The following is a 72,089-nucleotide window of genomic DNA, read 5'->3' on the forward strand; positions in this document are numbered from 1 at the left end:
CATCCTCAACTTGTGATACTCGCAAGTGCACGAGCCGTTCGGTAGTATAGCATATGTAAGTGCGAGGTCGATCCCACGAGGATTGGTGATTGAATGATCCAATTCATTTCCCTACACAAAACAGAAATGAAAAAGAAAGGAAATAAATAAAAACAAGGAAGAAAGAAATAACTAACTCAAGCAGATAAGTTCCCAAGTTCAATTAGATTAACGGATTGATTCTAGCTAATGTATGATTAAGCCATGGTGTTTGGTCATAACCTTGTGTTCCTAATTCCCTAATTTGATCATTTGTTGTCTAACCTAAAATTAAGCATTAGGAACCCATTAAGCATAGAAGAACAATTTAAACAACCAAGCATGTATCTAATCCCTGTTGTCGAATGTCCATACATACTCTTCCTATTCATAGTTCAATTCGAATTAAAGCATGGTGTCTACTCTTAATTCAAACCAAGATAGCTAACATGCAAGCCTAAATGGTGATCAATCATTCAAACTAGCATATTAACTTATAAGCATAATGAATAAGAACAAAAATCATAATTGAAACTTGGAAACTAATCAAACTTGAAACTAAAGAAAAGAATTTACATAACAATGAAAATTAAAGTAGAACTTGGAAAAACTTAAGGAGAATTTCAGCACAAAGATTTCATTATAACAATTGAAAACTAGAAAGAGAAACTAAGAGAATTTGAGGGAGAGAAGGGAAGGGAGCTCTAGAGAAGTGTTTGAGAGCTCCCCCCCTTGGGGTGTGTTTACAAGCTTAGAGAACTTCCCTATTTATAGGCATAAGGGAAGTGAAAATCTGAATTCAATATGGCTAATGCATACAACACTTGTTTTATAAAATCTGAAATGGTTGATGCACTTGTATTAGAAAATCTAAATTGGGTGATGCACTTGTATTAGAAAATCTTGAATTGGTTGATGCACTTCACCAATAGATCCCACCAGCAGCCCTAGCTCATCTTCATGTCACCATGACCAAGCTTCCAACCAGAAATGATAGCTCATACCTAGCTCACCATGACCAAGCATCCAACCAGCACATGCTGAGGTCAGCATGACCAGCAACTTCAAGGGCTTACAACTTGGGCTTCTCTTAATCAAATTAGGACTTTAAGCACTCAAAATTGAAGTTCAGAATGTCTTCTTTCCAGCCATATGTTATTTGGGCCAATCCAAGGTCGGAGGAAGAAGTTAAGGCCGAAACAAATTTCTAACTCATTTTCCGCGCTGACAAGATCCATCCTGAGCATGGTTCTGTGTTTGCTAGGTAACGGACTCCAGATTTATCCAATGGGGCTGAATTTTGGATATGTTATAGTACACACCAATTGGAACAACTTTCATGAAGAATATGGCCTCATTAGAGCTATGTAGGTTGTTGAAAAAAAGCTTGCAATATGACCTACGGAACTGGACTGGCAGGGGGCTGTAGCCAAAATGAGTTTGTCTTTAAGCTCTTCATCCATTCATCCAAATTAGGCCTAGACATGCTTGAATTGCATGAATTATGCTCTCTAAAGCCATCATTATTACCTAAAGCTCAATGAACTGAAAGATAAACACAAAAAGGATTAAAAGCACAAGTTTAACTCAAAAACATAACCAAATCATAAGCTAGAAGGGTACAAAATGATATACAATTATGAACCGATCAAATACCCCCAAACCTAGATTTTGCTAGTCCTCAAGCAAAACAAAAGGAAAACGAAGAAAAATAAAACAAAATAAGAAGTTAACTAGACCACTTTCGTAGGTAACTCGATTGCATTGAGCGTATGCAACAAGCCTTTAAACCTCTAGGCATCCCTAGTAGGAGGGGTTGTGTCTCCTGAGGGTTTAACAGATACGATACCCACAAACGTTTTACTGACTCTACAAAACAAAGTGGTTAGAAAACTTAATAGATTTGTTAGTCCTTAAGAAAAACAAAAAACAAAAACAAAACAAAAACAAAAACGTTAACCTTCCAACCGAACAGAAATTTTAAACTTCATAGACATGGCTCAACAAGGAACAAAACAAGCACTAAGGAAGTTCCAAACATTATTCAAGTGCTACCACAATCTCACAAAAATCATGCTCAAGGTGTGTGTGTGAAATAGCCATGAAGATACAACTCATGCTTCTCAAACAACGATATGAATTCCTGCAAGAATGAACACAAGTTTGCCAAGCTAAACCAAAATCAATAGGACTTTACTCATGGATGTAATGTAATGGTTAGAAAAGGAATGGATATTGGAACACAAAGTCTAAGGAACAAAGTAGAGCATATCATGTAAACAAGATCATTGACATTTGAAATGTAAGGCACATAAATTGAAAAGCTCACAATACCAGATTTTGCAATTGAATCACTTCACAATTTGATTTTGACATTTACACACTTTGTATACTATTTGGCCCAATTTTGCGGCTCTTTACCCTAGATCACCTTGATTTCTCCTTATATCACCCTAGGGTCGTGACTACATTGGCCACACTTCTTTTCTCTTTTTCTTCTGAATTTTTTTTTAATAGCTCATTTATTGCCTTGAATACATTACAATCTGAAATACAATCATACTCTACATGTCCCCTAGATGGTAGGATGTTTAATGGATGATAAGGTGATAGAAAGAAATTGCTAAGTGTTTGAGCACAAAGGGGTTTACAATGGAATATGTATTGTATAGGTTGATGGAGGAAAAAAAAAAAAAAAAGAGGCATAACAAAGATGGCCTAAATCATATCTTAGTTATAACTTAACATTCCAGTGAATCACACAAGCAAAAATGCATACAATTGGGTAAGACATGCAAGAGGTGTATAATCATGGCTAAAGTGCATAGAAAGCTCAAGAATAATTATGTGAGACTTAGCTAGCAAAAGAATAAGATTCAGACCTAACACAATGCTTATCAAATTCCTAAGAGCCATATTAGAAGTTAGACTCATGATTTATCATTGGTGTGGGAAGGAAAACTGAAAATGACTCAAAGAAAAGAAACAGAAAAGAAAAAACGAGAGGTTTCAAATTGCTGTTTTGCTCAATTTCAACATATAATCTGTTTTGACATGTAACTTTCAAACCACTTGGTCAAATTTAATGTTCTTTATGTCGTTGGATTCAGCATGAAAAAATGAAGAACACATCGCGGACCAATCTTTCAAAACAGTAGCAGAAAAAAAGAATTGTAGCAATGAAGAAGCCTACGTTTTCAGACACAAACACAAAAACTAAAAAAAACTTTCCAGCACCCCCAAACTTAAATGATGCATTGTCCTCAATGTTTGAATCCATGTAAAGCATACAATGCACATGAAATCCAGGGTAAAGGAATGAAATGAGAAAAAAAATAAAATAAAAGAAAGAGAGTTTAGAACTTCCCCTTGAAGCGATTAGGTCGAGTGTGATGCACTTGGAGGTCGCGACTTCTCCCATTGCTCCACACTTCCCATTCTTATGATTGAGGTTCCCATCTCTCTATATTTTTATTAAGCTATCATAAATTGCTCAAACAAACACACAAACTTGAAATGGAATTAAAAGGATTAGGAAATAAAAACTAAAATGAAAAGGAAAATTAACACACATCCAATTCCATGCTTCAAAGCAACAAGCACCAATGGGTTGTGTAAGCTGGGACTTAAACCCAGTTCTCTTGCTTGTTGGGCAATTGTCCTTTTCTGTTGGACTACAAACACAACTGGTCCATTAACGTCATTAACTTTAAAACAAGAAATTGTCTAGAAAAACATGAAAATGAAAAATAAAAATAAAACAAGTAGGGAAAAGAAATAGAACCAAACTATGTTGCCAATCCCCGGCAACGGCGCCAAAAACTTGTTGTGTAGATTTCAGCTGCACCAAAATGGATTAAGCTGCATCCTCAACTTGTGATACTCACAAGTGCACGAGCCGTTCGGTAGTATAGCATATGTAAGTGCGAGGTCGATCCCACGAGGATTGGTGATTGAATGATCCAATTCATTTCCCTACACAAAACAGAAATGAAAAAGAAAGGAAATAAATAAAAACAAGGAAGAAAGAAATAACTAACTCAAGCAGATAAGTTCCCAAGTTCAATTAGATTAACGGATTGATTCTAGCTAATGTATGATTAAGCCATGGTGTTTGGTCATAACCTTGTGTTCCTAATTCCCTAATTTGATCATTTGTTGTCTAACCTAAAATTAAGCATTAGGAACCCATTAAGCATAGAAGAACAATTTAAACAACCAAGCATGTATCTAATCCCTGTTGTCGAATGTCCATACATACTCTTCCTATTCATAGTTCAATTCGAATTAAAGCATGGTGTCTACTCTTAATTCAAACCAAGATAGCTAACATGCAAGCCTAAATGGTGATCAATCATTCAAACTAGCATATTAACTTATAAGCATAATGAATAAGAACAAAAATCATAATTGAAACTTGGAAACTAATCAAACTTGAAACTAAAGAAAAGAATTTACATAACAATGAAAATTAAAGTAGAACTTGGAAAAACTTAAGGAGAATTTCAGCACAAAGATTTCATTATAACAATTGAAAACTAGAAAGAGAAACTAAGAGAATTTGAGGGAGAGAAGGGAAGGGAGCTCTAGAGAAGTGTTTGAGAGCTCCCCCCCTTGGGGTGTGTTTACAAGCTTAGAGAACTTCCCTATTTATAGGCATAAGGGAAGTGAAAATCTGAATTCAATATGGCTAATGCATACAACACTTGTTTTATAAAATCTGAAATGGTTGATGCACTTGTATTAGAAAATCTAAATTGGGTGATGCACTTGTATTAGAAAATCTTGAATTGGTTGATGCACTTCACCAATAGATCCCACCAGCAGCCCTAGCTCATCGTCATGTCACCATGACCAAGCTTCCAACCAGAAATGATAGCTCATACCTAGCTCACCATGACCAAGCATCCAACCAGCACATGCTGAGGTCAGCATGACCAGCAACTTCAAGGGCTTACAACTTGGGCTTCTCTTAATCAAATTAGGACTTTAAGCACTCGAAATTGAAGTTCAGAATGTCTTCTTTCCAGCCATATGTTATTTGGGCCAATCCAAGGTCGGAGGAAGAAGTTAAGGCCGAAACAAATTGCTAACTCATTTTCCGCGCTGACAAGATCCATCCTGAGCATGGTTCTGTGTTTGCTAGGTAACGGACTCCAGATTTATCCAATGGGGCTGAAATTTGGATATGTTATAGTACACACCAATTGGAACAACTTTCATGAAGAATGTGGCCTCATTAGAGCTATGTAGGTTGTTGAAAAAAAGCTTGCAATATGACCTACGGAACTGGACTGGCAGGGGGCTGTAGCCAAAATGAGTTTGTCTTTAAGCTCTTCATCCATTCATCCAAATTATGCCTTAACATGCTTGAATTGCATGAATTATGCTCTCTAAAGCCATCATTATTACCTAAAGCTCAATGAACTGAAAGATAAACACAAAAAGGATTAAAAGCACAAGTTTAACTCAAAAACATAACCAAATCATAAGCTAGAAGGGTACAAAATGATATACAATTATGAACCGATCACCTACTGGTAATCTGGAAGGTGTTTGGGATGGGGAACCGAATGGGAATTCCCGAGGGAGACTCCCAGTCTCCCGACAGTATGACCCGCCGATTCCTCCAAGACTTTTGGGAGGTCGGCACGGCACTCACAAAATGCCCTCGCTCAGAGGCCCAAAGGCAGTTGGCCTGGACCCAGCCACCACGATCGGCGCTCTTGGACTTCGTGACGCTGTAGAGATACGAGAACTGCTCGTACGTGGGCTCCCCCTCTCCAGCCATACCGAAGGCAGTGACCACCCCCATCAGAGCCACCCAGAAGTTGGGATTGAACTGGCCTGGAGCATACCCAATCTGGCCCAAAATCTTCTGAACGGCAGGCTGCAACGGCAGCCTAACTCCTTGCAGAAGGACGTCGGTGAAGAAAGCGACTTCACCGTCCTTCGGGCTACTCAAGGACTCGGTGGGGCCTGGGATCCTCATCCCTACCGAATCAGGAATCCTATACTCCGCCCGGATCCTAGCCAACTCCCGATATGTCATCTTGTTGGGTTCCAGGTAGTCCACTGCAAATAGGACTTCCTTCGGTACCCCTATTGGAACCCTAGGGACCCCTCGGCTGACTATGGTGACCTTCGGCACTGGAGAGGTGCCGACAGTCGTCCGCTCACGGCCAGATGTAGAGGCCTCCGCTCGGTATCCTCCTTGCTGCTCTGGAGTCCGGAGGTCCTCTTCCAAGGGCCCGGTATGCGTGCCCAATCCGACGTGCCTACCGTCACTGTACACAACCGACAACGGCATCGGCTGACTGGTCATGAGTCCCTTGCCGATCCCATGGGTAGGCACCGACCTAACTCTCTAGCCAACGACCTCGACGTCGGAGCCACTGTCACTCTCGGTATCAAGAAACAACTCCTCACTGTCGGTATCCCCTCCTCTGTCTGGGGACTCCCCATCATAGGCGTTGGGCTCGCTCTCGAACCCAGACTCACTATCAGACATCTACAAAAGCAACGAAAGAAAGCTAAGGGAACCACCTATTCCTACCGATGCCTACGTCTCTACCTATGGCAACTAGACTACCGAACCACACCCCACTTGCATAAAGTTCTAGTCTAGTTCAAACCATGGAAGGACGTATGCACAATGAAAGAAGGAATAAAAATGGAAAAAGTCACCGAAGGGTACCTTGTGCGTATTGGAAGTGAAAGGGCTCAAATCGCTTCTTGTATCGTTTGCACTCATCGGAAATCGCCTGTGTTGCCGTTTGCTCTCGCCGGAAATCGCCTATGTTACCGTTCGCTCTCGTCAGAAATCGCCTGGACAGAGCTCCCGCCTCACTCACAAATGCAAAGTGAGTTTCGCCCTCAGAGACTCCCTCTATTTATAGGAGGAAGGTTGCAACGGTACGCCTCGAGAAACCAAACGGCGCATTAATGGCGCCGCTCCTCGTGATTAGACCCGCCACGTGTCGCGCGATGAGTGGAGCTTCTGACAGCACGCTGGGTGCAGAATACGAAGCGTCATTCTGTCCCATCATTACCTTTCATTGTACGTGAGTCGCATAAGAAAAGATCAAACTCGCCCAAGTTAACAAGACATCGGCAAGCATCTCTCGGAACCCCTTAACATACCAAATACTGCCGAACGGTAACCCTCGAAGTAGCGAATCTTGAGTTTCCAGGCAAGTTTCTGAAGTCAATCAGCACCAGGACGAGGCCCCAGCGCGCCTTCCTGACAGACTACCGAACGGCTACCGAAGAACATACAAGTTCCCGACCGAGAAATCTCGCTCGAGAACTTGGGGGACTCCTGTTTACACCCAAAATAAACAGCCAATGTGAGCAGGACACCTGGAGGAAATTGGGCTAGGTCAGAGGCGCCCTCGGCACTCTACCTACCGATCTCTCCCTTAGGGCAACACCCTCACCTGGGACACGTGGCACGCTCCCAAGCGACGCCCACAGTCCCACATCGAAATTATCAACAAAATGCACACCCCCCAAGGCCTATAAAAGGAGGCCAACTATCCCAAAATAGAGGTAATCAGAACTTACGGCATACAAGCCTATTGATCTGTCAGTTGAACTTTCTATTCCCGAACTTACTTAAGCATCGGAGAGCCTTCGGCCGGTACCACACCGGTGCCCTAGGTCTTACCGTGCGTTTGCTCGTATTGCAGATCGCGTAGACTACCGAGGCATCAAGGATACCGAAGGCATAAAATTACTAAGTTGACCCTCTAAGTCAAAGAACCACTTTTTAGCGTCAACAAGCTGGATTCTAGGTTTGCCTCCTCGGTGTAGACCAAACATACCCTACTCATAGAGGAAACAGTAAACATAAATTTATTCCCTTAAACAACAATTTGCTGGAGCAATCTAGAAATGACACTTGACTTTCATCTATAGCAGCAGTCATACCTTGCCCAAAAGTTGGAAAGCGCACTTGGCTTTCATTTGTAGCAGCAATCTTTGGCAGCTGTGGCAATGACCATTCCTCGGCTGGGTCTGGAAAGAAGTCGTCAATGGTCAGAGACTCGATTAAGTATCCTTCACCACTATCACCTAAGAATATCGGAGTGTCATCAGAATCAGAACAGTAATCAATGTTGTTTACCAATTGATCCTGACGTTCATCATAATTACTGTTGCCCATCTGATTATCATTCACGAAATTACTTGGCTCACAAACTTCCATTACTCCATTCATAGAGTCAGCACCGACCCAAGAAGTTGGCAAGGGCACTTGATTTTGATCAACAATCTGTGGCATCTCTGGCAGTGGCCATTCCATGTCACCGAAAATCATCGGTATCATCAATGCTATTAATATCACTGATTATCAGGATATTATCATAAGGGAAGTAATTAATGTTGTTTATCAATTGATCATCATGGTTATTAGAAGTCAACTGGTTATTACTTCTCTCATCATCATAGAACACAAGAGTACTATGAGAGTAATAACTTTGTGGTTCCTGTTTCATATTTTCTTGTGATCCCATTTGTTGCTCGTCTTTTTTCACCTTTTTACCTTTTGTTGTAGGATTGGGCTTAGGCTTGGTGTGGTGACCATCTTCTTCTTTGGATATTAATGTTATGATAATGATGAGAAACTTTTTCTCTTGTTTTCGGACAAGCTCTCATTCTTTCTCAGCCAGCAAATCACATAATCGAAGGCATAACCATCACTACAAAGACTATATTCCTCTAAAAACCACCACCGTGTTCCTCTGACCCTTCATTCTCGTACGGGAATTTTCGTTTATGTCCGATTTCATTCCTCTCTTCATCGCAAACACTATCACAGCGTTCTCCACTCCAAGTCCCTCATCCAAGCCCAACCTTTCTGTTGATTTTTCGGGAACCTGCTTTAGATAATAATGAGTTCACAGAAGAAATATAGTTCTTGAACCCGGGGATGGAGTTGCTCTCCTCCAAAGCCGTTTTGAATCTTGGATGGTTCGAATTCGGTGCCAAAGAGATTAAACATATAGATAATGGTGTCGTACGCTGTCTTTAGAGACTTCTTCTCTACAACCATCTTGTATGGAAAGAGATTGAGGATTTCTTGGTCTATGGGGTGGAACCGGAAGCCCACACGATCGTCAGAGTCAGCTATATCGTTAATTATAAACAGCAATAGAACCTTAGTTTCTGGAAGATGGATGAGAATACAGAGATAAGGAAAGCTAAGCTAAGCTAGGGTTTCTATTTGACCAGAAAGAAATCAGATTTTCAACTAAAAAGAGAGTGAAGTTGTTTCCTTATGAAATATGGAGAAACTAATAAGAGAGAGACCATATATTTATAGTGAGAGTGAGTCAATTGCTTTAATTACGGCCGTTGGATTCAGAGATTTCTCAATTACTTGGGCACAAATAAAGGAAAAGTAAAATTAGTCGCCGGAAGTATTTATGTTCACACACACACACATACACACACTCTCTCTCTCTCTCTCTCTCCAAATAAAGTAAAATTATAGTACTAATAAAATTAGCCCATTATAATTATAAATTGTAAAATTATCGTACTAATAAAATTAGCCCGTTATAATTATAAATTGTAACATTGCATGGCCAATATGATTTTTTATTAGATCCTCACCGCTAAATAAACCAAAGACTTTTTACTTAATATGGGTAGTTGGATGTGTAGTTAGGAACACATCTGGGCCATGCACTCTATCCAACCACACAAGCTACCATGGACCGCAACAACATCAGATCTAAATTCCTCGTTTTTGATAGGGGCCTTTGAATTCAAATTCAAATTCATCTTGGCTAGTGTCTGATTTGTGGCTAGAAGCTGATTCTTAGGACATAGCCGACTCATCGTCTGAGGTATTATTATTAGACTCAAACTGGATGACTTTAAGACCAGAAGTTTCTTCTTTTTCTTTTCCGGGCTTCTGTTTAACTGGGGTTAATTCACTGAGCATTTCTTCAATCTTCTTCATTGTTGGGTTTAATTTAAGCGTAGACTCTGGCTTTAATTCCTGGAAATGTACTAAAGGTTTTTCTTTCTTTAACTTATAATTAATTTCTTGGGGAATTAATTTATCGACTTTTGTTTCAATCTTGTCTAACTATTTTCCTATGACTAGTAGACTCTGGTTGGTGTAATTATTTTGTTCAATTAATTTCTTATCTTTATCATTTGCGTTGGGGACTTTGTAAGGATTGGCTATGACTTTGGTATTCTTGTGATTAATTGCTATTGTTTCTACTGGGGGTGACTAGAATTGACTTTGGAACCATCTTCTTTTTCCCATTTTTCTTGGGTTAAAGTTGTTAACTTTTGACTCATGTAATGGCTTTCTACGTAATCTAGGTAGAAAATTTCTGACTTAGTGGCTTTCAAGAAATCTTTCCATTCATTAAAAATTAACTTTCTTTGATTTTTATCTGGATAGGCTTTATGGTTACTATCTTTTCTTTCTGAATTTTTTGGGGGCATGAAGGTGACTTTCTAAATTTTTCCAATGAAAACGGTTTCGTTAAGATTCTTAATTGGTTATCTATTGAAAGGGCGGCATCGGCTTCAAAATCAGTTTGTGTTGGTGACTCAGGGGAATTAGGCTTTTCTTCTTAATGACTCTAACTTTAAATCAATTAGGGATTTTTCTAATTCTAATTCTCTTTCTAAAGTAGAGGATGACTCTGTGGAAGAATGTCTTGCTGGGATCTTAAAAGACTAACTTGGCGTAGGTAATTGTTCTAGTTGAACGGTGGACTTGATTGGTGGTTGATTACCAAAGTTAATCTTAACCGTACCATCTAAATATTGTTGGATGTAATCTAAATTGTTTAGACTACGTTGGATTGGGGTTGGCTGACACTCAATTGTTAAGGTCCATTCCTGGGGTAGCTTAACATCTGACCACTTAATTGTTTGAGGGACTCGAATATTGGCATCGGCTTTATTACTCTGGATTAGAAGTGTTTGTTCTTTAGGGCTTTTGGTAAGGGCTTGGAAATTCATGTTTGTTCTTGTAACTTTGTAATAAATTCTGTAAATTAGAGCTAATGGTTGACTGCCTGGTAAGACCTGATAACTGTGAGTTTTAATGTTCATGGTTAATGTTTTACGAATATGGGGATCACTTAGGCTTAGTGTGAAATCTGGAGTCAAAGTGAATAGGACCATTAAACAGACTTGTTTCTATGATTCCTAGCATACTATCACTAAAATTGGGAAATCTACCATCTCTGAGACAGAGACAAATAGAGGCATCAAGACCTAACTTGGTTAAAGCTTTAACTGCCACCTGAACTAACCCAATATGTAGGAAATTATTACGGTCTTTCCTATGCTTTTTAATTGACTCAAGATTTAATAACTGGCATGTTTCATGTTCTTGACTCAAGGCATAGACTTGTTCTACTATCTTGACATGAGTGGTTGACTTAAAGGATGTAAGGGACCATTGTTTCTTGTAAATTTCTTTACTATAGACTTTGGGTATGTTTCAATCTTTGAAACTTAATTCACTAGTTGACTCAAGTTCTACTTGTTCTTCATTTACTATGTCTGGAATTCTAGACATACTGGCTCTAGAACTGGAAGAATTAATTGAGTTGGTTCTTAGAAGGCGACTCATGCTTACAAGTTTTGACTTAAGACTTTAGAGGTAGAAGAACTACATAAACTCCTATGACCTCTGATACCTTCAATTTATTTCAAAACTCTTTTCTTCGTTGTCTCATTAGACTGTTTTATATTCAATTCTTCATTTGCAGAGAATACAACGCGAACTGATATATCTCAAGAGCAGGGTTGTCAAGTGCAATGAGAAAAAAGGCTGTCATTGGGATTAGTTCATAATTACGATGGATACATTTTAGAAAGTAAATTCTTACACAAGCAATTTTATACTATGGAATTCAAGATTCTTTTATCCCCAAAATGTTGGTAGATCCCTATTTTGTTGTTGTTGTATTTATGGGTTTAACCCGTATTATTTCTTATAAATAAAATCCATTTTTATTTTTGCCTAATGGGCTAATAGCTGAAAATCATTAGAATGGGAGGTATCGAAAAGGATTTAAATTCTCATTCCCCAATACCACTAGTATAAATAAAATAATTGAAGAAATAACTCTATCCTAATTAGCAAAAGTGGTATTTTAGCCCTAAACCCTAACATAACATGACTATCGCACGGCTATACTCTTTAAATATAGTGGAATATTTTAAAGGTATAGCCGGCCGGCTATAATCTTTAATATATTTGGAACGGTTCCAAGCTTCTCTATGGAAGCCATCAAATGTCATTCAGCTATTGAAATCTCCACTAAGATAACAACTCTGATGCTATAAAATTTTAAAATCCGTAGCTATGATAATCCTTTTCCATGTAAACAAACAAAAAAATTGCAAAATCAGAAATATACGTAAATTGGACGCCATGGTAGCCACGAATAGAGGACTCAAACTCGTCACTACGAACGTCTAGGGCACAGAGCAAGCCCGTTCCAGGTTTCGATCAGTGTTCGAAAAATCGGCCTAGGGACTAGGCGGGAAGACATCGACGCCAGGGAGTTAGGCGGCGCCGGCCTGGGTGGATCTAGGCGGTGCCTAGGCGGCTTGGGCGGGTCGTGTCCATAGTTATAATCAACTTAGGCATCCATAGTTTTCCAAAAATTTACAAGCAGCAAAACAGAGAAAAGAAGAGAATCATGGAGAGTTACCAATCCTTCGATTTGAACAACTCTGAGAGGGGAAGCAACCTCTTCTGTCGCTGCCACCTGAAGAAAGGATCTTGCCACCGCTGTACAATCAACAAAACAAAACCAAATTTTCACAAAGAAGAAAAACAAAAGCATTCAAATTTACAGATAAAAATACAGATAGAGAATTGCACGAATGGGTTGCCATGTTGTAATTTCACGGAGAGAGCAAAAGAAGAGAAGAGAGACAGAGTAATAGTTTAATATGGGAAGCTTTGCCTCTCTCGGGCGCGGAGGAACCTCTGTGTATAGTGAATGTGAAGATGATTGCTAAACCCTAGTTGTCGAGGATTGGAAAATTGGGCCTTGAATGCACGTAGGGCCTAAATGAAGGGCCACGCAAAGTCCAAACTGCTCCCCCTATTCTTGTGTTCAGTATACCTATGTGCCCTTTTGATGTATGATAGTGTCTCTTTATAGATCGAAGACGACTTGAGAGACTTCTCGGCGTGGAAGCGATGATGCCTTCACTACATGATCCTGAGCGTTTCTGCTTCTGGGTAACTTTATATTTCTCTTTATTAAAATTAAGTGTATCGTGGGCTGTGATTGCCGTTATTAATGTATGATTGGATGCAGCTTGCTTCTTTATCAAACCAGCATCCTCATGAAAGCTTGGATCTCCTACGCTTGCGAGATACAAGAGGGGTATTGCACTTTTCTCCCCTTTTAACATTGAGAATTTCAGGTGCACATTGGTATGGTATATGTAAGAATTAGATGCTACTTCTATCTAACACCTTGTTTGAAATCTCATTTAGAATAGTTCGTATATATATCAATACCATATGACCTCTGATACCTTCAATTGATTTCAAAACTCTTTTTTTCAATGTCTGGTTAGATTGTTTATATCCAGTATTTCATCTGCAGAGAATACAACGTGAAGTGATATATCTCATAGCAGAAGAGTAGGGTTGTCAAGTGCAATGAGAAAAAGGCTGTCATTGGGATTAGTTCATAATTACGATGGATACATTTTAGAAAGTAAATTCTTATACAAGCAATTTTATACTGTGAAATTCAAGATTCTTTTATCCCCAAAATGTTGGTGAATCCCTATTTTTTGTTGTTGTATTTATGGGTTTAACATGTATTGTCTATATATATAAAGCAAAAGGCAGAGAATGGTAAAACATTCAAAATACCAGAAAATGCCCTTAGTTAATTCAAACATTAAGAATTGAAATTATTAATTAAATGAGGATAATTTGGTAAATTCACATTTTTTATATTAAAAAAATAAAAAATAAAAACAAAATAAGATAATGTGTCCTATTTTTATGGAATACAACTACCCATTATCTTTTTTAATTCTAAAAAATAAATTTTTAATTTTTAATTTTTAAAAATAAAGCCCCAATAACACTGGTATAAATAAAACCTAAACCCTAAAATAACATGACTATTTGAATATTTTAAAGTTATAGCCGGGCGGCTATACTCTTTAATATATCCAGGGTTTAACTCTGATAATCCTTTTCCATGTAAACAAACAAAAAAATTGCAAAATCAGAAACATACGTAAATTGGACGCCATGGTAGCCACGGATAGAGGACTCGAACTCGTCACTACGAATGTCTAGGGCACAGAGCAAGCCCGTTCCAGGTTTCGAGCAGTGTTCCAAAAATCGGCCTAGGCACTAGGAGGGAGGACACCAACGCCAGGGAGTTAGGCGGCCTGGGAGGATCTAGGCGGCTCCTAGGCGGCCTGGAAGGATCTAGGCGGCGCCTAGGCAGCCTGGGAGGATCTAGGCGGCTCCTAGGCGGCCTGGAAGGATCTAGGCGGCGCCTAGGCGGCTTGGGCGGATCTAGGCGGCCTGGGCAGGTCGTGTCCATAGTTATAATCAACTTAGGCATCCATAGTTCTCCAAAAATTTACAAGCAGCAAAACAGAGAAAAGACGAGAATCATGGAGAGTTACCAATCCTTCGATCTGAACAACTCTGAGAGGGGAAGCAACCTCCTCTGTCGCTGCCACCTGAAGAAAGGATCTTGCCACCGCTGTACAATCAACAAAACAAAACCAAATTTTCACAAAGAAGAAAAACAAAAGCATTCAAATTTACAGATAAAAATACAGAAAGAGAATTGTACGAACGGGTTGCCATGTTGTAATTTCACGGAGAGAGCAATAGAAGAGAAGAGAGACAGAGCAATAGTATAAGATGGGAAGCTTTGTCTCTCTCGGGCGCGAAGGAACCTCCAGGTCATGGGGTGTAAACCTTCCTGGTCATTATTAAGGTAAGAGATATGTTAATTTTCCAATATCAATCACAGATATATTGCAATTGATGGTTTTGGTCACACATGACTATATAGAATAAAAAATGGAAAGAAAGAAATATGTTAATTTTCCAATATCAATCACAGATATATTGCAACTGTGAATCAGATTACATGCTTTTCTCTCTTTATAATCAACAGTTGCTCAGATTCTACAAGAAAGATTGGAGTACATGTCCATCATAATCCGCCCGCCTAACAATCAATAAACACAAATCATATTACTTTCTGAATATTTGCCTCAAATATTAATACTAGGAATCAGGTTGTTTGGGGTTTTGAATATTAGAAAATCTAATAAAGTCAATGGGTGAAGTCTTGCAGTCCTATATCTAATCAATAAAGCATTTTCCCTTTTATTTTTTCAATACTCTACACCTATCTTTTTTTTGCTGTTAAATTTCAGAATGCCTATCATTTACATTTTTCTAGATGCAAAGTTGCATATAGTTTTCAACTTCAATTGGCAATGATCCTCTTGTACTTAAATATGGTGGTGAAGACACAAGTTAAAAGCCTTTGGTTTTGATTACTGTCCTTAGTATTTGATTTATTAAGCCTGTACAAGATCTTACATGAGCATAGTTTTCTATAGATGTTTAATCCAGCTTACTATGGCTTGGACAATACTGAACCTGAGGTTCTCAGCTCTTATTTGTCTAGGTAATACCATGCTCAATTCTCATGTATATTTATTTGGCCTGAGGAAGGGTTGGATGTGAGTTAACCAGACCTTCAGAGACCCCTAAAGCATTAGAAATTATGACTTACTCATTAAAGTGTTGTTAGAAGGGCCACTTTGGAATTTAGCCATATATATTTTTGTCTGCAAGGACAATGTGCTGCTCTTGCCCTTAAATGGTACACTAATTGTTTCTGAAAAATGTGAATCTTTGATTTATCTAATTATTTATTTTTAACAATTACTCTTTGACTCGGATGATTTGTTCCTTAAGAAAGTAGAGTTTTCACCTCCTAGCCTCTTCTCATATCTTTCGGGTTCTTTTCAGGGTTTATGGTTTGATGGGGATTCTTCCTCATGGATATGATGCCATGCATGAATGTTGAACTTGCTGACTCGCTAAGCAAAAGAGGAATATTCAGCGTACAGCAACTATTGTATCTCCCCAAGGCAACTTTGCAGACCATGATTGGAAATTTTCCTGCTTCAAAATTGTATCAGGTACAGACTTCTAAGATGGTTGAGACATGGCCTGAGGAAGGGTTGGATGTGAGTTAACCAGACCTTCAGAGACCCCTAAAGCATGAGAAATTATGACTTACTCATTAAAGTGTTGTTAGAAGGGTCAAGATTTAACATGACTGGACAACTTTTTGACTGGGCTGGGTAGGTTATTGAAATACAAGTAAGTTATTTGCTTTCATGCATGTTAACTGATTTCAGTAGGCATTGCATCTAGAATATTTTGTTCTTCTAGGATCTGCAGCCTTTTCCACGTATCAAAGTGAAATTAAAACTTCAGCAAACGGACAGCGGAAAGTCTCGCTCTTTAGACATCACACTGGTGAACACCAATTTCAGGCGAAACAAATCAAGAGCGTTTACCCTGCATTTCTGATGGGGATCGGAGTCCGGACATAGGTCACCAACCACACACACGAGCACCGAAATCTAGGGCTAGTGCAAACTCACATATTACGTAGCAAATCCATGCCACAAATAAACTATTTCATTAATCATCAACATAAACTCCCCTACAACTATTACATTAGCCTTATTTATAGGCTTTACAAGACTTGGGCACCAAGGCTACTTGGTCCAAAAGTAAACTAATTAATTATAAAATCACACCTAAATAATAAAAGTTATCCTAAAACTACCTAAATAAGAAAATACCAATATATCATGAAATAACTAATTAAATGGTAAATATCTATCTTGATCCACCCATATGCTCCTGCATCAGACTTCCCTGGTTGGAAAGAATTCGTCCTCGAATTCAAGCCTTTGATTGAGGAAAATCCGAATAGAATCTTCAATTGCTTCATATTAATTCTGGATCTTTTAGCATCCAATTGAAACCTTCCTTTCCAAATAAAAAGATATTTGGAATATTTCGTTATTCTCAGCTTCTTCTTACTCCTTCTAGGAATGCAAATGTTTCTCTCTAGAATCTTCAATCGATTGACAAAATCAACCAAATTTTTGGCAACCTTCCAAGTGAAAATATTAATGCTCATAAAATCAATAATATCTTCAAGAGTTTTCTCAATTCTCATCTCTTCATTGTTCGGATCAATAAATTGCGTATCAAAATTGCTTTGAACGCCCAAACAATTTTCATTGCAAGTTCCACAGTTGCAAGGATCAAATATTGGAGGTAAATCCAAATTTAATAACTTTGATGAATAACAAGATGCACCAAAATTAACAAATCCATTTATACATTCAAAGACACAATGAGAATAATCGTGCCCCTCTTCACTTGACTCACACAGCGGAGCGCAACAATGAAAAGGGCTATCTCCCTCGTACTCCCCGTCGAGACTCCCACGGCTTAGAGTATCGATGCGAGCTACTCGGTTCAGATAAGGGTTCACGCATCCCTCCCCGTCAGAACTCTTACCTATTTGGGTTCGAGCTTCGATGCGAGCAATGCGTTCCGTAAGTTGCCGTAGCATCCTCCTAATTTCCTCCATGTCGTTGTAATTGTCAACACGACCCTCCATCCAAAAACCTCCCCGAGAAAGCAGATCTTGAACCTAGCTCTGATACCAATTGATGGGGATCGGAGTCCGGACATAGGTCACCAACCACACACACGAGCACCGAAATCTAGGGCTAGTGCAAACTCACATATTACGTAGCAAATCCATGCCACAAATAAACTATTTCATTAATCATCAACATAAACTCCCCTACAACTATTACATTAGCCTTATTTATAGGCTTTACAAGACTTGGGCACCAAGGCTACTTGGTCCAAAAGTAAACTAATTAATTATAAAATCACACCTAAATAATAAAAGTTATCCTAAAACTACCTAAATAAGAAAATACCAATATATCATGAAATAACTAATTAAATGGTAAATATCTATCTTGATCCACCCATATGCTCCTTGTTGCGTAGATACAGCTGCACCAAAATGGATTCAGTTGCATCCTCAACTTGTGATACTCGCAAGTGCACGAGCCGTTCGGTAGTATAGCATATGTAAGTGCGAGGTCGATCCCACGAGGATTGGTGATTGAATGATCCAATTTAGTTTCCCTACACAAAATAGAAACAAAAACAAATAACATAAAACAAGGAAGAAAGAAATAAGTAACTCAAGCAAATAAGTTCCCAAGTTCAATTTAGATTAATGGATTGATTCTAGCTAAAGTATGATTAAGCCATGGTGTGTGGTCATAACCTTGTGTTCCTAATTCCCTAATTTGATCATTTGTTGTCTAACCTAAAATTAAGCATTAGGAACCCATTAAGCATAGAAGAACAATTTAAACAACCAAGCATGTATCTAATCCCTGTTGTCGAATGTCCATACATACTCTTCCTATTCATAGTTCAATTCGAATTAAAGCATGGTGTATACTCTTAATTCAAACCAAGATAGCTAACATGCAAGCCTAAATGGTGATCAATCATTCAAACTAGCATATTAACTTATAAGCATAATGAATAAGAACAAAAACCATAATTGAAACTTGGAAACTAATTAAACTTGAATACTTAAGAAAGAATGTACATTACAAGAAAAATAAATTACAACTAAGAAAACATTAAAGAAAGCTAGAATTGAGAACTAGAAAGGAAAACTAAGAGAATTTGAGGGAGAGAAGGGAAGGGAGCTCTAGAGAAGTGTTTGAGAGCTCCCCCCCTTGGGGTGTGTTTACAAGCTTGGGAAACCTCACTATATATAGGCCTAAGGAAGCTGAAAATCTGAATTAAGTATGGCTAATGCATACAACACTTGTTTTATAAAATCTGAAATGGTTGATGCACTTCACTAATGCATACAACACTTCCATTATAAAATCTGAAATGGTTGATGCACTTCACTAATAAATCCCACCAGCAGCCCTAGCTCATCTTCATGTCACCATGACCAAGCTTCCAACCAGAAATAATAGCTCATCCTGAGGTCAGCATGACCAGCAACTTCAAGGGCTTACGAATTGGGCTTCCCTTAAGCAAATTAAGACTTTAAGCACTCAAACTTGAAGTTCAGAATGTCTTCTTTCCAGCCATATATCATTTGGGCCAATCCAAGGTCGGAGGAGGAAGTTAAGGCCAAAACAAATTGCTAACTCATTTTGCGCGCTGATAAAATCCATCCTGAGCATGGCTCTGTGTTTGCTAGGTAACAGACTCCATATTTATCCAATGGGGCTGAATTTTGGATATGTTATATTACACACCCATTGGAACAACTTTCATGAAGAATGTGGCCTCATCCGAGCTATGTAGGTTGCTGAAACAAAGCTTGCAATATGACCTACGAAACTGAGCTGGCAGGGGACTGTAGCCAAAATTGAGTTTGTCTTTAAGCTCTTCATCCATTCATCCAAATTAGGCCCTAACATGCATGGATTGCATCATTTACTATCCAAAGCCCTCATTATTACCTAAAGCTCAATGAACTGAAAGATAAACACAAAAAGGATTAAAAGCACAAGTTTAACTCAAAAACATAACCAAATCATAAGCTAGAAGGGTACAAAATGATATGTAAATATGCACCGATCACTCCTGCATCAATTTCCCTAAGGTAAAAACTTCTTCTTGTTCTAAACTAGTAATGAGAAACCAAAATGAGCTTCAGATTCTCTTTTACAGGTGAAAAACGAAGCATGGTGGTTGGTCCTTGGGAACACCTCAACGTGGGAATTATATGCTCTCATAAGAGTATCTTTCTCTGATCACTTGGTTACTCACATGGAGTTACCAGCAGTTCCTAAGACTCTCCAGGTACTACGTGGCTTTTTCATGCTTTGCTTGCTAACATTTGTTTTACCATGCTTTCCAGGGGATGAAATTGACTTTAATTTCAGATTGTTATCTAAGCAAATTATTGAACTGCAGTAACCAAAGCAAGATATATTATCAGTAGATACATTGGACCTTAAGGTGTATAGTTATAGATAGTTTTAAAAAAGTATCAACACATTGGACCTTAAGGTGTATATCAGTAAATATTCAAATATATTTACAAAGTATACAAAGTATAACAGCGCGGCTATACTATTTAAATATATATTTCCTTCTTTATGTATTTGAGTGAGATTGAGTAGTAGTTGTGAGTTGAGTCTCTTTCCCTCTCCCACATATATTTCTCATACTCTAACCCTAGAAGGAAGGGGTTAAAAAGAGTAAATACCATGAAGACTTTTTTTAGGACATGGAAATTTAGATTCAAAATGCATTCAAGCAATTTTATACTCTGAAATTCAACATTCTTTGATCCACAAAAAGTTGGTGGATCCCTTTTGTTATTGTATTTATGGGTTTAACCCCTATTATTTCTTATAAATAAAATCCATTTCTTATTCTTAAAAACAATAAATAATAAAAAGAGTATAGCCGGACGGCTAAACTCTTTAAAACAATAAATATATAAAAGGTATAGCCGAGCGGCTATACGCTTTAAAAATTAAAAAAAAATAGTCTAGCCGCTAGTGAATCGGACAATTCATAATGTAATACTAGAATAATTATAAGGATGTTGCTACTAGCTAGTGCCTGATTATTCATTGCAAATCAGATCCTTAATCTGCGTATCTTTCAAGGTCATATGACTCATCATACCCAATTCAATTACAATATACACAATTTAAGGTCTTGTTTATTAAGCATAAACTTGAGCAAACCTTATTATTTATTATCATAAATCTCTGCACTCAAAATATTATGCATAAATTGAGTCGATACTCTTTTTTCTTTTTCTTTTTTGCCAAGTTTTGAGTCGATACTTAATTTCTGGGTAACCAATGCCTCCCATTTATAGGCGCTGGAGGAGTAGCACAGAAAGGTCTTTGGCCTTTAATGCTGGCAGATAAGACGTTAGAGGTTGAGTGTTAAATATAGTTTTTAATGATGGATGGTGAGACAATAGAAGCTAGGTTTTAATGCTGGTGGAAGAGATGTGGGTAGCTCTGGCTTTGATGCTGGTGCTGGTGGTACCAGCCACACCTTTATATTCAAGTTTGGGGTACATTGTTTTGGTTACTTTTTCAGATAAGTGTATAATATATATTATTTTTATTCAATAATATGTGAAAATTATGTGTATAATACGCAAATTTTGTGTGTATTATTGAAATTTTTGTAAAAAAAAATACATGTATTAAACATGAAAAATACTTACATACTATTGTATGTTTTATTTATTTATAAAAATGTGTATTTTACCAAGTCTTCAAGATGTGTACGGAAATCGGAAGAATTATTGAAAAATACGTACATAAGTGTATAATATGAGTATTAAATGGGAAAATGCTAAATTCTTTATAGAGGTAATAACTCTGGAAAAGTAAAAAATCAAAAGAGGACAATAGAGACTCATGTAATGGCCTAATAGTAATGGATAATTCTCTAAACTACTCTTATCGATAAACAAAAATCAGGGAAAAAATATTGCCAAAAAAGAAAAAGAAAAAGGAAAAAGATGCTAGTATACCCGTGCGGCTATACCCTTTAAATATAATATGTTCGAAGAGTACAGCCGCGCGGCTATACTATCTAAATAAAATATTTAAATTGTATAGCCGTGCGGCTATACGTTTTTTTTTTTTTTTTTTTAAAGACCCAAAAATGGCTATACGAGCTTTACATTTCCCTCCCTGCCTGGCTCGCTTCACTGAATCACTTCCCATCAAAGTCTTCAAGTTCAAGGCGAAAAAAGAGGTGGGCAATTCCTCATTTGAGCCCTCGTGGAGCCTCCCAAGAAATCAAAGAAAAGCAAGAAAGATATGAAATTGAAGAAAAACTTAAGCTTGGTTTCAGTCGAGCCTAAAGCCGCAGACTCTAACTGGTGGGATAGTTTCTTCAACCCAAGGTTATTCTTTTCACTAAACTCAGTCTCCAATTACTCTGCTTCCTGCTTTTTAGTGGAATGCATTCAGATTACTTGTAGTTTTAACTAAATTATCTTTATATTTTGTTTATTTTGGAAAATCTATGATGCACAGACATCTAGAACAGGTGGTCGATTTTGTTCTGTAATGTTAAATTCGGTAATGATGTTCATAATTAGAGCTCAAAACCTATAAACCGTGCTTTTGTTCAGTTAGGCTGTTGGAAAAATCGGCCTAGGCGAGTCTAGGCGGGTCCTTTTTTTATTTTTTATTTTATTTTTATAATTTACTTTTTTTTTTCTGACTTTAGCTCAATTATGAAATCCCTTCAATTTCTGATGGCCGTTATACGAAAACTGACTTTTGATTACGTGTTTTGCATCCTGAAAAGAGAAAGATGTGGTCGAAAAGTTATTACTAGAGGGAGCAATAGAGATTTTAGCGTGTAAAAGTAGTATATAATTGTTAGGAATCTGGTTTGGCCTAAGTTGGATGAGTAGTTGGAAATCCTCATTGAATCAGACTTGGGGAATATACAGACACAGAAACACATAGTCGGGCTTTGCTGCTTGTTATATGGAAGCAAGTTTTTCTGTCTTCCTATTCCCCTTTTTGTATATTTTTTTTACTTTTTTTTCGAGTTGATTTCTGTTTTGAAGTTTCCATGATAACTTAACTTTATTCTGTTTTGGTGATGTAATTCATCTGTGCAGATTCTTCACTATCCAATGATGAGGAGAAAGGTTTTAAGTATTTCTTTAGGGTCTCAAAGAAGACTTTTGACTATATATTGTTCCATTGTAAGAGAAGACCTTGTGTTGAGGCCGCCGTCAGGTCTCATCAACATAGAAGGAAGGCTTCTTAGTGTTGAGAAACTGCTTGCAATCGCCCTGAGAAGGCTGGCATCCGGTGAGTCTCAAGTCTCAGTGGGAGCTGCCTTTGGGGTAGGCCAGTCCACAGTTTCTCATGTGACTTGGAGATTCAATGAAGAATTGGAAGAACGTGCCAAGCACCATCTCAAGTGGCCTGATTCCAACAGAATGGAAGAAATAAAATCCAAACTTGAAGAAGCCTTTGGATTTCCCAATTGTTGTGGAGCCATAGCTGGTACACACATCATTATGACCCTTCCTACCGTTCAAACATCAGACGATTGTTGTGACCTGGAGGACAACTACAGCATGCTCTTGCTGTAGGGAATTGTTGACCATGAGATGAGGTTTCTTGACATTGTAACTGGTTGGCCTGGGGGCATGATGGTGTCTAGACTTTTAAAGTGTTCAAGATTTTTCAAGCTCTGTTAAGGTGGACAGTGTTTGAATGAAAATGTTAGAACTTCCTTGGCTCATAACTCCTTATGAAAGCAATGGCCTCCCAGCTTCCATTTCCACTTTCAATGCCGCGCATGGGGCTGCAAGGTGTTGCATTCCTAAAAGGACACAAATTAATGTGCAAACAACCAATTAAAAATACCCGCAAGTGCACGAATCTATCGAAGTATAGATTATGTAAGTACGGGGTCGATCCCACGAAGAACTTGTCGGCTTCCTATAAGTTCTAATTTGAGTACGTAAAGAACACTTATTTAACACACCACAAATGCACAAATGCAAAATGGAAACTAGAAATGAGTAAAGAAATGTAAAAGAAATGAAACAACACAAGAAACCAAAGAAAAACAGAAACAGCACTTTCTATCACCCTTTTATCACCTATTTATCACCTGTGAACAGTGCCTTGAACAGTGAAAATGAACAGTGACGACCGTTCGTGAACAGTAACGACCGGTCGTACAGATTCGTTTCTCTGTTTTTTCAGTTTCGACCTCTGTCCAGTGTTTTGCCTATAACTTTCCAACCGTTTATCCAAATTTCAAGTTCTTTATACGGTTGGATTCAGCACAGAAAATGGAAAAACACATCGCAGACCAAAAGTCAAAAACAATTACGGAAACAAATAAAATTCAGTAAACAAGACACACAATGTATCAAACACACAACTCACACACACATTGGGGGGGGGGGGGGGGTTGGTTTTGGTTCAAGTGACCTAATTCTAATGCATGAAAGTAAATGGACTTTGAATTTAAATGAGAATGGCAGAGATGAATTATCAAAATGTGAAAGTACCAAGTAACAAACACTAGGGTTTCGGAATCCACCCTAAACAATTCTACCTATGTTCATGAATACTCAAGTGATGAACTCTAAACGTGTTGATGAAGATGTTCGCAATCAAGACCAGTACGAGTGGCTCAAGACGCATTGATTCTCTCTAATGTACGTAAAGTGCAGTACGAGTGCTACAATACTTGTGCCTTCCCTATAATCGAATCTAGGTGTGCTTAGTACTTTGATTCAATTACAAGAAAAACCCATTAAGTTCAAAGAGAATATGAACATCACAAGAACCCTAATAGCATGGTGTTTACATTAGGTATTCAAGAAACCAATTCACATGGATGATTCTTACTTCATCCATTTATTGCTTAGGATAACATGAAGATACACATAATCCCAACAATCTCAAGAAGCATGCTTTCAAAGGTGATCAATCAAAGAAGAACATACATCAAGGATAGATTAATTTGGTGAATTGGAATTCATCAACAATATCTAGAAATTCATACACTCAAGCATCAAAACAATAAGGTAATCATGTTTAGGGCTTCAACCTAAGCCCTAGCTATGGAGTTTAGTTCCTCATACTTATTTCAAATACAAACTCAAAACAAAACTAGAAAGAAGTTACAGATTTTGTGAACATGGGAACTCAAGGTCTTCAATGGTGGAAATCTCTTCCACTTCTTGCTTTGTTGCCCTTGTCTTCCTCCTTGAGCTCCCTAGCTCCAAGCTTCATCTCCAGCTCCAAAATCTCTGCAAATTGTGGAATGATTCTGATTGCAATGGCTGATGCTCTTTGCACTCCTCTCTCCTCCTTTCCAGCTTTTCCAAAATATCTTTTAATATAAAACAATTACTTTTGTTAAAGCCTTAAGCCTTGTCTCCTTACCATGATGGGCTCTTTTGTTATTGTCTTCACCAAGATGCTCTTTGTTTCAGATAATATCTCTCAACCAAAGTAATTTCTTGTTACCAAGTGTTATGGTAACAAGAAGAATCAAGATAACATTATGGAGGTAAAAAACTGGCCTACTTCGGATTTCCAGAGCTGCTGCAACATATAGGATCAGTTGGATAGGCTAAACTTGTCCAATGGAGCTCAAATTTGGATATGTTGTAGTTAACATCCATTGGAACAAGTTTCATGAAGATCTTCACCTCATCCGAGCATTGGAGCATGCTGATCCAAGGCCAAGAAGTTGACCTACGAAAATGAACAAAATCAGAATTTATAACCAATAATGCACTTTTAGCTCATTTTCATTCTAACCAAGGTAAAATCTAAGAAAACGCAAAAAGGAAGTAAAAAGCTATAAAATGTCAAGAACTAACTCAAAATAATAGGTGAATAACATGAAAAATCATGTGTAAAAATGAACCGAACACAATGTCACTTGCAGTAACGGCATTCTCGCAGTTAAAGGGCACTTGGAGAATCCTTAACAAGGTCATGTGGAGACCCAATAAGTGGAAACTTCCGAGCATCATCTTGATATGTTGTTTACTTCACAATAAAAAATTGACAGTGGAGATATATTACAACCAGATGTTGCTTTATCTGGTCATCATGACTCAGGATATGGCGAACAATGCTGTAGGCAAGTTGATCCGTTGGGAAGGACTATGAGGGATATCCTAGTGAAACACTTGCTGCACAGCAAGCAGACCGCTGCACCAAAGTGATTCTTGTTCTGCCAGTCTGGTTTAAGTGAGTTGGAAGTTTGGAACGGTTTCAATCAGTAAAATTATTTACTTCGGCAATTTCACCGGCACCATCCATACACAACATGAAATGCTGAATTTTCTTCTCTTATTCAACAGATGGTTTTCCATTAGCAAGCAATCCAGTTGGGAATATCTCAAGTGGCCAAGTACTTCAGTATGAGAGATCTGCTCACTTTGTTGAGAATGGGTGTAAGTATGAAGAATACCAAAGCTATATGAAAATAGATGGAGGTAAATCAGATAAAATCACAGGCAAAGATGAGCGCAAGGAATCAAATCGGTTTTCGCTTATTAGTACCCAGGGCTATGAGCTTTCTCGCTTAGGGAAGGCTGATGAAGTTTGCAGTAAGAGGAAGAATATATTAGATCACTCTTATGGAAGCTTTAAAGGACTTATATAGGATGGACGTGATTCTAATGAAAAAATTCAAGACAATGCCCTGAAATCCGGCTTATCTCAATTGGTACATTCTGTAAGTGTCAACGATAAAATTCTAAGTGCACAGAGTTTGGTTCCGCAGTCCCAGAGAAAGCCATCAGCCGTTTTCAGACTTTCTTTTAAAAGGAGATCCTGTGATGCAGAAGAAACCATTGAACAATGTAAGCATTCAAATAATTCAATTTTCTTTTAATAGAAAGAAAACTTAGAATATTGGGATTGATGTACATGTATATTACTGAACATTTCAATGGTATATCCACAGGTCAATCAAAAAGGTTTCTGTATTGGCCTAGACCAGGATTTATCATTCCATGTTGTAGAGTAGAGAAGCCGACTTCAGGATCTTGGTCTGAGATTCCACCCTCAACTTTTAAATTCCGTGGTGAGAACTATTTCAAGTATGACTTTGGTTTTTTCTTTGGTCAAAACCAAACTTAACTGAATTTAGACATTTGCAACTAATTGCTCTGTTCTGCCTTGCTAATGATAATATTATTTTCTGTTGGTCTACCATCCAGAGATAACGAGAGTCAACTGCTCCGAACTACAGTCCATATACTCCAATAGGTGTTGATGTGTTTGTATTCCCCAAAAAGATACAGCACATTGCCCAACATCTTGAGCTTCCCAAAGTGAAATTAAATGGGAAAGTGTTCATTGTAAACATATAGGTATTTTTTTCAGAATTGATTTATCTTGTTATGTTTTGTTTGTTATATTTTGGCAATATATAATGATATTGCACTGCGCCTCGTTGCAGTTGCCTACTTATCCTGCTGCAATGTTTCTTGGTGATAGTGATGGAGAGGGGATGAGTCTTGTAATGTATTTCAAAATTTCTGAGAATTTTGATAAAGACTTCTCTCCTCAATTCCAGGACAGCATCAAGGTAACTTCATTTTGTATGCAACTTAATCCATTTGGATAGGCATGTACTTTATTCTGATGTACTCTCCATGATGGAAATGTGATCTTATGTTCTATTGGAACACTCAAGTCTGTTGATATAATTGAATGATGCTTTTAGAACATGGTTGATGATGAGACGGGAAAATGTTATAGGCTTAAATGCTAAAATGATCCCTGTGTTTTACTCATTTGGCTAACTTAATCCCCGTGTTTTTAATTTGATCAATTTAATCCCTGTGTTCTATTCCGTTAGTCAATGTTGTCCATTCCGTCAAATTAACTTAAAACATTCATTAAAGCTTTAAAAATTAATAAAAAAAATTATTGAGTTCAGTTTACAAATAAATAAAAAATTATGAACACAAATAACAAAATTAAATATAATTACATAATAAAAATCACTGTAAAGATTAAATCTAAATCAAGTTAGTTGATTGCCTAATTGATTCATTATGGACTTATGAGATGTTTAACTCATCATATAGTTAATTTATTAAGTAATATAATTTATTGAGTTAATTAAAATAATTCATATTAATTATTCACTAAAAAAAAATTAAAACATAATTACTAATGAAAGTAATTAATTAAGGCTAAGATATTATTTAATTACAAAAAAGAAAATAAAAACTATTTATTGTCCTAAAGAAACTAGTTTTATATTTAAAAAAAAAAAGAAAATGATACACTTTTCTATACTCAATAAATATACGAATTTATTTAAATAGTATAGCCGCGCGGCTATACTCTGTAAACATTCAAATTTACTTAATGAGTATAGCCGGGCGGCTATACTGTTTGATTATTTTAATATGTGTAAAGAGTATATCCAAATGTTCGAATATATCTACAGAGCGGCTGCACTTTTTAAATATTTTAATATAGATCTTTGTTGTTAAAATATTTAAATAAATTTATAGGTATTGTTTGACATTCATATATCATCAAATTGAGACGTACTTTAACAAAAACAAAAAATATTATATATGATCCTTGAAATTAAAAATGAGTATACAAATACAAAGTGTAAATAACTAACACGAAAATAAGTAAATACAATTGTAAAGCTAATTATCACTTCTTACACTATCTTAAACTACACTCGTGTCATCCTTATTTTGTTCTGCAGCGTGATTGGTCTTCCTGATCAAAACTAGAAACCATGCGCGGGCTTCTAGCACAGCAGCAACACAACCCAAAACACCAATGGTGATAAGATATGAAATTTTCCACCATTTTCCTGGCTGAAGCATATCAAATCCTTTTAGGATGTTGACAATGCCGAGAATGATTGTTCCATAACCGACCAGGTAGTGAAACCAGTTCCAGAAAACTCTCTTCTTGTCTGTCTTGTTGGGCCTCAAACCCAAAGCAACTAACACCTGAAGTGTAGCAAGAGAAATAAGAGTGATGCCTATGCATCGGTGTCCTTTATATTCAACCCCTGAAGATTTATGGCCGAGCCAAAGCCCGGTTGCAAACCCAGCAACTCCACCAAAATATCCCAGCATCTGACACGCCCTATGAACATGAAACCATGCTGGATCAGCAGCCTTGAAATGCCTCGCCACAATAGCCCCAACGGGCATCAGAATGCCCCAACTGATGGTATTAATAATTCCATGAGAAATCTTCACTCTGAATACAGTACTCGTTCCCCTCCTGACTGTTTCCACTTTCCCGAAAAGAAAATCCAGAGTTCCAAAGGACTGAACGTTTGGTCCGGACACGGAGTGCATCTGCGGTGTGTTTCCAGACAAAGGTCCTTGCTGCCAAACATGGTTGACGACGCTGACGTTGTTGGGAAGGCTTACGGTGGCGAAGATTATGATCTGGTTGTTCTTGTACAAGGCGGAGACATCAAACAAAGGGAAGCTGAGATTTCCTTGCTCCAAACGAGTTCCATAGCTCTTGATCGGGGACGAGTAAACGGAGATAGCTCCGTCTGTTCTCTTGAAAGCCACGATGGCTTGGGAGCCCACCATGCCAGTGGAGGTAGGGTTTATGGCCCATGCAACCCATCGGGAGTCGCTCACCACGGCTTGTGCGAACGCCACGTCGACGGTGCCTTTGGAGGGGTAATAATTCCAGTGTATCGTGGAGTTCAAAATCGGTAGATTATGGCATGCAGCAAAGGTCTTTTGGTTGAAGGCTTGGGGTGTGCAAGCTTGCTGTGACATGTTGACGAAAACTGAGCTAAATATGAGAGACACGAAAAAAAGACATTTGTAAAAAGCCATGGGATCGGAAGAACTTGGTTTTGAAAAGATGGGTTTCTGTTCATTGTGTTTTTGTATTTGATTTGATGTATCTATATATAGTGACTTTTGTATCCTTTCCTAATTAGGAAAGGAAACAAAAATTTAGGCTGACCGGCCAGTACAATATTACGATCTCCATTCTAATCACAATTACTATTCCGGTTCCTATTTTGATAACTATTAGGGTATAGTTATTTGATATTTAAATATATTAGTTATAAATTTAAAATAGCAGGGGCGCTCTTTTAATAATTAGTTAAAGAACCATGTATGCTGTGGCATAATACATTTTGGGGTTTGTAAGAACTACCTTCAAATTGGAAATTACCCAAAAAGTAAGTATCCGCTAAAATATCTTGATTCACAACACATTTTGGTTTTGTCCAAAAACAAAAAAAGTGACCACACATTCTGGTCCCGCAGTTTTTTTCTCTCACAAAATAAGTACATGCACAGATGGCTCCTATAAGTATTATTGAAGAACTACATCGTGATCTCGTAGAGAAAGTTCACTTTCATTTGCTTAGAAAACAACAGCCAAGCCCCATGCAGAAAGAGCTCATCAACTCTCACTTCCAAATTGCTTCTGGATGTCCTGAAAGGACACAGTTGCAGAGCCCCTCCTTTTTGCCCTCTGCTGAGATGGATGGTCCCTCCACCCTGTCATATAAATAACCTGCAAAACCAAGAACCACTCATATAATTATCAAGGCACATTGCTAGCATTGATCCAGTGAACATATAAGGAACCCCTTATTTTTCCATTTCTTTTTTGAGTGGTAATACACAGAGAAAATGATGGGCGATTCGAGCTCTAATTGCAGTCTCTACTACCTACTAACTACAATCAACAAAAACTTGCTGCCATGAAAACACTACTATTGCAGTACAATGGACTGCATTCTATATGAGTCAGCTTGCTATGCAAGTGCACAACAATACAAGGAGAACAAGGTGTTTAAGATGTGATAGTGGTGATGAAATGAAAAGAAGCATGCCGGATTACTTTCATGAAGATTTTCCATAAGTATTATAGAGCACCCTTCAGTGGTTAAGTTATGAGACAAGTCCATGGCACACACAGTATATGAGAGGAATACAAAACCTTGTTAGTCCACGTTTTAAGTTGTCAAATTTCATAAATGTGTACAACAAAGATGCCCTAAACAATCGACTGTTCCAAGCTCTCGGTTGAAAACACTAAAACCAAAGCCGAGACAGAATCACGACAATCAAGTCAAAGTCACATCCATCAAGACAAGGTCAAGGCCTCTCTCTCAACTCCAAGGTGCTTCAGGTACCATGCTTAGGTAGGTTCCACAACTCAGAGTTGACTAGCCAAGCTCAGCCAATTAAATTTGGGACTTATGGTTTCAAACCACACATTCTGGTCAATGGTTCAAATTGAGACTCTTGACACAATATAAAGCTTTCCCGACAGGATCCCTGGTCATTCAGACGTCCGATTATGTTTCAGTTTTTTCCCCAGTTAGGATAGGGTTTATTACTTTATCTATTTTTTCAAGAAATGACTTGTAAGGGAGTTTGTTATATGCTCACCTGGAAGGTTGCAGGGATGGTGCCATCTTCTGCTGCAAACATTGAATCATAAATTGCAACAGTGGCCAGGGCAGTTTCCCTCTTTAGAATCTGATTTGAATGATAAGAAGATCAGACCCATCAATAGGATTACATAAAAGTAAAACATGAATATTACTTGATAATGTACACAAACATAGTCTGCCCAAAAGTAAATATATCTTACAGTGTTCCTTTGTAAAAGGGCATTGGTTTCACCCATGGCACGCAGATGTTCTACGAGATCCAGGGCTACAACGAAGGGAAAAGACCAAAATTAATGAATGACAAAAGACTTAGGCAACAGGGGTAAGACATGATATTCAAACAAGACAAATCACACCCAAAAAAATTGTTGCTATATAATGTACTCATTGCCTTCAAATATTACGCATGCTTATCAGTTCAAAACAAAAATAAAGTTTGTAGAACTAAGGAGTTTGATCTTAGAGCTGCCTAAACCAGTCATGTTTTTGACATACAAGTTGCCAACCCGGTCCCCACCAACTCCTCTTTCTAATGCAACCCAAGACAAACAAAACAAAGAAAAGAAAAAGGAACGGGAAAAGAGAGGAAAATAAGACACAAGTCAAATTCGGATCAGATACTTTGTCCAAGTAATTATTGCCTTCTAAGCATGCTGAATTTTATTAAACAGTCTGAATGGAAGCGTATAATCAGGGCCATCCCTGACCCCATGTCCAAATGGTACCATGGTACAGGCCCCCAGTGTTAAAGGGTCCCCAAACTGTTTTGTACATAGGCCCTGTTTAAAGTATACATACATATATGAATCAATTTATTCAAACTTTATTCGTGTTTCGATATTTTCATTTGGTATCTAGTTCTTTATCCTTTTGTCAGTTCATAATCAAAACTGACATCTATTATTTTGTTTGCTAATAGGTTAAACTTTGCCCTGCCCCAACATTTTTTTGATAACTCTCTCTCTCTCTCTCTCTCTCTCCACCGGGATTCCGATGTTCCAACCATCAATTTCTGGGCAACCACCATTGGATCTTACTATTCCGGCGTTTTTTGACTAAGGTAATATCTACTCCAAAATTCTTATTTTATTCCAAAAAATATCAAATAAATTTCCAAGAATTCCAGAAAATTATGTTAAATTCTTTTATCTTCTAATGAAATAGAGATCTGTTCTTGCTGTCCCTTTAACCTAGGGAGCTATTAGGTTAATAAAATAGAGATCTGTTCTTGTTGTTGCTTAAATCGAGGGAGCTATTAGGTTAAGGGAATAAATTTATGTTTACCTGTTTCCTCTCTAAGCAAGGTATGTTTGGTTTGCACTCGAGAAGGCAAATGTGGAATTCAGCCCACTCATTTTTGTACCTGCATGACGATCCATCCAAGAAAAATAAAGAGTGAGTCAAACCAGTTTTGTGTGATTTGCCCCCAAAAGTTACGAATGTGAGGATTTTGAACTTAAAAGACAGCACGAAAAGGTTAGTTTACTAATCCTAAATACATCGATAGGAAGTCATAATATCATTGCTTACAGTCAATGTGGTCACAACAGTAAACAAATCAATTTCAAATGCAGCAAACGAATGAAGTGTCATTGCCAACTTATTGGGTCGGTGCTGACTTTGTTGATGGAGTAATAGAATTTTGTGAGCCAAGTAATTTCGTGAATGATAATTAGAGGGGCAACAATAATTATGATAAACATCAAGATCAGTTGCTAAACAACAATGATTACTGTCCTAATGAAACTTCGTCATTCTTGGGTGATAGTGATGAAGGATACTTAATCGATTCTCCGACCATTGACGACTACATGGACGAATTGTTTCCAGACTTAGCCGGGTAATGGTCATTGCCACAAATGCCACAGATTGCTGCTACATATGAAAGCGAAGTGTCGTTTCCAACTTCTGAAGTCAGTGTTGAATCAACTAATGGAGGAGAAATGGAACCTTATAATCAAAGTCACTTCCAGAATATGGGCAATTACCAACCTTTAGAAGAAGACATCAACTGCTTCTCCAACTATTCATTTGTGGATGATTTAATGGGCCATTGTGAAGGAAACCTTAGGATTTTAGATTCATTAAGCCACAAAGATGAGATTAGACTTAATCTCTAGGCAAGGGAAGCAAAGATTAAAACTTTGAGCTTAAAAACAAAATCTAACCCAAGTATCTTTAGGCCTAAAGGGATTGAAGCACTTAGACACCTCCACAAACTATTAGAGAGAGAAAGTAGAGAATTCTTTATACATTTGATGCACTATCTTGAGCAAAGCTCAAGGTTGATCACCCATGGATGGCCTTCACCAAATGATTCTCAAAGAGAGAGCCACCCAAATGTTTGGCCTCTAACTTCATACACACTAAAGGAAGAGGATGGAGGAGACTATGAAGAACCTAGGAGGTTGAAGATGCCAGTGTTCTTCCTCCTAGGTGGCTGACCATGGTAGAGGGGAGGGAAAGGCATAGTGTTGCCCCATTCTCCTCCCATCATCCAAAACCCTGGAGAAAGATAATGTTCATCTCTATCTATATATAGGCTAAGCATTTCAAGTTGCGTCACCTATGACCCATATCACTTGAAATGACCCATGTGGGTCATCAAGTGGGTCAAAACCCACTATCTCTACCATGTGGCCGAAATTCCTTACTAATTGGGTTTCTTGGGCTTCATCTTTTAAGTTGTCATGTACAACTCATCTTATGAGCCCAATGAGCCTTAAATCTCTAAAACTAATTTTAAGCCCAATACAAGTCCCGAACATTAATTAATTAATTAATCTTTATTAACTAATTAATCATTTCTCTTCATCTCCTAATTAAATTTCCATATCTTATCTTTATGGGTGTCTGATCTATTGTGTTCTAATCGGTTAGGCCATGGAAAACATGTCAAACCCCTAATGTGAACTTCAAGCTTATATGACTCATACAAGTATGATTGGAATCACCATTCTCAATTATACCTAGGGGTGGGCATGGTCTGGTTTGGACCGGTTTTTGCCTCAAATTAGAACCAAATCCGGTAATATTTATCCGATTTGGTTCCAGTCGGTTTTAGCAAAAAAATTTCAAAAACTGTCCGGTTCGAGTCTGGTCCGATTCGGTTTTGAACCGAATTATTAAAATTATTCTTTAATACAAATTTCAACTGAAATTTTATTCTTTTGACTTGAAAATTAATAAATTATTTAATTTCATATAAAAATAAATATTAAAACTAGAAAAGAGAGATGTTTTGAAATTGAACTTGGATAAATATTAGTTATGAGATTAAAAATATAGCATTGAATATAAATAAATATTGAAATTATATATTTTTTAATTTGACCGGTTCGATTCGGCCCAATCCGGTTTTTGAAGACATAGAACCATATCCAAAATCGATCCAAACCGGTCCGGTTTGGTTTTTGACCGGTTGTTGACTTTTTTGTCAACTCGGTTTTTTTCCCCTTTTTTTCAGTGCAGTTCGGCTCGGATTTCCGGTTTGCCGGTTTGAATGCCCACCCCTAATTATACCTAATGCTTCGACTGAAGACTCCTGAATCATATCATCAGAGCATTCTCCTTCTTTGCTAAAGATAGAGATCCATTGTTGTATACTCACCTGTCTTCATGGATTGATCACAAATCTCAATCGTACAATATGGTTATGCCCCTAAAGAGCATAACGTTTTAGTATATCAAAGGTCCATGACGCTTCCACAAGACAACTGTGGTGACTCAGGTCGATGACTAATTTACATTATTTCAACTATGGAGATCTTGTTTGACATGCATGTAAAACTTCTATTAAAGATCCCCGGTTGATCCCGCTTAGTGAATTCACTCCCTAGTGAGCACCTATACACTTATCTTAGTATCTCAGCACAAATAACTCTAAACCACTCATCCTCCCAATTGAGCACCTATAGTGTATATTGGTCTTTGTGCATTTTCAATGCCCAGTTGACAATCCTATGACCATGAACTCTTCAGGGTGTGAGTTTATAAGGAAAGGTCTCTTGGACCTAACTTCTTTAGATCGCTTTCGCATATCACTGCCCATGGACTTGTCGTTTAGGTGGATAACCTAAATCGACTAATTAGCCTTATTATTTACTATAAAATGTAATGAAATATCCTTAAAGTTTCACCACATATTTGACTTTAGGGCATAATTCCAACACATTCATCATCACACTCAATGATGAATATTGGAGGAGATGATTCAATATTAATTTGCACCAAGGAGATGAAACATTGAATATTTGTACCAAAATTTTGACACTATTTCCTCTCTAAGCACGATATGCTTCGTTTGCACAGAGGAGGCAAACTTGGAATTTGGCCCGCTCAATTTTGAACCTGCATGAGGATCTAGGCACGAAAAATAAATAGTTAGTCAAAACAGTTTTGCGTTGTTTCCCCTCCCCCCAACAGTTACGAATGCGAGGATTTTGAACTCAAAGAAAGAACAAAAAGACTTTGCACTCTTATAGTTCCATAAATGGAAACTTATTACTATAAGAATTATTATTGAATGATAAATAATCATTGGTAATAGATTAGTCTTGTAATTGCATATAATTAGAGGCACAAACAAGAATAATTCTTTATATATATATATATACACGATATTGGGGAAGGAGGGTTTTCTCACACACACTCTCAAGACACATTGTCTGCAAGTCACGGTTAGGTTCAATCTTTAGATCACTAGTCTGCAAGTAAAGGCCCTTTCTACTGGGCTAGAGCCCATTGACACAACAAATAAGTTGTTTTATATATGTATGATGTTAAATTTTAAGCAAATTATAAACATATCAAAGAATATCAAAGTTTCAGATAAGCCATTTACCCTGTATGATATATGATCTTCTCTATCCCAATTCCCTCTTGAGAAAATAAGTTAGGAATGACTTTGCAGTGCATTCTTTTGTTTTTTTTTTAGGGAGATTCACTATTATACCCAATATAGGAGCCCAAATTATAAATAAATCAAAAAACAAAATTGCATATGAAATGAACTTTAGAAACACACCCAAAGCTCATTTACAACATAACAAAAAGGCTTTTAACTTTTTTTAAATTACAAAACTACCATTGATTTCTTAAAACAAACCCAATCCAAAAACCTCATAAAAAAGCCCAAAACACTTAATAGGGCATCAAGGTAATTTAATAATCAAAATTAAATTCAATAGGGCCAACTATCATTTTTTGGGTTTTTTTTGGGTTTGTTTATAGAAATTAAATGGTGTAGGGTTTATTTATGGGTAATGATTTCCCCACTTCAATTTTATCCACTTACACTCCTTTTTTAGTTATAAAATGGAGTGTAAGTGGATAAAATTCGAGTAGGAAAATCACCACTCTTATTTATAATTTTAGTGCTAAGAATGGGTATATGACTAAAATATCTTTTTTTTTTATGGGTCAAGACTCGAGACTCGAGACTCGATCAAGACTTTGCACTGCATTTGTTGACACTATTGATGGATATGATCAGATAACCATGACCTTGATTTTATTTTATTTTTATACAGTGCCCATTTTCTCTTGCATATCTTTGAATCATTTGTGAGTGGAGAGAGCAAAAAGAAAATTTGTTAACCACATAAAAAAAATCTTTTATTAATTCATATATATATATATATACATGTGTTCTTAAAATATACTTGGATTATTACTAGCTGCTGCTTCTAGCAGGAGTGAGCGACCACAGGGCCCCACTTTGAAAGGGGCCCTCATTAAATATTAATTTATATTAATATATTATTGTAGCTTAATAATTATATTAATTTAGGGCCAGTTTGGCATTGCTGTGCTGTGAAAATAATCACTGTCAAATTTGCTGTGAGAAAAATCAGCTGTGAGATAAAGCAGTTTGGCGTTTGGTAAAATCTTTGTTAAAAGTATTGTTGGTACTAATTCCCACATAATCAGAAAATGATTGCTGCATAATCATTAAACCCAACGCCTCTTCGAAACTGATTTCTGCATAATCAGAAAATGAAAGCACCTCATTAGCTGCTCTCTCTTATAGCTTTCTCTCACAGCAATTTTTAACAATAAGTGATTTTCTCATAGTTTACCAAACGGGCTGGGCTTCCCAAAATTTTTTAAAAATCATTTATCACCCCAAATAAGCAATGCCAAACGGGCACTTAATAACATTAATATTCACTTTTTTTTTTCTCTTACAAAATAATAAAGTTGTAGTTGTATTAGTAGATTTGGACACTGTGATTTATGTCTAGGGTTTGTTAAGGCAAGCGGCTATGCCAAAATTTCTTTGGCCTTTTGTGGTCTATATTTGAATTAATCCTATGTAGTTACTATACTTCCATATTTGTATTATCCCTTTGTGGGTATTTGTATTTGCCCTTGTGGCCAATGGTCTTTGTGCCTAATTTATGAATACAATTATCGCTCTAAAAAAATAATAATAATAAGAAAGGCATCCATAAGTATCCACCAACAATTTTTTTTTTTTTTTTTTTGCCAATCTGTTCTAAGATAGATTCGAGGTTCGATTACACTAATTATATCAACCCATAAAAAAACACACTAAAAAGAGCCCACTGTTTCTAAGACAGATTGGAGGTTCTTTTCATTCATATCTTCCTTTTGTTGGATTTCAGAGCACAATGAATGAGAAAAGAACCCCAATTCGACATTTTCAAAGGTACGGTTTTCGTTTCTTTTGAGTAAATAAAAGTTTGTAGAAAGTTCTAATTCGTACACTTTATTTTAATAATTAACAATCGGTCATGATATTTAAATTCAGGACCTCCAACAAAGTTGCTACTACTCAATCAAATGAATCATTGCCTTTTTAATTCGTACCCTGTCTCGATCATCTTTACTTGAAAAGTATAAGTGATATCTGATCCTACAAGCCTAGCTTAGAATTCAAAGATCGACCTTTGTTCTAGGATTTAGGGTTTGTTCCATTATGCCTGGTGGGTGCTATAAAAAGGCGACAAAACAATGGGCCAATTTATTCTTTTTATTTCTTTTAAATTTGGAGTGAGACTAAAGTTTTCTTCTTTCACCAAACTTACTAATTGAGGTTGAGGGCGCCAAACCATTTTGCTTGCATTTGCAGAAACCTCACCCTCATAAAAGAAACGTTTCACCTCACCTTCCTGGCTTGTGTACCAAGACTTATTTCATATTTCCATGACAGTTATGGTGTGCAAACAAATTTATGAAAGAATATCAAATTTGACTAAAACACCCTTTCCTCCCACCAAATACATGACTTATAAGGATCACTGACTAAGGTGCAGCATCAATTATTGACCCAAAAAAGTCAAAGAAGAATAGACCATGGTAGATTGTGAATTTACATCATGCCAACACCTCACAACTCAATTAAAGAGCAAAGGTGGATTTTTATTCCAACTATATTTTGCCCACCAAGTTGCTATTTAATTTAGGGATATTTCGTAAACCAATATTGAAACAAGTCCCAAGTTCAAATTTTACCATCGCATTGATGAAAAAGACATTATACTTGTACAAAATCACTTATAACTAACCAAGAACGCGGTGGCTCCAACTCATCATCATGGTATATGTAAAAAAGTATATACATAAGACATAAATTAAACAAATGGTGGACAAAATTTAGGGAAAAAAACAAGAAGTGGGAAGGGGTGATTTTGGTAATTTAAATTGATATGAGGTTGTAGTGTACCATCTTAACGGTCACTTGAATTTAACTGTCTTGTTGCAAAGTTTGCTTGTAGTTGCCGTTAACTTGCTTCTGGAAAATCAGGAAGGGAGCGACGTGATAAATAATAAAATATCCAAACAAAACAATCTCTAAAAATTAACGCCGTTTGGCACCAACCACAAAAACAACCTAAAATAAAAGGGGCGCAAAAGCCTTACATTCTCAAACAAGCCAAGCCAATCATAATTGCCACCACACTATTCTCTCTATCTTAGCTCTCTTCCTCCCTGAGTTTTTAGAACTCAAAACTTGGTCCATCTTTTGTTCTCTCATATATTTCCAACTCCACCGATCAGTTTTGAAGCCACGGTTTGCATCAAACTTGCCAGTCGGAGCTGGTGGCGATTTGCATGGAGTTGTAGCACATTTTGATCATCAAGAAGTTGATCATTTCTTGGTGAGGTTTCAGGGCTACTAAACTCCCAACTGGGTTTTTCCATTTCATTGAAAAGGTACTTCCCATATATCTCTTTTTTCTTTAATTTTAATCTTTTTCTCGATTTTAATCGTAGAGTAATTCGTACGTGCAGACGATCGTATATTTTTCGTATGATAACATTATAGTTCTCCATATTGCTTCATGACTTGCATGGGGTGGAAATGGTGGAGGGTTAGGGATGATAGAAAAAACCATTTTGTATTTTGTATGTATAAAAAAATATATGAGTTACAAGCAAATTAAGAAACGATGCACATTGAAACCTTGATCAAATGCTTAGAGCTCAGACACTTCTAAGCCATTCAGAATGGAGATTCAAGGGCTATTAGTAGGACAAAAACTTAGAACATATAAGCTGGCAAAGTTATGTTATATATTATATATGACAAGTCTTATTAATACTTTTAAATTCTTTTATCACTAGTTATCTAATTTTTATTTGGAAGTAGCATTTGGCATGGCTTGGACAAAATATATTCTATTAATCTTTTTTTTTTCCTTTTTGATAGAAAATATATCACTGAAGATCATCATGGGAGAAATGACTGGCTTCCAATTGGGAGTTATTGGTGCACTGTTTCTTTCAGTTGCATCATCTGTCTCCATTGTTATATGCAACAAAGCTTTGATGAGCAATCTTGGCTTCCCATTTGGTAAGAAATTAATTCTGAAAATTCCGAAGATTAATTTCTATAACTTTTACTACAATATTTATACACAAGTCTATATCATTGTTTTAGCAACAACACTTACCAGTTGGCATCTGATGGTAACTTTTTGCACTCTTCATGCGGCACAACGTCTCAATTTTTTCGAGAGTAAGTCGATTGACATGAAGACTGTCATGCTCTTTGGCATTCTAAATGGTATTTCAATTGGTTTACTCAACTTGAGCCTGGGATTCAATTCCATTGGGTTCTACCAGGTAATTATTTATCTCAATTTATTATTTGTTCGTTTTGGAAAATGAGACAACTTCCACGTAAAAACTCTTTCTACTTTTCTAATAAGGGACCAGTAAATATAGTACATGTAACGTCTCACCTCGTGTCATATGTTCTACGCAATTGTATAACATTTTGAATTCTTATTGTTGTTGCAGATGACCAAGCTTGCAATTATACCATTCACTGTGTTATTGGAAACTCTTTTCCTTAAAAAGCAATTTAGGTAATGCTTCTTTAACTGGAAATTGCACAATATATTAAATTTAATTATTTGTCAATAAATTCAGTAACCCTTTCTTTTCATTTTTATCCTCTACTTCTTGCAGCCAGAAGATAAAATTTTCTCTATTCCTATTACTTGTTGGAGTTGGGATTGCTTCTGTGACAGACCTCCAGCTCAATTTTGTTGGAACCATTCTCTCTCTTCTAGCCATCATAACAACCTGTGTTGGCCAAATTGTATCCTTCCTTATTTTATTGATTTTACACTTAATTTATTTCCCAACTACTTTCTGTTTTCAAGTCTCTTTTGGGTAGGTAATTTGGCTCAGTTGATTGTACAAGAGGTTGATCCTTAACTAAGCTTCCAATTCAGCTAACAAACACAATTCAGAAAAGGCTCAATGTATCTTCTACGCAGCTACTCTACCAGTCAGCCCCTTTTCAAGCTGCTATTCTTTTTGTGTCAGGCCCTTTGGTGGATCAGTTCCTCACCAAGCAAAATGTCTTTGCCCACAAATACTCTTCCATAGTCTTGGTATAATCCCTTTTTCCTCATCTATCAATTCATTAATATATCATATATATATATGGGCATGTTATGTTTTCAAATTAATTATCACCATTTTGACCCTACATTTGATCAAACATCCACCTAATTAATGGTTTTGATTGATCAACAAGAAAAAATTTCACATCTACATAATGTTCTCTTATCAGACAGTCTGACATGTTATGTTGTCAAACCGTGAATCTATATCATTAATCATGTGACTTCTTGTTCAATGCATGTGTCACTTAAGGTTAACAATCCGCAATTTTCAAAAGAACAGAAAAGTTGGCAATAACAACATAACATGTTAAATACCTTAATTACAAGAAAACATTTACACTGCGTATATTATATGCCTCATAGCTGCGTATATTACATGCTATTGTCAGATGGTACATATATGAATGTGATTCAATCTTTCAAGCAATTGTATATGTGCAGGTCTTCATCATACTTTCATGCCTCATAGCTGTGTCTGTGAACTTCAGCACCTTTCTAGTAATTGGCAAGACATCCCCTGTCACATATCAAGTGCTAGGCCACCTCAAGACATGCCTTGTTCTGGGCTTTGGCTACACATTACTTCATGACCCTTTCACTCACAGGAACATAATTGGAATTCTGGTTGCCATTTTTGGGATGGGATTGTATTCATATTTCTGCTTACAGGAGAACAAAAAGAAGCAAGCAGGTGATCTCTCTCTGGGCTCCCAGATTAAAGATAAGGATGGCATTCCACTTTTGAGTATAGATAAAGATGGTCATGAGGTTAAGAAATCAACCAAGAACTCTCTTGTTTGATTGATAGGGAACTTTTGATCATGGTTTCATCTTTCATGTGTTCATTACACTCTGAATTTTCAGTCTTCAAGACATTTTGATGGGTGTAAATGTTTTTCATTCTTTTGTTTTTTAGAGGTGGAGGGGAGAAAGACTCAAATCTTCTTGTGGGTGTAAGGGTAAAGTGCTCTAGTACTAGAGTCAGAAATCCCACAAAATGTTTTTTATTCTTTGAATTAAATAAATATGCCATTTTCAAATTCAATTATGAAGCCTTTTTTTATATAATTCTTTTATATATATATAACTTTATAGAGAAATTGGTACTTGCCTAATTGAAGCCTTTTGTATATTGGGCTGGTATACTATATAATTGGGCTCAGACTCTTCATAAAATGGACTAATTTGTGAATACACAAATTGGCCCATTGATTTTATCTTGCACCAAGAGTAACCCAAAGCCGTTTGAGGCTCGACATTGGCCAGCTCTTGCGGCTATGTTGAGGGGTCATAATGAGGAGGTTCAATCCAACTGTCTAATACTAACTTTACACTGAATTAAACAGCTATTAAGGACCCCCTCATTACAATAACTCCTAATTTTTAGCCTCCATGTGCTAGAAGAGGTATTTCGAATTTGATTTTTAATAGAGTAAATATAAAAGAATTTAAGAAAAGGACAGAAAGTTGTGCAGCCTAATTATTGCAGCAAAACCAAAAAAAAAAACCTCACTTTATCAAAGCATTGATGATACAACATGTCGGCCGTTGGTTTAGGGTTTGTGAAAGTTATAGCAAAAAAAAAAAGCAATTTTAAAAGTTCTCAATATCTTTATGTTAGCTAATATAAGACATTTTTTTTGAAGTGTAAAGATACAAAAAAGTGCGAAAGGTGGATGATTTTTTTAAGTGTAAATAGAAGCTCTCCATGTTTAAACAAATTCAAGCTTTTATACTGTCTATTTAATAATTATATTACTATTATATTTTTATAAAAAAATGAGTGGATAACACATGTATCGATATATAGAATAGATTCATAACATATCAATTATGATGTCCATCTATATTATAATACTACTAATATTAGGTGACGGTGCAAACAGTCATGCCTTAAAAAATGTCTAAAGGTTAATGAAAAAAGAAATACTACTAAACCAAGTGTCATGCATATTAGCGTCATAATCCATTAATATCTAACTCTAACTAAACCTGAATTGATAACCCCATAAATTATAATATATGTGTCATTAATGTATTAATATGTCACAATATGTTTCCATCACACACAATAATTTTCCTTAAAAAAGGAACTGATTATTATTATTTTTCTTTAAAGTACCACGGCACAATGCTAACTTATTGGTTGCCCCAAAGTTGCCAATGTTGTTTGAAACTCATCACATTATTGTGTAATATTCTGTATTATTACAGTTTACCCAATTCGGGAAATCATGGCGTGTGCACAAAAACGAAGACGTTTGTTTTCCCTAAAACATCAAGCCTGCTCTCTCTATCCATGTACCCATTCACGTTGCGAACATTTTTTCAGACATTAATGGGGCAAAAAGAAGCTCCAAAGTTAGTTGGCATGCAATTGTTGCTAGCCAGATGCATGAATTTGATGTCATGTTCTCAAGAAGCTTGCATACGCCATTGAATTTGATGTTATTTTCTCAACAACTCATGAATTCATAGCTCAAAGATTTGATGTTACATTATTTTATAGACGCTATAGAAATAAAAAATTAATATGTACCTCAATTTGTATCTAAAAGTTGGTATCTCCTCTAGCATTATTGATCCATAATTGATTAAACCAATTAAATAGCAAAGCTTTCTCATCAAAATTCATAACCTAACATTAATGACAAAAGGATGTTAGCGTATGCACCTATGCAACATCTATCATGGAAATTAGCTGTGCACAGCTAGTGCAGCGCCTACCACAGCTCAATGACAAAGGTAGGTTCAAAAGGCTAGCTATTTTATAAGAGGGAACAAAATTCCAAAGCTGTTAAAGAGGCTGTTGGAGATGTTTTTATAATTTCTTCATTGAAAAGAACGTGTATAACTAACTTACAAAACGTAAATTTTTATCGTATTAGATGTTATTCGTTATCTCGCACTATATATGCGAGAGTTAATGGTACATACTTAGAGAGGTAGCAGCACATAAAGCTAGCTTCACCTTTTGGTTAAAGGACTTTGAGCTCGAGAGAGGTAAATAAGAGAGAGCTTTAGGATGTTAATATTTATACATGCAATGCAGCTACATGATTAATAAATTTATATCGAATGTATATAAAGATCTGAAGTGGTCCTTTAACACCTTTAAAGGGAACAGTTTGAATTTGAAATAATTGATGCATGCAATTTTAATGTCTTTTTCGGTCGGCTGCAGTATTAATGTTGTTTCCTTTTGCATGCATATCATCTTTTGCGACCAAAAGAAGTGCATCGTGGACGATGAGTTTGATTGTACATGCATGCGAAGCAACAATTTCATAGCTTTTCAAATGCGGAAGATGATGTAGAAAAGAAAAGCGGCTCTGTAATTATTTTTCTGAAAAAGACTGGATTGCCTATGTCTCTCCTCCTCGCTATCTCTATGGTAAAAGGAGAACATGAGAGAGAGAGAGGTGTTTGTCGTTTTCATAGAATTAGAATTTGGAGAAATTTATTTTGGTGTTTTCCGATGTGGACTGGCTTGGCTGCATGCTTAAATCATATAAAGCCACCCTCTAAAAACGAAAAAATTATTGGCCAACCAAAAACAAATTGAATGAACATATAGCGTGCCTTCTAATGTAAATGATCGAACAGAAAGTAAAGAATAGTTCTCATACTTTTGTGTTGTCTTTGCAATAAAACAAGAAATGGTTAAAATCAACTAACATTTGATTTAATGATATTTCTATTCTCAATGTCTCGATGTTAGAAAAGTTACGAGTTTCGTTCAAATGCGCTTATTTATAAAGAGCTAAAAAAACATCTGTTAATCTATCTATATATACATCTTCACACATGACTTGCATATTTATCATTAAAGCAGTATCCTTCAAATTCGGAGCAGTCACATTGACATCAACATAGATATACTTTTCACGGAAATTACTAGCAGCCGTTGGGTTTAATTTGATTAGCTATTCATATTCTGAATACTTATTTGAACAAGTTCTGAAATTGATATATTTCAACCTTTACATATACATATAATATTATTCATTTAATTATATGTGGCTTTGAAAGATTAACACAACTTTCGAGATAATTGGAAAATTATATGTGGGTTTGTGTTTTGTTGTTCTGTTTTAATACACATTCCTTATCCAGAAATCTTACCTAACAAAGAAAAATGGGTTCAGATTAAAAACAAAGTCATACATATTGTTGTTTTCTTAAGGTAACGGATAAGGGCAGATTTTATAAGCAACTGATTTCACAAATATCTTGGCTAAAATCTTTAGCAAATGACATATCCATAATTTATTTATTTATTTATTTTAACAAATGTTGCAAAAGTTTTTTTATTTTTATTTTTATTTATAGCTTAAACAGATTTATTAATTGGTGCAATAACTGAATTTAATAAAAACATATTGATTTATTTAGAATAAACAAATTGATGTAGCTCTCCCCAAGAGGTGTTTTTCACAAGCTTGAGTTTCGAACACTGGACCTCACATAGTATCCAGCTAACATTCGTTCAATTTACAGGACTAGTTAGGATTTCCGCTATACCGAACCCCTTGGGTAAGTAACTTGGTTTTTGAATGAGGTAAAGAAAAGACACTTATTTAAATTTGATCCACAACATAATTACGGTCAAATTCAAGAGATTCGTTTCATAGGTTAAAATATATGCTTAACTTTTTTCTTCTTCTTTTTTATCCTTTGTGCAGCTTTTTTTTTTTTTTTTGGGTTAATCGAAGAATATTCTCTCGCACCTTTCTCTTACGTGACAATATGTGCAAAATATTTTGCTGACATTGACTTTTATACAAATCATTAGTAACTTATGTAATCTTTTATCATCAAAATTAAATAAAGACTAGTGTTAATTTTATGATTTAATTTCTCTCACATGAATCCTTTCTTGCTTTTCAAAAGTCAATAATACTATATATACATTCCCTTTGTAACTTTCTGTTTTGCTTTCTTCCTTCTTCCCATACTACAATGATGTATAATAATTGAAACCATTCATTTTTGAAACATCATTTACGAATTGTTCCTTAAAATAATCAACCAAGTTGAAAATCGTTTAGTGATTTGATTAAAAATGTGATAATTCAGTGTTTTATCAAAACATTAGGTTCGTCTATTTATCTTATAACATTTAGATGACTAAATAATTTCCTATTTGATTGATTTTTTTGAGTGAGATGATCTTTTAATGGTGGTCTAAAATGCAGACTATCCTGATCATCAAATCACATTGCAAGATGAAAGCATAATAGTAGAAGGTAAAAGAGGAAGGTACAAAGAAGAATGTAAGTAGCATTCCCCTAAAAAAAAAAATTCCCAATGTGAAATATAAAAAGAGTACATAAATTTTAAGAAATGCCTTTTAAAAAATCTAAGTTTGTTATCAAATAGGAGAATTAAGGGAGACAGTCCAAAAATGCGTGTATATGGTAGATCAATGATGAAATTTAATGAAAACTTCGAAGGCGGTGTGAGAAAACCCTTTTATTGCGAGCAAATAGATTCTATTTTTCATGAGATGCTAAAGAGTAGTTGAAACACTGGCAGGAACATCAGATTTTTCATGCATATTGCGAGCAAAGTCTCCTAATTTAATTCGAGATACTCTAGTTAAGGATAGTTGTTGGAGAAAGGCTTTACTCCGATGTACTCTTTCTAGTAATAAAAACTTGTTGTCCCCATAGCTGATTATGTTTGATGTTTCAACATTATATATCTTTCTATTTTATACACGGTAGTTTGGAGGATTGTATTATTTCAAACATATAATTTCTTTTTATGCAAATAGCTTGGAATTCGTTAAACCAAAATGCAAGAGGAGAAATATTTTAAAAAAACAAATTTCCACTTTTTGAGCGGAAAAATACACAAGAAAAGTATCAGAGTCAGTTTTGGGTTTTCAGTCCATTCAACCCAGGGGTAAAACAGTAATTCCGACATAGTAAATGCCTGGCAATCTTTGTCTCTTATATGCACTCATTCAGTTGCTTTAACAAAGAGAAACAGAGAGAGAGGGAGGGAATCCCACCTACAATTCCAAAGATGAACGCCATGATTCTCTGTATTCAATAGCTGGGTGGGTTGAGTTCAGAGGATCGCCATTCCGTTATCTCATCCGCATTTCAATATTTATTTCCACTCTGCCATTAAAAGGAACCAAGGGGTACGAGCCACACATATAATCGGGGCCCAGCTATGCATGGATGTTGAGGTACTGAGAAGTGAGCGAATTACAGAGGTGGGTTTGTTGATAATAGAGGTTTTGCGAAATGGGTATGTCGCAAACTGATCAAAGAATGGAGGGTTGGCTTTATCTTGTTCGTTCTAATCGGATTGGGCTACAGTACTCGCGCAAACGCTACTTTGTTCTTGAAGGTCACCTTCTCAAAAGCTTCAAATCAGTTCCTGTTTCTAACAATGAGGTTCATGCCCTACTGACTTTCCATTTTTGTTCATTTCAATGAGCTAATGCTGCTTTCCATAAAATAAATAACTAAAAACAGTAAACCGCTGATGAAATTTATTTGGAAGTCTGTTTTTCTTTCCCCCTTTTTGAAGTAATTGGGTGAGTTTTGGGGTTTGAGCATTTATTTGATCTCTTAGATGGTAATTATATTAGTATAATGGTATCAGAGGTTTGCTTATTGAGTTTCTGGGATCCATCAAAATATAATGTATCTTTCTCACTTTTGTTGAAGAATGATCTGTATTTTTCCTTAATTTCCATGGGATCATTATCTTTGTATTGATTGTGGGAAAACTTCAATTCAAATTGTTGTTTTGTATGTGCGTGTGCGTGTGTGTGTGCCTATAGTGTGTACACATACTGAAAACTGCTTTAGAATGAGCAAGATGCATGCGCAGTTGATTATATGAGCATCCGAGATAGTTGAAGAGTGTTAAAATGTATTTACATCTTGGGAGGGCTTCAAACTGTGAGGATGATAGTGATTATTTGAGTTTCTTATTCCATTAACTACTTTAACGAAGAAACTTTTGAGGATGGCATATATTGAATCTACATTTCAGTTTTCCAAATGTTACCTTGTGGGTTAATTGCAGCTTGTTTGATGCAGTAACTAGTAGGATTGCTAGTTTCCCCTTGGTCCCCCTGCAAAAAAATTTACATGTCATTTGCAACTATGGATATATTTAGAAAAAAAACCTACATGAGTTTGTTATTAATTACGAGGAAAATATTTTCCTGTAAAAGATTGGATTGAAAATAATAAAGTGAGAAGAAAAATCTATAGAATCTTGCAGGACCTTGTCTAAGGTAAATGTGTCCCTTTTGTGGCTGGCTCAGTTGCTTTTTCCCTTTTCTTTCCTTGGAAATGCTTTTGTCATGGCTTGCAGAAGTTGGAGATGTCTTTGTTTGAAGTTGGCCGTTTGAATCCTACTTTTAGAAATTTGTGCAAAGAATTATGTATTATGGTTTTATACTGTCCTTTTCATTTGATTTTTCTTTTTTTTGAGTTTTTCATTTATTATCCATCATCTTTTGTTCTTTAGCACAAGTTGTGTCCGTAATTAATTCAAGAAACATGAATAACTAGTGTCTTTGATTATTTTTATTTTAACACAAGCTGAATGAGGAAGCTTGAGTAATAATTTGGCTTACAGACATTCTGAGTGGCAACTTTGTTTCTGTCACTTTATTTTACAGATTACAACACTATTAGGTAGGTATAAGTACAAATAAGAACCTTAATGTTTTCCTCTTTTCTGTGTATCAGGATCCTGTAAGAAGCGCTATCATAGACTCTTGCATTCGAGTTACAGACAATGGACGTGAGAGCATTCAAAGAAAAGTATTGAGTTGTTATAGAGTGTCCTACTTCAGCAATGTGCCCATTTGTTCATGTTTTCTGATTTTAGTGGCTGTGATATGTATTTAGTAACTGTTGTTTGTGCAACTTGTAGGTATTCTTCATATTCACACTGTATAATACATCAAATCACAATGATCAACTTAAGGTGTGGTAACTATTTCCTCAAAAATTTGTTTCTGTTACAAGTTAATGTCAAAATAATGTAACTTTATTTTCATAGTTGGGAGCAAGCAGTCCAGAAGAAGCAGCAAGATGGATTCATTCCTTTCAGGAATTGGCTTTAAAGGTCTAAAATGCTCAGTTTTCTGAATCTATTCCAGACGGTTATGCTAAATATGAATTTAATGCCTATGCATATGTGCAGGGTGGTCCAGATCTTGGGGATAATTTTGTGGATTGTTCCAATAACATATGGCAGTCCTTTAGGTATATTGGTGTGAATTTTTTAATTTGGAAGTAACTTTGTTTAACAATGCTTGGCAGCTTGGGTAATAAACTGGTTGTGGGTTATGGTTTATGTTTTTGGCTCTGATATGATTCTTTATTCTTGTTTCCTATTATTGTATGGGTACTTTAAAGTATTCATGCACGCAGATTAGGTGGATCTAGTAGGAGAAGTCGAATCAATTCTGTAGACTGGAGTCTTTGTTCTTCTACACAAACAGATGCTGTGACATCTGATGTAATTGCTCCTTCACCTTGGACAATCTTTGGTTGTCAGAATGGTGAGAGTTATTCCTACTTTGTGCATTTTGAGGAGGTTATGAAACCGCATGTTGAACTTTATTGCTATTATGCAGGTCTACGACTATTTAAAGAAGCCAAAGACAGGGATTCTCATGGGAAGGTTGGTAGGTTTAATTTTGACCATCTAATTGGTTGTAAGAAAGGCATTCGTATTATTGACTATGTTCCTATCATGAGCAGTGGGACGATCATCCTGCGATCATGGCTGTGGGTGTGGTTGATGGAACTTCCGAAGCCATTTTCCAGACACTTATGTCCCTTGGTCCCTCGAGATCAGAGTAAGTTTGCTGAGAACTTTATGTAGACTGTGGGAGTAGAAGGATGAAAAAGTTAAGCTAAAGAGAAGAAATCCTAGGAAGATAGAGATCAAACTGAAACAATAATCGTTTGAAATTGTCAATGCTCAAAAACTGTCCAGCACAATGACAATGAGGTCTATTTATTGAGGCCATACAAATCCAAATATGGAAACCCCAATACAAACCTAATATGGAAGTTCAAAGTTTTTAATTAAATTCAACCATAAGTATGGTAATAGTAGAAACCCTAAGATACCATCCTGTTGTGCAGAAAGTGTCTAGGCTTACATCATAACTCCTTAGCCTTCTATATTACCTGCATTCTGCCTTTTGTTTTGTATTTGCTCCTCTTGATGCATATCTGCATTACACTTGCATCCACAATTATCTAAATTGTCATGTATGAAGCTTGTTTGTAACTAAAATTAACTTTGACAAATTCTGTTGTAGATGGGACTTTTGTTTCTATAAGGGCAATGTGGTCGAACACCTTGATGGTCATACTGATATCATTCACAAGCAGTTATATAGCGATTGGTTACCATGGTCAGGCCCTGGCCTATAATGATTTCGAATTATGTTCTGTGGCAGTTGTCTAAATATCTTTTGTATGGTTGTCTTATACAATCAACATATCATATTTTGCAGGGGAATGAAGCGGAGAGATCTCTTGTTGCGGCGTTATTGGAGAAGAGAAGATGACGGGACATATGGTAGTATTAAAATGGAGGAAATTTTTTGTTTTTTATATTTGCATTTAATAGAAAATGTATTTATGCACAAACTGACTTCCTTTGGTTTCTTCTGTCACAGTTATTTTGTACCATTCTGTGTTTCATAAGAAGTGTCCACCTCAGAAAGGCTACGTCCGTGCCTGCCTTAAAAGTAATGTATGCTTAGAAATTGAAAATTTTATAAATCTCCTAGGCTTTACAAGAAGTGTTTAATATAGGATAGTTGTCTGTAGCTTGAACCTTTGATAATATGAGTAAAGTGCATCGGTGTATTCATTTGTTCTATGTAATTGCATGTGTGTGTGCCCACAAGAGTGTGTGTGCGTCTGTTGAACTTGATGCAGCATCAGCATGGTAGTATTAGAACATTGGTGGTATGGCATACAATTTTCATGGTTGTGATGCCTCCAAAGTTGGCAAAACTATATTTTCCTTGCACTGCCTGTTAGAGTAACTGCATGCAACTGCCTGTTTAACATTTAATCGTTAATTCTAGTGGTAATAGCTTATTGGATCTCTAATGCGGGAGGTGCATAAGTTGAAAGTTAATAATAGAAGATTTTGAGACATTTATCACTCTCTTGCAGGTGGAGGATATGTTATATCACCTGTGAACCAAGGGAAACAATCAGTTGTGAAGCACATGCTTGCGATTGATTGGAAATTCTGGAAATCTTATCTGCAAACTTCTTCAGCTCGATCTATGACCATCAAAATGCTAGGGAGAGTTGCTGGTAGTCTTATACTGTTGATTGATAGAGCTTTCTATGTATATTTTTTTTCACATGATTTTGATATCCACTCGTACTCGGTCAATCAAAAGAATTTATTTTTACTTTTCATTTGTGTAATTGTAGCACTACGAGAATTGTTCAGAGCAAAACTAGGAAATTATTCTTCCTCAGAATTTTCATCAGGAGAACTAAGGAGAAATTTTAGGTTGCATCAGAATGAAGGGGATGGTGAGGCTGATGTTCCAACACCAACTGGGAATGAGAGGACTAAGGAAAATATAGCTGAAGAAGTGGAAAAATCACCTTCTGAACATGCTAGCCTTATAAGTCTGAATGATGCTTCCGATGAATTCTTTGATGTTCCAGAACCACCATACAGCGATCAATCAGAAACGGACTGGACTCCTGATTTTGGCTCTGAAATGTACTCCCAGGTAATGTTGTGAGTTTAAATTTGTGATAAAGATTGACAATTATTTCACTTTTATGCTCCGTTAGGTGGTTGCATAACATAATTTACAGTAGACTCGTAGAATTTTTCTAGTTTCTGGGTGGTTCTTGTGGTTTCCACACAACCCCCGGCTCCCCCTTTTTTCTCCCTCTTTCTCTCCCTCTCACATGCATGTATGTGTTTGTGTAAATCTCATGTGAGTGGATGCAGTTCTTTGTGTATTCTTTCTTTCAATGTTTTAGCTTGGCTAAACTTTTATTGGGTTCCCTCTTTACACAGTTTCACATACTTCAGCCCACTATGCATTCGCATTGCACTTATAGCAGAAATTTTGACCTGCTTAACTACTTCACTTTTGTAATTTATTGCTCATGTCTTTTTTTGTTTAACTACTAAAAGTTTACATTGTAGCCTTTTATTTATTTATTTATATTTTAAAAAGTTTTTTGGTTTACTTCTATTCCCAAAATTTAAAGTCTTTAGGATGTGGACACATGATTATTTAATATTCTGCCACTACTCCTCACATGTGGAATTCAACTTATTTTGGGAGGCTGCAATTGCAGGAATTTGAACTCAGGATCTTCTGCTTTGGTACCATGATAAAGTTTGTTAGTTTTCTTAAGCGGTTAGGATGTGGACCAACAATTATCTTATAATCTAACAGTTTCTAACTTGGCTCTGATTACATCGTTTGAGTTGCAGGACATGCATCATCCAAAGTTATCAACGGCTGCCGGTTTTGTGAAAAGATTGCATGATCTTGCAGGTTAGTATGGATGTTTAATAATATTTATGGGTTTCTAACTGGTATTCTTGATGTAGTTATGATTTAATGATGGCTAGTGATTATGTGCTGCAGTTCAGAAGAGGGGCTATGTGGACCTCCAAGAGATGGCGAGGGAAGACAATATGTCATGCTACTACGGTTCCACTCTTCCAAAAGATTCAACTTGTAATTTGGCTTGCAGTTGGACTGCATCAGATCCTTCTACTTTTCTAATTCGGGGAAAAAATTATCTGGAAGACAATAAGAAGGTTTGAACAGAAATGTCTTAGTGATGTTGTTGTCTAGCATGAGTGCTTTTAGAAAAAAAGTTTGTTACATGTTCCAATTGTGCTCATTGTACCCAAAGATTGAGATTATAAAATAGTTTGCAGTCAAGCATATGATTGTGTATCCTTTGAAGTTTTAATCGCTCATTTCGGATGTCGTGTTCTTGGAATCCTGATTGTGTTGTTTTGTGATAACTGGTTTTGATGCGTCCATTGTCATAATTTTTTCCAATATCAGTATCTTTTCTAGCTCATTGTAAATGTGAAACTAGTGTTTTGCCACCACCTTCCCAAATAAAGATAAAGTTTCATTAAAAATAATTTCCTATAATAGTTGCTAGGAATTTCTAATCCTGATCTCTTTACATGTTCTTTTTCTTATTCTTCTTGAATGTTATTGATACTTCAAGAACAGTTGGAGTTGGAGTTGTGTTCCTGTCCTTACTTTCTCTTTTTGTTGCTTTTGTTTCCTCCCCAATTTTCAGGTTAAGGCAAAGGGCACGTTGATGCAAATGGTGGCCGCGGATTGGCTAAGATCTGACAAGCGTGAAGATGATCTTGGAGGCCGTCCAGGAAGCATTGTTCAGGTCATTAATTAACTGAAAATTTGATTTCCTTGTCACTAAAATTTTTCCTGGCCACCTATCACTTATGAGGTTTATTGATATCATTGAATTGGCACAAAGATGGCTGTAATTTCCAAAATTTTACAAGCTTTTGTTCTGCAGAAATATGCAGCGCAGGGTGGGCAAGAATTCTTCTTCATTGTGAACATTCAGGTGAATCCAGTCTTCCGTGACTTTTCTAATAGTTTTTGCATGTTATTGCTTGTCAATAATTACCACATTATCTATGTGAATCAGGTCCCAGGTTCAACCACATATAGCCTAGCGCTATACTATATGATGAATTCTCCAGTTGAAGATGCACCGTTGTTAGAGAGTTTTATCAAGGGGGATGATGCATATAGAAATTCAAGGTTTAAGCTCATACCATACATATCTAAGGTTAGTACATGTAAGGACAGTTGCAATCCAGTTGGAATGGAACACTCATTCTTTATCTCCTCCACACAACATTTAACCTCCCTCTCTCTCCACCACCCCACCCCCTCTCCCCCCTTTCTGTTTCTGTTTAACTATATTTCTGCTGAATAGGAATATGCATCCTATCTTTTTCCAATTATTATTTTTTTCTTTCTAAGTTTGATTTGTTGCTTGTTTATTGTCATCCTGAAACCAGGATATTAACATTAATCATCCCATTTATTCCTGTCTACGTAAATTGTTTATATCTTTTAAGTTATGTGTTCAATCATTTGGTCGTAGGGCCTGCAATGATCTTGAATCTGAGATAAAATCTTTTGATCTGTGAAACAAATGCACCGCCATTCATCTAAGTTTTATCTTTACTTAAAAAACAGTGTACTTTCATTCTTCATAAAAGAATCCTGATTTTGATATTATGTGTTCATGAGATGATTCTTCTGTCCCCAGGGTTCATGGATTGTTAAGCAGAGTGTGGGAAAGAAAGCATGCCTCATTGGTCAAGCACTTGAAATTAATTATTTCCATGGGAAGAACTACTTGGAGGTATGTAAATTTGAAGATATTGTTATGGATGTACATTAAAAATTGTTACTTGGATTCTTGAAATGACCCCACATATTAATCCCCTTGGATATAGAATGATGCAAGAGGGGCCCTTTCTTTTACTTGGGGTGCGTGTGGGGGATGGGGTTCATATGTTTACATCTCCCGTTTTTGTGTAGATTTTTCATTGTATAACTAATTCTGAAATATTTGGCTATCATTCAGCTTGGTGTTGACATTGGGTCGTCCACTGTTGCAAGGGGCGTGGTTAGTCTTGTCCTTGGGTACCTAAACAATCTGGTCATTGAGATGGCATTTTTGATACAGGTAAGCATCTAGTTCATCACATTGTAACAATTAATACTCCAGTTTGTTTCATTTCTAAAGATATCCCTTTGCACATTAATATCCTGTGCGGGCAAAAAGCTCATATGCAAAGTGATGAGTTTGCTAAAAAGTGAAGTAACAAACGAAAAAAATCATCTTGCTTTAGAATAATCAACTTTCTTTGATGACTGACTGGTTCCATTTACATGCTTGACTCTCAATGTTTCTTGCCCAGGCAAATACGCCAGAAGAACTGCCGGAGTATCTTCTCGGAACCTGCCGCCTTAATCATCTTGATGCCTCTAAGTCGGTTTTAGCGAAACCATCATGATTATTATTGTATCCCAATTCATTCTCAAGTTCAACGACAAGATATAGCTTGACATGGAAGGTGGCCATGTTGTTGAATCGAACATATATAAAACATAACATTGGAAATCAGGGCAGCTAGAGATACAAGTAGAAGTCATTCTTTTATTCAATCAAAATTTGACATTGGGAACAAGGCATGATGACTCTGTAGATATCATTAGGATTGATTTTCCACCTTTGTAAAGATGGCTTTTTTCTTTTTCTCATTCATTAGTGCTCATTAATTCTTCGATTCAGTTTCGTTTGTTTTCATTCTAATTTCAGTGAGAAGATTGTCATCCTGCTCAATTGATATGGAACTTCAAATCATTTTTAGTTGTTATCAATTTCTGCCCATGATCAGTCTGGTGATTCAATAGTGAGAAGTCTTTTAAAAAGTAATAAATGAAAAATATCAACATATGATCAATTCTGCACACAAAATGTCACCTACAGTCTGGAGAGCACCCTGCTCGCCTGCAGCCGAGCAGATGTCGTTTTCCTGGTGCCTGCCAATTGCGGTTCATGCGTCCGCTTTAGAGGTCAAATAATTAAAAAAGAAAATACCTAGGAGGAATTGTGGAACCATAATATCAACTTTTTACTACACAACCCAAGAAGGCAACAAAAAGCTTTTAGCTTCTGATTTCATGGTTTTGTGAAAACATCATTAAACCTAGCTAGGTCATAGAGCTCAAGAGACCCAAAGTCTTATCCATATATTTTGAATTCCTTATACTGTTTTACTATTCTTCTTTTTCGACAACAAAAAAATAAAAAAAGTGAGGGCATCCCTCGCATTTATGGTCTTCTTAACTTTAGTAACCCTCTGTTCTGCAACCTTTCCATCAATCTATACTTATTCCGCACTATTGTTAGTGTTTCTCTCGGGGGTCTTCTTAACTTTAGTGTTACTATTTTGCAATCTATTGGTCCTTTGTACTCTTCTGCTGGTCTCTTTTATTAATGAATGAAATTCCATTTGGTCCCTTTCTTCTAGTAGTGCTTTTTTTGCACTTTCTTGCTTGGTTTTTTGTGTGTAAAGGAATACATTTCAGGCGGCTCCCTTGTGTATTTCCTATGATTATCATCACTGTATAAAGCTTAGGTAAAATAATGTAAATATATATTAAATAGAGGTAAATCAGTTTACGCACATTTATAATAGTTAGTCTTTTACAAAATATATCAACCTAATAGATTTTTGAAATTCCAAGTTCCAATACTCCAACAACCAATCACCTCCCAACGTATCAAGGAGAGAGCCAGCCTTATAAAATGAATGCAAATTCCAATTGACATGCAAGCCACGTACCACAGTCAATCCTGCCACCCTGCAGTCTGCAGATCGTCCATATATTCTGCACACTGCCACGTAGCCTGCGATCCTGTGACCCTGCCTGCCTGCCTGCCTCCCTGCCACCTGCAGCAGAGCCGAGCATGCGTCCACTTTACTACAGGGTAAAAGAAAAAAAGAAAAATGGTCAGTGTGGGATGCAATATATCACGTCTCAAAAATGTGTCCTGGAAGTAAATTCTATACTATTTCTTTCATGAATTTATTTCTTACAAGTTTGTGCCTCTAAGTTTGTGTGTTGATCGAATTACGTTTTACACCTGACATAATTGAATGGGGTATTTTCAGAATTTCGGTCAAAGCTTGCTTTCTCTTAAACTATTTTTAAAACAAAATAAAATAAAATAAAACAAATGTTTCCTTTATTTTGTATTTTGTATTTGGTCAAATACAAGGTAGCTGCCTTTCTCTTAAACCCTAGCTAGCTAGCTGGCATCAACATTTAAGAAAATAGAAACCCTAGCTAGGTGAACTCTACTATAAAAGAAGCCGCATTTCCTGTTCATTTCTCATTTATCCCTTCCTCTTCCTAGCCAGTCTACTTTACACACTATGGCCAACGATGACGATAACCAAGTAGCACCACCGCCGCCTAATGACGGAGTACAAGTGAGGCTATTGCGTTTCACCATCGCATTTTCGGTGCTAGTCCTCGTCCTTTTTTACACCTTCCCATCAGTCTATACTTATTCCCTACTAGGGTTAGCTATTATATTGGGGGTTTCGGTAATTATTACCAATCAAAATCCATACTTTGTAATAATTTGGGGGGGTCTGGTCTTTCTATTGTGCACTATAGGGGTGCTCCTCACCTCTCCCTGTCCCTGCCCTTGCGTCCATTAGTTTGGGGGTAAAGAAGTTCCCTGTGCTAGCTATGTCTTTTCTTTCTTTCTTTCTTTCGTCCATTAGTTTGGTGCGGACTTGGTGCTGTTGCTAGCTTGCCTGGGTTGCTGCTTGTAGGGTTTATGTCTTTTATTGTCTAGTTATTTAGCTATTTTTTCAATACATGTTGGTCCTTTGTACTGGTTCTGCTGGTCTTTGTTTAATGAAATTCCATTTGGTACGTACCTTTGTATTGTGCTTTTTTGCACTGCTATTTATTTTCTTGCTCGTTTTTTTGTTTAAAATGTTTATGCAAATTTCTCATGAATTAAATGGACACAACACAAGTTGGGAACCTCCATAGTTGGACTCTGTAAAGAAGAAAACGAGTGATCACTACCACCATAAGAATTTAAAGGTGTTTACCAAAAACATGATGAGGAGGTAAAATCAATCTAACAAAATAGTGATCATGATGTGTCTATTCACTTCACAGGAAAGAAAAAAAAGAAGGAAAAAAAACCCAGCAGACTATGAAAGTGATAGAATACAAGAGGAGACACGTTTCAGGCGGCTGGCTTGAGTATTTCATATGCTCATTGTAGAAAATAATGGCTCTCTATCTATGTTGTTAAATATAAAACCTTAGGGAAAATGATGTCACTATTAAATAGAGGTAAATCAGTTTACATACTTATATAATATATGGAAAGAATTAGTAAATATGTAGGTAAAGTGCCAAACCTATAGGCTATATAGGGGTGGGTGGGCATCTCATCCGAAAAATCCGTCATATCGAAATATTTGGTTAAAAAATCAGGCAACACTATCCCTAATCCGACATAAATTCATACCAAACCGAATTAATGTATGTGAAATATTTTTAGTTATATTGTATGTGTATATATAAAACACATACATATTAAGAAGTAACATATATATGTCTATACTAAAGATATATATATATATATATATATATATATATATAAGACTATAATACTACTATCTTGCCAAACGGGAACCCACCCATCATGTGGCAGTACGGGCCCGCAACCTGGCTCTGATACCATGTTGAACTTTCCAGGTCAACGGGCCAAGGGCCCACTTCAACAACACCGATACTGTCCCCACTTTACCACATGCACAATCCTCAGGTGTGGGGTTTTATCACAAAAGGCCTCGATGTTAGTTAGAGAGGGGTATTTCTATTTAAACTACTTTCTCTTTGGCCCTCTGGCCGATATGGGACAACAATGAGTTCCAACATAAACATATACTAGGGTTTTTACACAAAGGTTCTAGAGAGGTATCGAAGAAAAAACAAAGGTATATTCCTAATGCTTATCCATTTTTGTATTCTTTATTCTTATTCTAGAGACTTCTTGTATAGGAAAAATATACACAATATGTAAAGAGAGACGTTGAGACAATGAAAATACAACACACATTCAAAATCCTAGCTGAGCAATCTTCTTCCTTTTTTCTGAAAATTTCAGTCCTCCTTTTAAAACCCTATAAATAAATTATCTCAAGTCAAGGCAGTCAGGCCACCCTTAATTTGGTTCTTCAGTCACATAATCAGATGCATATGAACCAAAAAAATAAAGTTGGAAATAAATTTTATAGTATTTCTTTCATGAATTTATTACTTGTAAGTTGTGTCTCTGAGTTTATGCGTGTTGATCGAATTATATATATGGTTTACACCTGATAAAAGCAAACATTATAATTGACTGAGGTTTTTTCAGTCTTTTCAGCTAGCGGTCCGAAATATCTCCTCTTGTAAAGCTTGTTTTCTTTTTATGTTTTTTTTTTCTATTTTTGGGGCCAAATCAAAGGTAGCTGCCTTTCCCTTAAACCCTAGCTAGCTAGCTGGCATCAACATTTAAGAAAATAGAAACCCTAGCTAGATAAACTCTACTATAAAAGAAAACAAACCCCCACCCACACCCACATTCCTTTTCATTTCTCATATAGAGGAAGATCTTCCTCTTCATAGCCAGTCTAGTTACTATGGCACCACCGCCTCAGCCCGAAGAAATGAGGCTATCGCCTCTCACCCTCGCATTTTTTGTACACGTCAGCTTAGCAGTCCTCGTTTATGTCAGCTTCCCATCAGTCTATAGTTATTCTCTACTAGGGTTAACTTTTGTGTGGGGGGTTCCGGTTATGATTACCCACCAAAATCCGCACTTCGCAATCATTTGGGGGGTTCTGCTCACTTTCTGGGGCATTTTTGGGATGCTCCTCGCCTGTCCCTGTGCCTGCGTCCAATAGTTTGGGTTTAGGGGTAAACCACTTCTCTGATGGCTGTGTCTGGCAGTGTCCTAGAGGATTGGATCGAAGAAGTAGAAGAAGAAGAAGAAGAAGAGAAGATCAGTGGGGAGCTTGCCTGCCTTGCTGCTTGTAGGGTTTATATCTTTATTTTCTAGTTTATTTAGCTATTTTGTAATCTGTGGTCCTTTGTATTGTTCTGCTGGTCTCTTTGTTTAATGAAATTCCATTTGGTCCCTTTGTATTGTGCTTTTTTGCACTTTCTTGCTCGGTTTTGTGTTTAAAATGTTTATGCGTATTTCTGATGAATTAAGTTAATGGTGTTTACCAAAAACATTTGAAAACAAAATGTCTTATAACAATTTAAAGGTGTTTACCAAAAACATGAGGAGGTAAAAATCAATCTGTGGATCTTCCAAAAATAATTGCCGAACATGATCGTAGAGCCACATCTAACAAAATAGTGATCTTGATGTGACTATGAAAGTGATAGAATTTACACAAGAAACGAAATATCTTTACTAAAGGCATGATGACACTGTAGATATCATTAGGATTGATTGATTTTCCACCTTTGTAAAGATGGCTTTTTTCTTTTTCTCATTCATTAGTGGTCATTAATTCTTCGATTCAGTTTCGTTTGTTTTCATTCTAATTTCAGTGAGAAGATTGTCATCCTGCTCAATTGATATGGAACTTCAAATCATTTTAGTTGTTATCAATTTCTGCCCATGATCAGTCTGGAGATTCAATAGTGAGAAGTCTTTTAAAAAAGTAATAAATGAAAAATATCAACATATGATCAATTCTGCACACAAAATGTTACCTACAGTCTGCAGAGCACCCTGCCCACCTACAGCCGGACAGAGCAGATGTCGTTTTCCTGGTGCCTGCCAAGTGCAGTGCCTGCGTCCACTTTAGAGGTCAAATAATTAAAAAAGAAAATACCTAGGAGGAATTATGGAACCATAATATCAACTTTTTACTACACAACCCAAGAAGGCAACAAAAAGCTTTTAGCTTCTGATTTCATGGTTTTGTGAAAACATCATTAAACCTAGCTAGGTCAGAGCTCAAGAGACCCAAAGTCTTATCCATATATTCTGGAGAGAGCTATAATATATCAAGGAGAGAGCCAGCCTTGCAAATTCCAATTGACATGCAAGCCACGTACCACAGTCAATCCTACCACCCTGCAGTCTGCAGATCGTCCATATATTCTGCACACTGCCACGTAGCCTGCGATACTGTGACCCTGCCTGCCACCCTGCCACCTGCAGCAGAGCCGAGCATGCGTCCACTTTACTACAGAGTAAAAGAAAAAAAGAAAAACGGTCAGTGTGGGATGCAATATATCACGTCTCAAAAATGTGTCCTTTGATCTGATCCATACACAGTACACTACTACATTTTACAATTTGCGCAACGAAGAAACTTTGGTCGCGCAAAGTACATTTGAGTCGCACAAATTTCAGCGCGACAGAAACTTCATCGCACAGAATCCGTCGCGCAAAGATCGTGAAGAAAGACTTTGCGCGACCAAGCGACGGTTAACCTTTATTGCACAAAAATTTTAGTGATGACACAATTGATCGTCTCTCAACCCTTTGCGTGACGACAGCACGTTCGTTACGAGTACACATCGCGACAGTTTGTATTCGTCGCGCAGAAAGGTAGGGACGAGAGAACCGTTCGTGTCGCAAACATTTGCGCGACGATTTTGTTGCACGACGAAATTGTCTTAGTCACTTTTGTCTTTTTTGCGAGACGAACACTTTCGTCGCGCAAAAATTAAATATATTTATTTAAAATTTAGTTTTACATTTTTGTATTTTGTAAAAACGTGAATTGGCGCGATGACGAAAAGAGTTTTGTTGCGCAAAAATAAAATATATTTTATTTAAATTTAATTTTACGTTTTTTTTTATTTTGTAAAAAAAAAAATGGTTTTTTTTTTGGTAATAAAATGAATTGCAATAAAAAAAAATTGAATGAAGAGAAATTTTTTTTAAAAAAATAATATAAATGTATAGTACAAGAGAAATATCTAAAATGTAATTAAGAAAGTAAAAAACTAATCAAACAATGTTCCAAAATCTACTTTGTCATCTGGCAAATGCGGCTCGGAGGTATGGACATTGTTGACAGGGGTAGAGGTGTGGTGGCCTTGCTCGAGTTGGAGGGGCTCGAAGGTCGACGAGGTACCAAAAGGCGGGATTTGAATGCCGGACCGAGCAAGGGACTCTAGAAGATGTGACAAGTGACCCTTAAGCTCGGCCACCTCTGCTGTCAAAGCAGTCACCTGACTGTTTGACTGCGACGATGAACGGCGTCTAGGTTCCCGCCGTCAGATAATAATTAAAACTTGAATGCGTAAGATAATAATTAAAATTAAAGAATACTTACATGAAGGGACTCTACCAACTCATTCCCAGGTCGAACATAAATGTCGCCAAAGACGTCAATCTCCGGGAATTTGGACCCCCCATGAATTGAACAAGAGAAGAAAAATGTTAGTACGAAAAAAACAAATTAATATTAATGACATATTAAAAATTGAATATAAACAACTTTATTATTACCTGCCACAACGCCTCCATCCTATATGAGAAGGGTCTGGAACCTGAATGGTGGAGAAGAGTCTTCTTATCCCTATTGCTCTTATTTGCTTTCGCCTTCTTCTGTTATACAAAAAATAAACATATTAGTTGAAATTGAAATGAAATTTTAAAAAAAATTAAATAAACATTATTAGTAAGAAACGTGTAATAATTTTCAACTTAATATAATATAAAAAAACCACATAATCGGACTCCTGAAAATGACCGCAGAGCCACACCCAACTATCCTCCCACCCCTCAAGTTCCTTTGGGCAACCCTCCTGAAGAGCGACCAGCGGATCATCAAATGCCTGAAAATGGTGGTGCAGGTCGCTCTTCCACTGCTTGTACCTCTCAGCAAAGAGTCTGTTGAGGTACGCCAACGACTCCTCAGAGAGGTTCTCTAAATTGTAGTTCGTCTGCAATAAATTAATTACATACATTAAGTAATAGAAATATATAAAGTTTGAAGGGAAAACAATTAAAAAGTAGGATACATACCGACAATTGTCCGCGCACCTCCATCCTCATCTCGTCAGGCATGACCTTCCAAAACTTCCATTTCATCGGGCAATGGGTCCGAATGACGTGACCAATGTCATGGGCCAATGAGCTATGCTGGTCCGCCGTTGGTGCTGCCTGATGCCGCTTGTCGTATCCGATGTTGATACGACTATTGGTCACCCGGGTGACCTTTGCTGTCTTCAACTGGCGACAAGGTCCCCAGGTGTTCTTCTTGGCTTCAAAGAAATACAAAATTAACGTTAAAAGCCAAATCCTACTAAAATCTTGGTCCAAAACAACTGGAGTTCAAGGAAATCTTTACCTGGTTGTGACCCCGACGCACCAGTAGCGGATGTCGATGTTGTGTCGGTCGTGATTGGGGGGGGGGGGGGGTGGGGGCGGTGACGACGCCTGGCGCTAACAGGTTGCGCCACTGAAAACTCTCATGACACCAGCGCATGGGAGAGCCCGGGACTAACCAGCATGTGGTCCATTTGTGCTGGAGCAGTGGCAGCTGACGGCGTAACTGGGGGTGGCGAACTCAGTGCAGTCGTCACCGCCACTGGCGGATCTACAGAGGCGCAAGGAGGTGCAGCTGCACCTCCCTTCGCTGGAAAAAGCTTTGGAGGTGCCTGAAAATGCCCCTCTGCTAATGCCCAAAACAGCTATGGTTGCCATGGGATGTAAGCTCTGTGAGGCGCCGTCAATGGCTTATTCCTCGAGAAGAAGAAGACCCAACCCTAACTCAACTTTTGTTTTCCTCTAGGTTTTAAGTGAACGACGTCGGATTGAGATGTGTGGGTTTTTTTAATGAAACGATGTGTTTCGTGTAGTCTGGTTTCATACAATAAAGACACCACCGTTTGGTTTGTAAAATCCCTATTTTACCGAACCTCTGCCTTTTGATTTAATTCCATATAATCTCTATCATTTTCATTCACCCAATAGAATCACCACACTTAGCCTGTATTTTAATGTTTGGAACCTTTCCACTACTGAGGTCATTTAATGAAATCGCAATTTATGACCACAAAATATATATATTGTATAAAAAAAAAGTAATTTTTAGTTGTTTTATATTTTCTTAAGATCTGGTATTTTTTTTCCTTCTTCACCACCAGTTTCAGTGTTTCATCTTTTTTTTTTCTTTTTTAATTTGTTTGTTTGTTATTTATTTATAATATGTTTATTATTACAATAATAATGATTGTTATTATTATTACTGATTTGGCTCTCTCTGTATTTTGTATGATCAATACAATAGCACATGAATTCATGATCAATTATGATTTATTTGTTTAATTGATAATTTGATATGCATTTCAATTAGACCAATTGAAATTGATTTTTTTTTAGATTAATCTTCATTAGATTCTAAAGGTATTTGGTTGTCTAATTATTTTATTATTTTTGAGCTTTTAATCTTTTTTGTATCGCCCCTTCTCTAAAAAATTTCTAGATCCGCCACTGGTCACCGCCTTACGACTTCTAATAAGGTTTGATGACATCTGCACAATTGAACAAGCATCCAAGATAAAGTAATCAAACAAATAAGAACTCATTGACTGTGTAAAATCTTACTGATCAAATTTAGTAAAATTATTATAAATAAATAAAACAGAAAGTATTTTTTGGAAGAGGGAATTATAACACTAAATCCATTGACTCTGTGTTTTTCTTTAAATTTGAAGTAGATAATTCTGCCCGTTTGGCAATAATTAATTTGTTTTTTCAGCTTTGAAGATTTTTTTTCAATTTTGTATATTTGTATATTTTTTCAATTGATAATTAAAATATTATATGACTTAATTTTTTTTTATTTTAAAAATCTAATCTTAATCTAAATATACACTAAACTCATGAAAAGTCTTATGGAACTCGGACCAAACTAATTACAAACAAGGCCTTAGGGCCAGTTTGGCATTGCTGTGCTGTGAAAATAATCGCTGTTAGATTTGCTGTGAGAGAAATCAGCTGTAAGAGAAAGCAGTTTGGCTTTTGGTAAAATTTTTGTTAAAAGTGTTGTTGATATTGATTTCAACAAAATCAGAAAATAATTGCTGCATAATCATTAAACCCAACGCCTCTTCGAAACTGATTTATGCATAATTAGAAAATGACAGCACCTCATTAGCTGCTTTCCCTTATAGCTTTCTCTCACAGTAATCTTTAACAATAAGTGATTTTCTCACAGTTTACCAAACAGGTTGGGCTTCCCAATTTTTTTTTAAAATCACTTACCACCCCAAATAAGCAATGCCAAACGGGCACTTAGTGCATTGGATTAATTGTGTAATAGTTGTGACTGGACCAAATTAGTGCGGATGAGCAATCAACCTTCTCTCGACCTATATTCTTTTTCAACTTTTGCATTCAAGACCTTAGCTCTTGGACTTATATTGCGTTGCATAGCTTTCGGATCCGGACTTATTACACGCTAACATTTAAATGAAATACTAAAGTGACACAAATAATAGTTTGGATTCCAAATTGGGACATGGGTCAAAATTCAGGAACACGATTTTTTTTTTTTCAATTTTTTTTATAATAATTTTAAACCCTTGATAATAACGATTGGTTATGTTCTTTTCAATGATACCACCATTCTGTTACTCAAGTTTGGCAACCAACTACAACACATCACACAACAAAGCCAGCAAGAAAGAAAATTAAACACACTTCTAATTTCTAAAAACATGGGAACTCAACTCAAGCAAGAAAAAACTCCATCTCCAACTTGTAAGGTTCTTATTTGAACCAATATTGTATTTTGGCTCTTCTCTTAAACCAACAAACCCATGTAATATTAATTAGATTCTAGGTTAGAATCAGTGTGGGTTGAAGGGCTACCATGTCTCCTCGTTGCAGTTCAAAGGTAAAAACATTTGCATTGTTCACATGGATTAATCCATATTCACTTGGATTGATCCAACGTACATTCTGCGTCAGTGTATTAATACTTTCTATGAAAGTATTAATCCATTCTGCGTCAGTGTTTACAGCTTTGTCAGATTCCTTTATTGCATTGATATTTCTTATCTGACCAAAGCATGGGGTTTATTATATTTATCATTGACTATCTTTACAAAATTTTAAACCCATTCTTTCTAAAGACTTCTTGTTTTTATATTTTATATTTGTTGAAAGTTGTCTTTTCTTTGCATGCCTTATCCTGTGAGAATGTCACTTTATGTCTTGCATGTGTGTTGCCGTTCACTCCTTTCCTTGAGCATCTTCTTGCTATATTTAATTCATCTTGCTTTAGACATTGGCATGTGAATTGAATATTTTATTCAACACTCATGTGAGAAAACATTCTCTTAGTAGAAAGTGCGGCCACTTGCTCCAAGCTATCAAAACCTATGGCCTACTTTCTTTAGTCTTCTTTCCAAAAAGCTGACCAACATGTGAGAGTAATTCACTTACTCTCAAACGGTTTTGTTCTTGTAAGTTTCAAGCAATTCATTTGTTTATTAGCTTTAAACCCATACCTCTTGATTGTTGTCTTCTTGTCTACCTCCTTCTCCAAGGGATGGGTTATAAACTCCTTTTAATTCCACACTTCAGACCTTGAATCAAGGCACGGCTCCTTGGGTTTAGTAAACAGACAAAACATGGCTTTTGTTGATTCATTTGCTGGCTGTGTCTTGCACGGCTCCTTGGCTGAATTGCTTAGGACATTATCCTTGTGGTTTGAGCAGTCCTCTTTCATGGGGTGCTTCTAATTATTGAGTTTCCTCCTTTCTTGAAACTTGTCTTCCACATGGGCTGCTTCTCTCTTTTATTCCCAACGGTTACATGAGCTTGGTTTAACTTTGTTTAATCTTTCCTTGTGCTCATTGTATGGGTAGTTTACTTTTAACCGTTTGTTTTTATCATTGGGCAGTCCACCGTGTGTTGTTCTTATTCCATCCTTGTCTTGTTCAATTAGTCTATATATTCTATCTCTCTTGGACGGAGAAGACAGGACTTGTGTTTGAAACGGTTTTTGCTTCTCATTTCTTATCCTTGAAAAACCATTTCTAAGTTCCTCAAGAACCACTCATGCTAGTCATGTGAAAACAGAAAATCTGCATCTTTGATGCAGAACCGGTTCTATGTTTTTGAAACATTTTATATTTGCTATTGAGCATTCAAAAACTATTTTATTGTCTCAGCCATTGTTAATTACTTGAGAGTATGAGTATGATTGCATACACATTAATTTCCTCCAAGTACATTCACATTGATTTCGGTTGAGTTTATTGTTTCATTGTTGTTATGTTGATTTAAACTATATGCTTCAAGTTCATTACTTCTAGTTTAATCATCACAACACTTAGGTTTCATTTGTCTAGCTCAATCATACTTTGTGATTGAGATAGATGAATATGTGAAACCATAACTCACTTCATACATATGCAACTTGAGCTTGGTGCTCTTGAGAGGATGTGCTGCTAAGATATAAAGGAATTGGTGCTTGCTGTAAGGGTGATTGAAGCTGCCTATAGGTGATAGATTGAGCTATGTCTTCCTTCTTTTCCTTGTATTTCTTAATGAGCATAGTGGATCTCTCCTGGCTTGGTGCCCCCAGTTTTTCCCCTTGTTGGGTTTCTGGGTCAACAAATCCTTGTGTATGTTTATATTCATGTTGTCATTGTTGTACTTGCTGCATTCTGTTCAAATGACTTCAGCACACTAACGTGGATCAATACGCGTTGTACTGTATTGATCCAAAATCACAAGGGTTGCTGTTTGTATTAATACGTGGTGTTGTCTGTATCAATCCAAGTTCATGTAGTCAGTTCCTTTAACTCACTGCATATGCTAAGTAATTGAACACCATGGTTGTGCATGTGTTTACGTTTCCGCTTATTCATTCTTAGCTGGGCTTAAAATTTAATTTGGTAGGTCTTTGACCTCTAGCCTACTTCACCCCCCCTCTGTAGGCTTTTAGAGCCTAGGGCCTGGTTTTACACAACTTATTTTCCCCAAACTGTACTGTCAAACACACAAAAATATACAAAAATCTAATATACAAATATACAAAATCTAATAAAAATCTCTATCCCCAAACTGTCAAACATACAAATATTTAGCCATATATTCACTAATAAAAATCCCTATCCCCAAACTGTCAAATATAAATACACAGTTTAAATATACAAATATACAAACTGTAAATCCAGAATTCATAAAATAAAAAAATAAAACAAACAATACAGTTCCAAATTCAGTTCCAAATCCAGTTCCAAACTTAAACCAAATATACAAATCTAACTTAATCCAAAAATACAAATTTATAGTTGAAAATTAAAATTGGGGCTAGAGTTGGGAATTATACCAGAGGCGGTTTCCGGTGGTGGCGAGAGAGAGAGAGAGAGAGAGAGAGAGAGAGAGGGGTCGTCGTCTGAGAGGGATGATAAGGGGACAAAGGAGAGAGGGACTGAGAGGGATGAGAGGGGTCGGAGGACAGAGAGGGCCTGAGAGGGATGAGAGGGTCGGGGTCGGGGTCGGGGGTTGAAGGCGTGAGAGGGATGAGAGGGGATGAAGGAGTCGAAGGAGAGAGAGGGCCTGAGACGTTTAGGGTTCAAAGGATGAGAGGGGTCGAGGTTTGAAGGTCAGAGGTTTAGGGTTCGAAGGATGGGAGGGGTTGGGGGTTGAAGGTGAGACAGAACAAAACGGCGCGTTTTTTTCAGAAAATTTTAACGAACTTGCGCGACGCGCAAAAATTCCGTCGTGCAAGGTCAAAGTATAAACATTGTGTGACGGAACAAAGAAACGACGTCGCGCAAAGAACTTTTAATAAGCGGGATGTGGACCGCCAAATTTTCGCGAACTTGTGCGACGCAAGATATCTCAAACGTCGCGCAAGGTCAAAATATCGCACATTGCGCGACGGAATAAAGAAACGACATCGCGCAAAGAATTTTTAATAAGTGGGATGTGGACCACCAAAATTTCGCGAACTTGCGCGACGCAATATATCTCAAACGTCGTGCAAACCCCAAAATTTCGTGAACTTGCGCGACGCAATATATGCAAACGTTGCGCAAAGTCCTCACAAAAATAAATAAATAAAATAATTATTTTTTAAAATCTTTGCATGACGTAATCCAAATATTTCGTCGCATAAACCAATTTATTTTGGTTTTTTATTTTATATGCATAACACTTAAGAAATTAAGCGGTATATATATTTATTAAGTAGCTTTAAATTTATTATTTTAGTTCGGATCGGATTTTTGTTAGAAAAATATATTATTGTAGTTCGGATTGGGTTTTTGTTAGAAAATATATATTTTAAATTGACGATCGAATTAGTTCATTGTATTCATATAGGGTCAAGAAGTGTAGCTGTAAAAAATCATCAAAATCAAAATTAAAATAACCGTTAAATTGTGATTTTTCGTTTATAACCGTCGAAAAGTTTTGTCCCATCACTTGATCTTTGAATGTTCATTTTTTCCGATTTTTGACGTATATGATCTCGAAGTATAAACAAACAAGTTTGATGGTTGGATCGTTGAAACTAGTTTCGTATAATGCATATGCCATCAAGACAATATATTCACTAACAATTAAGAGTTTATTTATACTTTCGTTAAATATAGCATAAGATTTTGTGGTATCCCCTTGTGTACATATTTTAAATTGAAGATCAAATTCAGTCATTATATTCATATAGGGTCAAGGAGTGTAGCTGTAAAAAAATATCAAAATCAGAGTTAAAATAACCGTTAAATCGTGATTTTTCATTTATAACCGTCAAAAAGTTTTGTCCCGTTACTAGATCTCTGAATCTTTTTTTTTTCCGATTTTTGGCGTATATGATCTCGAAGTATATACAAACAAGTTTGACGGTTGGATCGTTGAAACTAGTTTCGTAGAATGCATATGCCATCAAAACAATATATTCACTAACAATTAAGAGTTTAGTTATACTTTCGTTAAATATAACTTAAGATTTTGTGGTATCCCCTTGTGTACATATTTTAAATTGAAGATCAAATTCAGTCATTGTATTCATATAGGGTCAAGGAGTGTAGCTGTAAAAAAATCATCAAAATCGGAGTTAAAATAACTGTTAAATCGTGATTTTTCGTTATAACCGTCGAATTTTTTTTGTCCCGTTACTAGATCTCTGAATGTTTGTTTCTTCCGATTTTTGGCGTATATGATCTCGAAGTATATACAAACAAGTTTGACGGTTGGATCGTTGAAACTAGTTTCGTAGAATGTGTATGCCATCAAAACAATATATTCACTAACAATTAAGAGTTTATTTATACTTTCGTTAAATATAATATAAGATTTTGTGGTATCCCCTTGTGTACATATTTTAAATTGAAGATCAAATTCAGTCATTGTATTCATATAGGGTCAAGGAGTGTAGCTGTAAAAAATCATCAAAATCGGAGTTAAAATAACTGTTAAATCGTGATTTTTCATTTATAACCATTGAAAAGGTTTGTCCCGTTACTAGATCTTTGAATGTTTGTTTTTTCCGATTCTTGGCGTATATGATCTCGAAGTATATACAAACAAGTTTGACGGTTGGATCGTTGAAACTAGTTTCGTAGAATGTGTATGCCATCAAAACAATATATTCACTAACAATTAAGAAATACTAACACTTTATATAATATATAAATACTAACACTTTACGCGACAAACCAGACATTGCGTCGCTCAATGGCTTCATGTTCGATGAATACTTATTTGTCACACAAAATATATTAAAACTTTACGAGACGAGAACAGAAGTCGTCGCGCAAGTATTTGGTGCCAAATAAAATAACCCCGTGTTTTTCTTGCGTGACGAGAACGTGCATTGTCACACAACTTGTTCTTTTGCGACGACGTGTTTCGTCGCGCAAGTGTATGGATGAGATTTTTTTAAATTTATTATTATTATTTTTTTTAATGGATATTTCTTACATTTTTTCTCCCTTTCTGTTGCACTTAGTCTATTTTGTTAAATCAAGATATATTATGTAATTTTATTTAAACTAAAGATTACAAGATGACATATGATTTTTTTTTCTTTTATTTTGGCAAGGGAATGTCAAAAATATTACCAAAGAGTAATGCTATTTGGACACACAACATTGACACACTTAGTGACACCCGCTGATGTGTCAATGTATCATTTGCTCTTCTTTTCTCCTCGTTTTCTGTTCAGCGAATGATACATTGACACATCAGCAGGTGTCAACTAAGTGTGTCAATGTTGTGTGTCCAAATAGCATTATTCATTACGAAAAGGGTCATGGCTTAGTAATTTGCATTTACGCCATAATTAAATTTAAAAGAATTTAATTTAAAAAGTATGAATGAGCTTAACTAAAATCATTGAAAAGCTATGATTTATAAAATAAAATTCAAATTAAGGCATAGGAATAAATGGAAATTAGAATGTGAAAATATGAATATGCATAGGCTTACTTGAAATTAGTTGACTTGATTTTATTGCTCTCTTAAGGACTACATTGAACTTCTCAGTAAGTATAGCTCAATTTATTTAACAATGTTTCATGTCTCCACATATATAAGGTTTGGAACAAGCATATTTGCCAAAATCTTTATGACTAACATAATTAAATTACAAAAAAATTAATTTACTATGTTTTACATGGCAAGTCGCAAATAAATTGTATTATTCATCATTTGAACTATAATATCTATCATTATCGTCACTATCATCACTTTCGGTCTCCCAATCCTTCTCCTCTATAACTACATCATCGTCGTTATTCGGGCCCATTGCAACATCGTATCGTGGAAGATCACCGAGGTCAATTGTAATTGACTGAATTGGTATTTCAATTGAAGACTCTCCTTGTATCTGAAATGGTTCTTGTATAACATTTGTATATCGAAGTGTTTCCGCATCATTTTCCATTGAAGATTCTAAAAGTTGGTCAGCGACGTTGTCGACGTTGTTGTCAGTTGGGTCTAGTTCTGGTATAGCATACACATTCCTTTGATCCATCTTCTGAACAACTTCCCAACCGCTCCCAGCTTTAGGGTCATCTAGATACACAGTTCTGTTAACATTTACAGATAGTAAGCCATAGTCGATTTTAACACTTCCCTGCCTATTAGGGTTTGTATCAAACCATCGACACTTAAACATGATCACTTGGTATTGGTCTTTGTAAAGCAATTGCACGACAATTGTGAGTTTGCCATAGAAATCAATGTTCGTACTTTCGCCTCCACCTAGGACATGGACACTGCTGTTTTGCGTACACAACTTGTCATCTCATGCAATCCCCAAAAACTTGACGCCGTTAACATGGCAACCATAGAACAATTTAGCGCGAATCGGGTCGAACGCCAAGTTATATAACTCTTCATTGTAAGTTGGGGAATTTGATGATTTCAACTTATTCACCTAATATTATACAAAAACATTCACATGTTAGTTTGAGA

At 36.4% G+C, this 72,089-nt stretch overlaps 3 protein-coding genes and 3 pseudogenes across 5 annotated transcripts; 4 read left to right on the plus strand and 2 right to left on the minus strand.

Annotated features, from left to right (window-relative positions):
• Positions 1-19,951: 19,951 nt before the first annotated feature.
• LOC148294043 (protein ANTAGONIST OF LIKE HETEROCHROMATIN PROTEIN 1-like) lies at positions 19,952-23,556 on the plus strand (annotated as a pseudogene).
• Positions 23,557-25,791: 2,235 nt separating this feature from the next.
• LOC148294044 (uncharacterized) lies at positions 25,792-27,435 on the plus strand (annotated as a pseudogene). The gene is made up of 5 exons (XR_015836489.1): positions 25,792-25,810; positions 26,034-26,537; positions 26,642-26,761; positions 26,898-27,050; positions 27,140-27,435. The product of XR_015836489.1 is annotated as an uncharacterized LOC148294044 (transcript).
• Positions 27,436-28,379: 944 nt separating this feature from the next.
• Positions 28,380-29,528, minus strand: LOC110772509 (cytochrome b561 and DOMON domain-containing protein At5g47530 pseudogene; annotated as a pseudogene).
• A 361-nt stretch (positions 29,529-29,889) lies between these two features.
• Positions 29,890-33,599, minus strand: LOC110772505 (putative methyltransferase At1g22800, mitochondrial). The gene is made up of 4 exons (XM_021976940.2): positions 32,399-33,599; positions 31,315-31,379; positions 31,110-31,199; positions 29,890-30,225 (listed from the first exon to the last, which is right to left on the minus strand). The coding sequence occupies exons 2-4, from the start codon at positions 31,348-31,350 to the stop codon at positions 30,112-30,114; spliced, it is 240 nt and encodes a 79-aa protein (XP_021832632.1). The 5' UTR covers positions 31,351-31,379; positions 32,399-33,599; the 3' UTR covers positions 29,890-30,111.
• Positions 33,600-38,976: 5,377 nt separating this feature from the next.
• On the plus strand, positions 38,977-42,046 carry LOC110772500 (Nucleotide/sugar transporter family protein). Its single transcript, XM_021976931.2, has 7 exons — positions 38,977-39,295; positions 39,792-39,935; positions 40,023-40,207; positions 40,385-40,452; positions 40,556-40,688; positions 40,825-40,986; positions 41,443-42,046. Exons 2-7 carry the CDS (start codon positions 39,815-39,817, stop codon positions 41,800-41,802), a joined length of 1,029 nt encoding a protein of 342 aa, XP_021832623.1. The 5' UTR covers positions 38,977-39,295; positions 39,792-39,814; the 3' UTR covers positions 41,803-42,046.
• Positions 42,047-46,975: 4,929 nt separating this feature from the next.
• LOC110772508 (Pleckstrin homology (PH) and lipid-binding START domains-containing protein) lies at positions 46,976-55,372 on the plus strand. Of its 2 annotated transcripts, none has more exons than XM_021976944.2 (21): positions 46,976-47,414; positions 48,729-48,803; positions 48,916-48,969; positions 49,045-49,110; positions 49,189-49,250; positions 49,404-49,549; positions 49,625-49,671; positions 49,752-49,849; positions 50,321-50,416; positions 50,519-50,583; positions 50,684-50,755; positions 51,192-51,338; positions 51,462-51,772; positions 52,495-52,558; positions 52,652-52,827; positions 53,331-53,432; positions 53,574-53,624; positions 53,709-53,852; positions 54,342-54,437; positions 54,663-54,764; positions 55,000-55,372. In XM_021976944.2, exons 1-21 carry the CDS (start codon positions 47,262-47,264, stop codon positions 55,093-55,095), a joined length of 2,223 nt encoding a protein of 740 aa, XP_021832636.2. In that variant the 5' UTR covers positions 46,976-47,261; the 3' UTR covers positions 55,096-55,372. The 2 variants fall into 2 exon arrangements, with proteins under 2 accessions (XP_021832636.2, XP_088111566.1); XM_088255440.1 differs by having other exon boundaries at positions 49,419-49,549.
• Positions 55,373-72,089: the final 16,717 nt, after the last annotated feature.

Source organism: Prunus avium, chromosome 6 (genome assembly GCF_965620075.1).
Source record: "Prunus avium chromosome 6, drPruAviu1.hap1.1, whole genome shotgun sequence".
NCBI classification, from domain to species: domain Eukaryota; kingdom Viridiplantae; phylum Streptophyta; class Magnoliopsida; order Rosales; family Rosaceae; genus Prunus; species Prunus avium.

What these genes read in the sequence shown, in the direction of transcription:
- LOC110772505 (XM_021976940.2), bottom strand. Translation starts at nt 31,350, where the DNA reads ATGGGTGAAACCAATGCCCTTTTACAAAGGAACACT. An exon ending in CCCTTTTACAAAGGAACACT is followed by an intron (nt 31,200 to 31,314) that starts GTAAGATATATT and finishes CATTCAAATCAG; the next exon opens with ATTCTAAAGAGGGAAACTGC. An exon ending in CCATCCCTGCAACCTTCCAG is followed by an intron (nt 30,226 to 31,109) that starts GTGAGCATATAA and finishes TTGGTTTTGCAG; the next exon opens with GTTATTTATATGACAGGGTG.
- LOC110772500 (XM_021976931.2), top strand. Translation starts at nt 39,815, where the DNA reads ATGGGAGAAATGACTGGCTTCCAATTGGGAGTTATTGGTGCACTGTTT. An exon ending in ATTCCATTGGGTTCTACCAG is followed by an intron (nt 40,208 to 40,384) that starts GTAATTATTTAT and finishes TTGTTGTTGCAG; the next exon opens with ATGACCAAGCTTGCAATTAT. An exon ending in CAACCTGTGTTGGCCAAATT is followed by an intron (nt 40,689 to 40,824) that starts GTATCCTTCCTT and finishes CTTCCAATTCAG; the next exon opens with CTAACAAACACAATTCAGAA.
- LOC110772508 (XM_021976944.2), top strand. Translation starts at nt 47,262, where the DNA reads ATGGGTATGTCGCAAACTGATCAAAGAATGGAGGGTTGGCTTTATCTT. An exon ending in GTGAGAGCATTCAAAGAAAA is followed by an intron (nt 48,804 to 48,915) that starts GTATTGAGTTGT and finishes TGCAACTTGTAG; the next exon opens with GTATTCTTCATATTCACACT. An exon ending in AATCTTTGGTTGTCAGAATG is followed by an intron (nt 49,550 to 49,624) that starts GTGAGAGTTATT and finishes GCTATTATGCAG; the next exon opens with GTCTACGACTATTTAAAGAA.